Source organism: Scardinius erythrophthalmus (genome assembly GCF_964197995.2).
Source record: "Scardinius erythrophthalmus genome assembly, chromosome: 16".
Lineage (NCBI taxonomy): Eukaryota > Metazoa > Chordata > Actinopteri > Cypriniformes > Leuciscidae > Scardinius > Scardinius erythrophthalmus.
The window spans coordinates 22,468,128-22,529,075 of NC_138236.1; the positions used below are offsets into that span (position 1 = coordinate 22,468,128).

General features: G+C 39.8%; 3 protein-coding genes across 13 annotated transcripts in view; 1 reads left to right on the forward strand and 2 right to left on the reverse strand.

Moving 5' to 3' along the window:
• The window catches only part of trim109 (tripartite motif containing 109), an 11,559-nt gene extending 2,609 nt beyond the window's left edge, over positions 1 to 8,950 (reverse strand). The window contains exons 1-5 of one of the 2 annotated variants that reach the window (XM_081387818.1): positions 8,936 to 8,950; positions 7,064 to 7,162; positions 4,275 to 4,838; positions 1,076 to 1,171; positions 728 to 961 (exon numbers count right to left, since the gene is read on the reverse strand). In XM_081387818.1, coding sequence (XP_081243944.1) covers positions 728 to 961; positions 1,076 to 1,171; positions 4,275 to 4,727 — 783 coding nt within the window. In that variant the 5' untranslated portion in view covers positions 4,728 to 4,838; positions 7,064 to 7,162; positions 8,936 to 8,950. Of the gene's footprint in view, positions 1 to 727; positions 962 to 1,075; positions 1,172 to 4,274; positions 5,071 to 7,063; positions 7,163 to 8,935 lie in introns of those variants that run through there. The other variant, XM_081387817.1, reaches the window with a different exon arrangement.
• Positions 8,951 to 11,811: 2,861 nt separating this feature from the next.
• LOC308704403 (histone-lysine N-methyltransferase ASH1L-like) lies at positions 11,812 to 41,096 on the reverse strand. Of its 10 annotated transcripts, XM_081388647.1 has the most exons (17): positions 40,574 to 41,096; positions 36,084 to 36,765; positions 31,846 to 35,350; positions 22,940 to 23,627; positions 22,718 to 22,812; positions 21,469 to 21,542; positions 20,947 to 20,989; positions 19,671 to 19,759; positions 19,179 to 19,281; positions 18,937 to 19,039; positions 18,736 to 18,803; positions 18,396 to 18,563; positions 16,879 to 17,013; positions 16,715 to 16,769; positions 13,985 to 14,099; positions 13,347 to 13,596; positions 11,812 to 13,073 (listed from the first exon to the last, which is right to left on the reverse strand). In XM_081388647.1, the coding sequence occupies exons 2-8, from the start codon at positions 36,603 to 36,605 to the stop codon at positions 19,695 to 19,697; spliced, it is 4,992 nt and encodes a 1,663-aa protein (XP_081244773.1). In that variant the 5' UTR covers positions 36,606 to 36,765; positions 40,574 to 41,096; the 3' UTR covers positions 11,812 to 13,073; positions 13,347 to 13,596; positions 13,985 to 14,099; positions 16,715 to 16,769; positions 16,879 to 17,013; positions 18,396 to 18,563; positions 18,736 to 18,803; positions 18,937 to 19,039; positions 19,179 to 19,281; positions 19,671 to 19,694. The 10 variants fall into 10 exon arrangements, with proteins under 10 accessions (XP_081244773.1, XP_081244776.1, XP_081244775.1 ...); XM_081388650.1 differs by lacking the exon at positions 19,671 to 19,759 and having other exon boundaries at positions 22,722 to 22,812; XM_081388649.1 differs by lacking the exon at positions 19,671 to 19,759 and having other exon boundaries at positions 18,391 to 18,563; positions 22,722 to 22,812.
• Positions 41,097 to 44,044: 2,948 nt separating this feature from the next.
• Positions 44,045 to 59,566, forward strand: dap3 (death associated protein 3). The gene is made up of 13 exons (XM_081388652.1): positions 44,045 to 44,246; positions 44,553 to 44,594; positions 44,701 to 44,826; positions 44,945 to 45,046; positions 54,628 to 54,736; positions 54,828 to 54,920; positions 55,000 to 55,130; positions 55,657 to 55,737; positions 55,904 to 56,077; positions 56,183 to 56,242; positions 56,657 to 56,746; positions 58,409 to 58,526; positions 59,384 to 59,566. Exons 2-13 carry the CDS (start codon positions 44,556 to 44,558, stop codon positions 59,467 to 59,469), a joined length of 1,209 nt encoding a protein of 402 aa, XP_081244778.1. The 5' UTR covers positions 44,045 to 44,246; positions 44,553 to 44,555; the 3' UTR covers positions 59,470 to 59,566.
• Positions 59,567 to 60,948: the final 1,382 nt, after the last annotated feature.

Below are 60,948 nucleotides of genomic sequence, written 5' to 3' on the forward strand. Positions count from 1 at the left end.
GAGAAAGTGTTAACAGCAGTATGAACTGACGGTGATATCAAACCAAGCTAGTTATTTTATATCCACGATTTATTTTATTTTATTTTATTTTAAATAAGATATCTAATTTTTTAGATATCAATCTGCATATGCGCTTGACATCAGTTATGGTGAGTTTCTTCTTCCTTGTTTCTTAGTCAAGTTTAGCCAAGTCATGTCAAGTCTTTGTATTTGTTTGTTTGGTTAAAACTGCACATTGGTTCGTTAAACTTGCCTCCCAGTGGATACGTTACAAAGATGTACCTACTAAATAATTATGGTATGGGTTTGTTTTAGGGTTTATTGCTTATAATTTACTGTTATTACTATAGTACCGGTAACTACATGTAAGATGTGTAGCGGAAATTGTGTTACCTAATTTCTATATTATAATATTTATATAATTTAGGATCATGTTTATGATTGTCAGTTTTGTTTATAGTGATTAAATCAGCAGGTTATTATTATATTACAACGAAGGGTAAAAAGTCTGATTAAAACTCACATTTGTGTGATTTTTAATCAAAGCAAACTGTATAAAATCGAATTATTAATTTTTAGACAAATTATATTTCTTCATCAATATTGAATAACATTAAAATTATGGTATAACATATTTTTCCCTTTTAATCCTTATTGTAGCGTACTGCAAGTATGTTGGACATAGCTAACTGGACAAATTGTGCTGAATGCAAATGTATGTTTGAACCTGCAGAAACCCGTCTGGCTGATCGGACTCAAAGACTGAGTGTAGAATCCCTTCCTTCTCTCTTCCATCGTTCAGCTTCTCTTCTATTTCTGCTTTATTTCTTTTCATCTTTTCAATCATTTCCTTCTCTTCTTTCAACAACATTTTCTTCACTTGCTCCTCCTTTTTCCTCAGGAACTGGTGCATCTCCTCAAACTGTGCAGAGATCTGAGAAGAGAGCTGCCGAGACCTTTCCTGAGGAAAAAAAAGAATCACGGATAGTAATGAACCCTGCTGTGATCCTTTATGGAGTCTTTAGAGGGATGTTGATAGATTGTTTCACTCTTTTGTGTAAAGTGTATTTTTCACCTCAGTTTTAGAGATCTCATTTGTCTGTTTCTTGATAAGAGTCTGCAGGTCTTCATTCTCCTTTGACAGGAAACTCAGAGGCTCTAACAATAAATTCTACAACACACAAGATATTTCATATTTCAGGCATTACCTTTAAACCATTTCACTCAAAAAGATTTCCTTTGGCTAAAAACTGCAAAGAATCGTATATACATATGGAGAGAATACCGCGACAAAAATCTGTAAAACCCCAGTGTTTTTAGTCAACATTTCAAACTGGATGACAACAAACACAGTGTATTAGGAACTGAAAATAATACTGAAAGAAACTCCTGTTTTCACAAAAGCCATGCAGCTGTCGAAAATCCACCGAATGACGTGTTTTGCGTTATCTGGCGGACTTTTGCTGATGAATAAATGTGAATTTCTTGGTCCAGGTTACACAGAGAAAGAGTAAACATTGTTAATTTACATATACTACCCACAATAACAAAGTGGCAATACAAAACAGTAGCCTACAATACAATACTACCGTAACAATACAAAATGGGTTGAAAATTGGTGAAGTTACACTTTAATAGGTTTAACCCTCATGTTCTGTTGAGATGAGACTTGTTTTTAAGCTTGAGATCCTAGAGACCCCAATGATGACAATGTAAAAATAATGACTGTAAATTTGAAATTAACCTCTTACTTTCCCCTTAAATTCTTTCATATATAGAGAACAATAATTTCTTATATTTTCTACTAGGCCTAATAAATAACTAATCATTTATTGTGTTTTAGTTCCAGTAAAATATTATTGAAGCTTTTTTTTTTTACCAAAGTAAACAAATATTCAAATATAAATAATAATATAATAATAATAATTTTGGTTCTATTTATTTAAATTAAATGAAAAAAAAAAGTAAATAATAAAATAATAAAAGTCATTATTTAATGTTCCATACTTAAAATCTCTGAAACAATTAAAGGGATACTTCAGGATTTAGCATTAAAGGAGAACTCCGGTCAATTTTAACATTGAGCTCATTTTTTTGTACATTTGGAGTGCTGTCAATACAGAGAACAACGACAAAAATCGGTGTTGCCTACACCGAGTTATTCTATTTTTAAAATTTGCACCCTGTTGACTTCAATGGGGCAAGTACTAAACCTGCTTTTAGCCTCTTAACATCCTTGATGTGTCATTACAAGTGCACAGAAAATGTGAGTGATTCCTTCAGAGTGAACACGAGTGAATCTGACTGCAGTAGATGTGAAAGATATGTATAAAAATGATGTTATTTAAGCCAGCGCAAATACCTGTGTTTACATCCTGTTTTTCGGTTGAAGTCCAAAGTAGTTGATTGCCGAGTTCACGTGCATAGGTTTAGTTACCTATGATCACGCGCGTGAACTCGGCAATCGATTACTTTGGACTTAAACCGAAAACAGGATGTAAACACAGGTATTTGCGCTGTCTTAAATAACATTTTTATACATATCTTTCGAATTTCTTCTAATTAAGGCTGGAATACAATACTTGACTGGACAGACTTCTGAACAGATTTTAATACACTGCCAACTTTGGAAATGGAAAAAAACCGGGCATCATCACACTGAACGAGTGAGGATCACTCACACTTTCAAGTCGTTCCAAACACAACAAATCCGCGTAGAAACGTGTGCCTCTTCCGTGTAAAAGTTTTCTAAAATGGGCTCAAATTATCCAATACGTTTTGATATCCTCTGAGCTAAAAAAAATCTGTGTCCATCAAACACTACATGATTTTTTGTGAAACTGTCAAGTGTCAACTCTAATCTGTACACTGGTTACTGATTTTTGGTACTAGTGACTCATACAGATTGCAAATGGGGGCCAAAACCTGCGCAAAAGTTGTGTATTCCAACCTTAAAGGGGTCCTATTATGCTTTTCCACTTTTTCAACTTTAGTTAGTGTGCAATGTTGCTATTTGAGAATGAAAAAACATCTGCAATGTTACAAAGCTCAAAGTCCAAATGGAGATATTTTATTTAACAGAATCCACTTTCCATGAACTACAGTCATAATGTTACTCATTTAAATAATCTCCGCACACGGAATACACAAAAAAGGGGATGAGGCCTGGTTTACTGCATTAGAGAAGACAGTGTTGTAGCTATGTTGAAAAGACGTTGTTTTGTCCACCCCGTTTCCAAAACTGACTTTCCTAAGGCTGACGAACTTAGAGTGATTAAAATTGATTTTAAACACTGTTCCTGAAAATGTATAACCCCAACGTTTATCTGAGCGCTGCACATTTTACAGAGAACAGCTTCCAGAACATAAGAGAAAAAACTCCTGGAATGGAGCAATTCCCACTTTGTAGGGACAATCTGTTGTTTGTGGATCACAACTTGTAAGTGTGTCCTATTATTTAGTTGTGTTTTCTATTAACAGTTCTAATAATAAGTTTTAATTTGTTGCTATGTAAACAAAGGGCAAAGCTGTTTTTTGTTCGCTTTTGTAAGCCTGTTCACCACCTCTTATGAAAATGAATCATGGTTTTGTGATCGAAAATTATCTTAGACTTCTATGAAACCTCATTGGTTCTCTCACATCAAGCGAACATGCTTGAGCTTCCATTTATCATAACTGATGTGTGAACTGATGAATGTTAATATGTGACTAAAAGCCTAAATTCAATCTGTTCATTATATATAGCGATCGTGTCTCTTCAGAAAATTTGGACTAAACCGCTCAATTCATATGGATTATTTTACGATCTCTTTATGAACTTTTTGAAGTGTCAAAGTGGTAGTTTCTTAGCTGTCAAAAAGCTCTCAGATTTCATCAAAAAGATCTTCATTTGTGTTCCGAAGATGAACGAAAGTCTCACAGGTTTGGATGAACTATCCCTTTAAGATTGTGAAAAGTCATGAAGAACCAACTTCACACTTCAATCAAGTATTTTATTATACTGAGAAACAGTAAATGACCCTAGGGTCTCCGAGACCCAGAACAAACTTGCTGCAATAACTGCCCAACATAGACAAATAGTTAAGTACAGTAACTTTTTAGATGACCACATCTCTTCAGTTAGTCTTCAATGTGGGATTAGATACATGCAAAATATAAACCAAAAAACTTCAGATTTCTGACCTGGATATGACCTGCAATTTAAGTAGCATCAAACACAAACTTAATGAACGTAATATCTACAGTTTATGTCTTTTCAATCCTAACTCACTGACCTTCCTGGGCTCCGCTGCCTCCTCCACAGGTTTGAACTTGTGGCCCTGGTGTTTCTCCCCGTCCCTACAGATCAGACACACCAGTTTCTGGTCCGTCTCACAGAACAGCCTGAGTCTCTCCTGATGATCTGAACACACCAGCTTCTCCGGTTCTTCAAACACTCTCACTGCAGTCCCACCGTCTGCTCCCGAAGCGGCTCCGTCCCTGAGCGCCTGTTGCTCGCTCAAGTGCTCCCTCACGGCATTCACCATATTCCGCAGCACGCGGTTGGACCGGAGGTCCCACATAGTATAGGGTCGCCTGCATTCCGGACACAGTCTCAAGCGGCTGCTTTGGGAATGATTGCTGATACACTGTCGGCAGAACGTGTGGTCGCACAGCAGGCTCACGGGATCCGTAAAGTCCCCCAAACACACGGAGCACTGGATCTGCTTCGACAGCCGAGAGTCCATTACAACTACTTGTTTGAAATGTGTTGGCTGACAAGACCCTGCTTGTGTCCCCTAAATGTCCCAAACGCTCGCTGACACAGGGGGTTTAGATGTGAGGTTTTGTCCCAACAGCTGCAGAGACAAATGACAACACACATGTCCACCAGGGCAGGAGTGTTTGGGAGCTCTTCCTCTGCCCATACTTGACTTGTCCCAGTGTTCTAAATAAAGGGAGCCATATTCAACTCCCCGCACAGATGAACTTCCCCCAATAAATCGTGTCACCTCAAACACATTTAAATTACAGTCTGACTGATTCATATCAAGAGAAGTCTACTTGTTCGTTTAGGACAAAACAAATGGTTAGCTCATATTACCAAAGTCAGATTTGACCTTCCCTCTCATATGGAGGGACACAACTGGTGTTTGGATGATCACATGTGCAGATAATACAAGCTGGGACAACCATACTGATGCCATCTCTATAATTAGAGTCTTAGTGACTATAATAGTCAACAGAGTAAACTGTAGGCTGTATTATTTTTTTTCATTTCACCAAGGCTGCATTTATTTGATCAAACATACAGTAAAACGGCAATATTATGAACTATTATTAAAATGTAAACTAACTGTTTTCTATTTGAATATATTTTAAATGTAATTTATTCCTGTGATGGCAGAGCTGAATTTTCAGCATCATAACTCTTGTCATAGTCACATGATCCATCAGAAATCATTCTAATATGCTGATTTGCTGCTCAAGAAACATTCTTCTTATTATTATCAATGTTGAAAACAGTGCTTGATATTTTTGTGGAAACCATGACATATTTTTTTCAGGATTCTTTGATGGATAGAAAGTTCAAAAGAACAGCATTTATTTGAAATAGTAATATTTTTGTAATATTATACATGTCTTTACTGTCCCTAAATGTAAAATGTGTCATTTAATATGAAGCGTAGAATAAATATGAGTCAATTAACAAATAAACAAACAAACAAATAAATAAATAACAGAATCAAAGCCAAAGTTTATAAATTATCCAGGGCTAAGGCCAATTATAAAAATAAATAAAATAATAAAAATAATAATAAAACAGTAAAATAAAATGAACAGAAATTGTATTATGATAAGATATATTGTGCTATGCGCATTACTGTTACTGGTCCAGGTCCAGGTCCAAGTTACGCTTGACCACCAACAAATTGATCTCAACCCTAACAGCTGGTAGTCCAGGCGCTTACATCAGCTAAAGGCCATGAAAGAATGAGCAGTTGTAAAAACAGCTGCCATCAGATATCTGTAAGAGATAATCTGGGTTTTGTTTGGTTTTTGTTTTTCTTCACTCCTTGTTATTTCAACCAACGGTGACAATGTCAAAAATGATTAGATAGGTTATATGTGTGCTTTAGCAGAGGTTCAGTTATGCGCAGCACATGTCTTTCACTGCTGCATCACATGGTTAGCTCATAATGATATGCAGTATGGAAATGACCGAGATTCACTGGTATTCCTATAGGTTTTAATTTAAGGCTTATAATAGGCCTATAGTAATACAGCTGATACAATGATGAATATGTATTGATTACAATTGGAATTAATTTATATTTAATTGCTAAAAGTCTGAGCTACAACATGTATCTTACTGTCATAGCTGTTTCCTCGTACCCCCACCAAGGTGAATGCAGTGTTGGGTGTAATTATTAAGTAATTCATTACTGTAGCCTAATTGGTAGGCTAACACTTTATTTTGATGGTTTCTTTTGACAATCTGTTGACTATAAGTAATTTTGCAACTAACTCTCAGTAGAGTATTAGTAGACTGTCTGCTTAGTATCTGCTAACTCTTTATTGTGATGGTCCCCCAGCAGACATTCTACTGACTATAAGTAACTTTGCAAGTACGTGTCAACTTATTCTAACCCTAACCCTACCAGTCTACTAATACTCTACCAACACTCTAATAAGAGTAAGTAGACATGTAGGTATAACCATAGATACCATATAATAAAGGCTAGATGTCTCGTGCGCGCTGCTGGCCAATGGAGGTCGACGTCCGCACGTGGCGGCCATCTTGCCACAGGCAGCTCGCTCACTCATAACATTGTGTTTTAATGCTGCATGTACTTTTTAAAACTTGCTAAATTTTCTACCGATTTTCAAACAGTTTGGTTTGTTATAAACGTCAGAGATGTAGTTATGACACTGCATACATATGAATAATTATAACATACATGTTCAAGCATTCATAATTATAGCCTCATTAATAACGTTTGTAAGAAACCAAACCGTTTGTAAATCCGTCAAGATTTCAGCGAGATATGAGTATTTGTGTTCGTGCTGAACCTTCACTCACCTTACATCAGGTACCACAGAGCCCGCCAGAAAGCCTGCCTGTGACAAGATGGCCGCCAGTGATGCCGTTCAGACTCCGCCGAAAGACATCTAGCCTTATCTATGGGTACAACACTATAGGGTAGAGTGGGGAGAAATACCCGGGGTATAACACTACTATTTTCCCAAAAATAACCACCATGGAGCTAAAATATGTTTTTGTTGTTGCTATTGAGAATGAGGAGATGTCGTCACGACACAGCGCCCCGCCCCCAGAGACCGCGTCTCCTCCCCTTTCCGCCATTTTGGGAGGATACCCGCGGCAGCACCGTGCATTGTTTGTATTGGTAGTAGAGTTGTCGCACTATTTTAGAATGCCTGGAAAACACTGCTGTGTAAAAAAACTGCTCCAGTGTCTCACACGATTGTCGTGGAAACCGTAGGAACCATTTGTTACAGTTTTTTTGTTATAGCTGATGCCAAAAACCAAGTAATTAGCTATTTCCATATAAGTGCAAGGTGGTAAAGAGTCTAGGTCTCTGTTCCATTCAGCTGCAGGCAGCTCGTATGAGTCGACGTTTTTAATATCAGCCAGCTTTTCTAAATACCTCTGTTTGACATTGGTAGTAAGTTTCTCCCTGTAAGGACCCTTTTCTTTTGCCACATTCTTATCCATTTCTTCTTAATTTTCTCGTAATTTCTATCCGTATATCCGTTACAATTTGTATCCGTCTCTGTATCGCTCTTACACTGTTGCCCCTAGCAACCGATAGCGTATAGAGCTGGTAAGTCCCGCCCATTCCGCAAAACCCCGCTGGACCTCAAAGTTGAAAAATCCTCAATGCAAGTGAATGGGAGAAAATAATTATTTTCTGGTCCCGTTTGAATTGTGCCATGAATGTGAACATATGTTGTCTGTGAATTTTTTATATAACTCTTCATGTTACGAGCTTGACAGTATATTGTATGATTCTTCGGCTAGCGGTTGTGGAAAAGACATAACGAGAAAGACTACATGTCGCCTATGTGACGTCACCCCATAAAGTTGACTTACCCGTGGTTTTCGCCAACATCAACGATTTTGTCCTCTCCCTGAAAGAAGGCGGTGAAGTGCACCATAGACAGCCATGTTTAGCAAGATCCGTGAGCTAATCCGTGTGCTAGTGGTGTTGACGTTTCAAACGCGTCGAGAGTTGTAGTCCACAGAGTGCTTTCACACAAAGTCTAACCGTATCAAACTTCTACCCGCTAAATTGTATCATTCTTTACACGAAAAGTTATATAAAAAATTCACAGACAACATATGTTCACATTCATGGCACAATTCAAACGGGACCAGAAAATAATTATTTTCTCCCATTCACTTGCATTGACGGTTTTTCAACTTTGAGGTCCAGCGGGGTTTTGCGGAAGGGGCGGGACTTACCAGCTCTATCCTCCCAAAATGGTGGGTGGGCTCAATTCGTCACGTGACAGCAAACTACCGTGACGCATGTCCTCATTCTCAATAGACTACATTGACAAGAGTGATGTAGAAGTATAGAGTGGTGCAAGTATGACGTCACTTTGTAGGCCAATCGGCAGTTAGTATCACGCTGGTTACCTCGACAAAAACCCAATGGGATTTTTCCATAGGCTTATGGATAGTTTTCACAGATGAATGCAAATTTTATGAATTTTGAAGCCGAAATACAATAGGCAGAAGTAAAAAGCTAAAGGCTATAAACGAACTACACCACGGTCGCATGACTTCAACATCACCATCATAAGCTTCCAAAACTCTTTCAGTTTTTATCTAGGCCTAAACAACATTTTCCCAGAAAGTTTCAGTTAGAATAGTTTATAAGAGCACAATTATAAGCATAAGGAGGCTGTAAAAGCAGACTGGGTTTACCTGTTATGCGTGATGATGTTTAATGTCCCAGACAGCCTCTGTAGTCCCATTGTTTATCAACAGCTCTGGTCCCATTTAGCAACTTGTTAGCAACCGCCTTTTTCAAGACACATAACAGCTTAAAAATTCACGAGGGGAGTAATACTGCTGTATTTTGTGTTGAAGAATAAAATGTTAAAGTATCTTGAGCTTGTGTTCACCAAAGACATTATTTCAGCCATTTAACCAAAAACCCCAATAAAAATAAATTAAAAAAAGGACTATGGAACCGGAAGTGCTAAAACGCTTACTCGTTTCCGCGCGATTTGGCCCACAAATTTACGTCATAGGCCTACCTGCTGCTCTACACCTCTTTTCGCTAGCCAGTTAGCAGCTAACAGTATTTTTCAAATAGGCTGGTTTTCAGCATGGTTCATTAATAAATATTCATATTTTAGGCTTTTAAATTTTTTATTTTAAGCTAAAGCTGCTTGTACTCTGATTTTGCTGTAAATGTATAAAGCAAATTGCTTTATCAGAGTGGGCCGGGGCATTTTACCCCACCTGTGGTGCAGTCAAATTTTTGTCACGAAAAATAACACGAAGACTTTGGACATTTTTCATATTTGGTTTATAATTTATGCCATTGTCACTGAAAACTAGTATAACTATTTTTAACTTTTGTTTCACAGAAAAAAGAATTACGTGATTTACACTCCATCAATAGGCTATAGGCAATAGAACAATTCTATATAAAACAATGGATTTAACATTAAAAAATCATGTTTTAAATACTTTGGCCAATTTGATACAATTTATGCAATTTTATTTATCTGAAAGAATTAAAAGAGCAGTTTCATGTCTATCCTTGTGTTGTTCAACCAGTCGAGGTTGATGGGATTATACAAAGAAACCCTGCACTGATCTACTTAATCCACTAGATGGCGATATTATGCAAGTGTAATTCACCTCCACTCCTATGGAAAATGTAAACTTCCTTAAAGCACACTTTTCACTTTCTCAATAGTTAAATTTGTCAACGAACGAAGTCCAAACTCGCACATGTCTGTGAGTGTGTATATACACGTAGATTTATTCATAGACATATAGGCTAATTAATACGAAATGATTTTACATGTGATGTTTATTTATTATTTATTCGATATTTAATCTCCAGTATGCTCTCCAGTGACCATGCTGGCTCCTTTGTAGACAAGTTCACTAACTTTTTGCCATTTGCTATTTATTCACAACACTAAATTTTCCATGTAGACCTATAGGAAAACAAGGAATATTTGATACCAGTCTCTTTATCAAAATGCCATTGGACTATTCTTTTCATTCAATAAGGTTATTTTAACATTTGATTTAGTCTAGTTGCAGTTTCAAATCTGCATATTAGTATCTCAGTGTTAATATTATTACCACGAGAGAGTGCCATTTTCCCTTCTAAACCACAATGCTGACACCTCTATCAAATGAAATAACAGCTAATACAGCTAGCAGGTACACAATCTGTACATTTAAAGGGTTACTTCAGGATTTAGCATTAAGCTTTGTATTAGTAGAAAACCTGTAGTATTTTCGAATTACCATGCTTTCCCCCCTCATTTCCCCCTGAGACAAGAGGTTTATGTATTTTTTGTCTGGAAAAAATCCTCCGATGACGCAAAAATCGTCATTTTGCGTCATCGGAGGATTTTCTGTCCAGAGGCTAAAGACTACAGCCAGTAGATGGCGTTGTTCCGCATGTTTACAACCCGCCCATAGAGGGTGGGATCTCACTCACAGAATGTACACAGTATCAGCCGTCTTTCTTTGGAAGCTAAGCTAGCATGCTCTTGTTCTGTGGAGAAAGCTGAATAATAGGAGAAAGCTGAGTAAGTAGGGGTTACCATCTTCCTTTTCCCGGACTTGTCCGGCGGGCGAGACTGTTAAAAATGTCCGGGATTCGGCTTTTGCGTTCTGCGGTCGCCATTCATTGTTTACATGCACACCTCTCATTTCAATCAAACTGAATTAATTCCGATTGGTGAATCTGACTATAGTGTTTACATGAACGCTAAACAAGTGATCGGTTGATGTGCGTTTTACCCTTGCTAAGAAAATTTCCGCTCCTCCGTGAGAGATGCGAGACCAGGCGCGTCTCAGTAATGACGCCACCGGCCTCGCGCCGTTCTCCCGCGGCCGTCAGCCTCGTCCTGCTCGCCACAGTAAACATGATGAATGGCGACTGTAGAACGCAAAAGCCGAATCCCGGACATTTTGGGTCTCTAAATCCCTGGCAAACTCATCACTTACTTAGGCTAGCCTTGTTGTTTTCAACTGTGCTCTCTAACCGGTAGGCGTGGCCTCCTAAGGCAGCGAAGCAAGTGCATTCTGGGAGTTGTTGTCTTTCATCCACATAAGCCAAAAATACATTTTCTGGCTTTTCTCAGTCTAGAAAGCTCCAAATTAAAAAATTTCTCCACATTTCTTCTACTTAAATGACCTATTTTAAATACACATTCATCTTCCCAGAGGTGAAGTATCCCTTTAATAATTCCAGCACTTCAGACACAATTAGTCATAATATTCCAATAAACTTAAACTTCTTCTCTTTCAATCTCATTTGTGATTACCCTTTGCACATTCCACTGTAGAAATGAATGAATGTGAAAATCAGTCACACCAGAATCTATTCTTATCCCCTGTTATATAACTAGAGGGATGAAATCAAGTCCACTATGTAAAAAGAGACCTGGAAAGAAACTTTATCTACAATTTTCCATCTACTCAGGAGTTCAGTTAAACACTTTTACATTGTGACCTTGCCTTGAAAACAAATGTGAGTATAATGTGTTAATACCATAAAGAGATGATATTTAATGAGAATAATATGATACAATTAGATAATGTAGGTCCACTGACACATTTAATTGCACAAACAAAGCTAAAGGGATCAAATTAAATTTGGGTTATGAAGCACTAATACGTTTATAGACAAATCAAAAGATAAAAATAGATCTGCAGCTCTGCCTATGGGTTTATTAGTCTCTGTAGAGTAATTGGTTACAACTTTCCTCAAGCACTATTATCTATAAACAATAAAACCTATTAAATCTGAAAGCACAATGGTTCAAATATTGACTCACTTTAATTAGTTAACTAATGTAGCTGGTTTAATTCATTTGTTCTGCTTTAAGCTGCTTAATGAGCTTCTAACAACTAATTTCTTAGTTCAGCATAACCATGTACTTTGTTGCATACACAGCGATTATACATTAAGCAATATAAAGTATGTCATGCATAAAGAATACTATGAAAATCTGATATTTTACAGGCACTGAATGTCCTGTTCCAAATCACACATGCATCGAGACACCATCGAAAAAACTATCTATAAAAATATTATTAAAGATAGAGATTATTTACCCACAACAATTTAAGACTGTAAATAGAGTTTCTTGAACCATACTAAAACATAATTTTACTAAATATACATTATTTACAATATACAACGATATAAAACATTTCGGAGTCTCAAAGCTATAAAGATTACTGCCTCAAATCAATATATTACAAAACATCACTAGCACAAGACAGCTCTGCACAGAGTGGTGGTAAATTCCCTTTAAAATATTTTTTTTTCTAAAATGACTTTAAACATACACATTTGCTTACATTAAGGCTGTGTTATTAAACCTTTCATGCATTATTGCTTACTTTATAGTTATAACTCCAACATAAAACTGTAGGCTGTAGACCATAATTCTGCTCACATCCTTCAAAACTGTTCAGTCAGCAGTAGGCAAGTAGTCAGCATCTCGTAGGTATGCTGATGTAGTATGTTGAATGATTTAAAACAGTCTGTGTGTGTTCATTCCTTCGACCCAAACAGCACCACGTCTCGTTGTTTGCATGGTTTCCTGCATCCCGTTCAACATGTGTATGTTCGGTATGCTGTAATATCTCAAAATAAAAGAACTACATGTTGTTCGGGTATATGAAAGGATCTGGGGTCTCAGATGTTGATTTGTTTTATCAAGTCTCCTGTTTCTTCGCTTGACTTTCTTTGCCCTGAGAGAAAGAAAGGCTGAGGAGCTTTCAACTAATCATGTTGTCAAGCATCAGCCGTGTCCATGCTCACAAATGGCATTTCCAGGAGTGCTGTCTTAACCTGCAAAGGACAAAGAATGAGAGAAATAGTAAAGAGCGAGAGCATCTTACAAAGCAAATATAAATCAAGTGAAATGCAATTGTAAAAAAAATTAAATCAGTTGTTCCAAACTGTATTAAAAGCAACAGGTGAATTCACAGCATTATAATATTCAGTATGAAAATTAATATTCACTTTAAGATTTACTCAAAATTACATTTACTAGTGTTACTAAATTATAAGTGTGTGTGTGTGTGTGTGTGTGTGTTTGTGTATGAATGGCAAACCTTTTACCTGTACTGTGCATCTGTGAGTGCAATATACAGCAGGTCTTTGGTATCGGAGAGCATTATCTGCCTTCTGGAAGGCCCATCATGCCTCTGGGTTTGGTCACAGCATCGCCCTGATAGAGGCTTGCTGATGTGTTTTTTGTCACTCACAGGAAACTGCCAGTCTGAGTTAAGGCCTCCCGATGAGCACTGTGGTACACTTCCCTCAGCTGCCTCACGTTACGACCCACCGAGGACTCGCAACCGTAGTATTTCTGAAAGGATTCAAAATATAATGAGAGGATGAGATATTAACAGTGCATCTCTGAACATTATGCTGAGGAAGATTTTAGGCTTGGCTCCAATCTGCAGATATTATGCTTCAATGCATATTATGCATGTCCTTGCCAAACCAGTGAGGCGCTGACTGAAGCTGAAGACACTGAAGCTCAGGATGTTCCAGAGCAACTGTCACTGTAGTAAATGAATGGTGCTGTTCTATGGTAACATTGCAAGGAAAATACTCAGGATGTGTGGCCATAAAAATCTATTCTGTTCGGAATTTTGTTTGATGGTCAGTATGAGGTATGACCTAGGCAGACCCATGACAGGTGCAGAACAACATCAAACAGTGTGAGTCCATCAATACTGTGTGAAACTGACCTCAGCGCAGTGGAACACCTTCAGCATGTCTGAATGAAAGGTGTCCAGACTCTCATAGTGGCCTGAGAGGAGCTGCCTCTGCAACATACTAAGATCAACAGGAGCTGAGCCTGACCTGGAAGAGAAAACACACAAATTAAATTAATTTTTCCCCAACAAATATTAAAAACTACATGAAATCAAAATGGGAGGTTTGTGATTTTAGTCCTTGTCTGGTAGCTTTGAGGCCATCTATATTCTAGTGTACTGACTGAAATGTTGTACTCTATGTTGTACTGTACAAATTGCTGTCCGATAAAATGCTCTGTAGAGCGAGTACATCCCCTGCCGCCACATTATACATGCTCTACCATTCAAGTCTGTAAGATTTTTGAAAGAAAGTATTTTATGCAGCAAGTAAGCATTGTTCAAAAGTGACACTTAAGACATTTACAATGTTACAACATATTTATATTTCAAATAAATTCTATAAACTTCCTATTCATCAAAGAATCTTGAAAAAAAAATGCATAATGGTTTACACCAAAATATTTAGCAGCACAACTGAATGTAGATAATAATAAGAATAAATGTTTCTTGAGCTCCAAATCAGCATATTAGAATGATTTCTTAAGGAAAAAGCTAATTTTAAATTGTTATAATTTGTCACAATATTACGTTTTTTACTGTATTTTTTATCAAATAAATGCAGACTTGGTGATCGTCGTAAGACTTTCGTACCGACCCCAAACTTTTGCGCAGTAGTATACCATGTACAGTCTCCGACTAGCAATAGCAAGGAGCAAATCAAAGTTCACTGCTGTGTTTGGTTGCACCAACTGACTGAAATGACAGAATTTTCAGTCAAGGATCTGTGTTAGGCCCCCTGCTATTCTCAATATATATGCTGCGTCTTGGTAATATTATAAGAAAACATGGAATTAATTTCCACTGTTATGCTGATGACACTCAATTATATATTTCATCACGACCAGATACTTTATCCACTACAGTAAAAGACCTGGGTGTTATACTAGATCGCAACTTGTCTTTCGAAAATCATATTTCATATGTTACAAGAACAGCCTTTTTCCACCTTAGAAACATTGCTAAGCTACGTAATATGCTATCTGTTTCTGATGCAGAAAAGTTAGTTCATGCATTCATGACCTCGAGACTAGATTACTGTAATGCTTAATTAGCTGGTTGTCCTGCATCCTCAATAAACAAGCTACAGTTAGTCCAAAATGCAGCTGCTAGAGTTCTTACTAGGTCAAGAAAATATGATCATATAACAACAATTTTATCATGTCTATACTGGTTACCTATTAAGTTCCGTATCAATTACAAAGTATTACTAATGACCTATAAAGCCCTAAATGGTTTAGCTCCTGGGTATTTAACAGAACTTCTATCGCCCTACAATCCATCACGCTCTTTAAGATCACTAAATTCGAGGCTTCTGGTCATTCCGAGGATATCTAAGTCCACTAAAGGAGGGAGGGCATTTTCACATTTAGCTCCTAAACTCTGGAATGGCCTTCCTGATATTGTTCGAGGCTCAGACTCTCTGTCCCAGTTTAAAACTAGATTAAAGACGCATCTCTTTAGCCAATCATTCACATAATACTTACCTTTTATACTACAGTTGAATCAGATTGAATGCATTAATATTATGAACAGCAGCTACGCTAATTATTTCCCATCTGCTTTTCTGTTGTTATCTCGGGACGCTAGTCGTCAGCTCCAGTTTGTATCCAGCCTCTCATGGAAACTTCAGATGCCCCAACACCCGTGAAGAGACGACTCGACGCCAGTGAAGAGACGACTCGACGCCGTCGATATGTTATGCCCTAAATTAATACTTGATTAACTAACTGTATTTTTCTATGTACATTTCTGAAATGCACTTTCTGTAAAGCTGCTTTGAAACAATATGTATTGTGAAAAGAGCTATACAAATAAATTTGAATTGAATTGAATTGAAATTTTCAGTTTTGGGTGAAGTATTTTTTTAAGATGGAGACATGTCAAGGTGAATGTCCTCTAAAAATGTAATTAGTCACACCAGGTGCCAAACCATTCCCCAATCAGAGGCAGGCATTTCATAAAACCAGACAACCTCCTTCCATGCTATATTTTAACTTCACAGTTCTGTTATGATAATAGAAATCCTATTATGGAAGTCTCCTACAATAGCTTTACATGCATTCAAGGAAAAAAATTAAAATAATTGTCACAGTGTCTAAAACAGTTTGATCAAGGATTCGGTCTCTCAAAACCCCTCCTTTCTGAGAGCCTACTCTGCTCTGATTGGTCAGATGACCCAGTCATGTTTTTGGTCTACCGCTTACAGTGTGTGTCGAAAACAAAACGGCAATTATCATTATCATTTAAAGAGACATGCACTGAAACGGGTCGCTGTGACCAGAGCTGTTTTTGAGGAGGTAAAAAGGGTGTTGTTTTACACAACCATTGAGGAATTTTAACCAACTATGTTACAAACTTTGCATGAAGACCCTAAAGAATCATAGCAACTTGTGGAAAATGGGCATCCGATGACCCCTTTAATAACTATCATCACCACACCACCGCTTTAAGAGCATTCTGTAATCTACTGTTGCTGTCAGTGGAAAGAGGATTCAACTCCCAGATTCCCTGATTCTCTAATCATCTGGAGACTGTGAAGAGAACAGCAGAGAGTCGCTGAGCAAACAACACTTGCGAGTGGAAAAGCACACACACACAAACCTCTTTCTGGAGCACAGGTTCAGCAGAGGAGCGGCGAGGGACTGTCCAGATGACCCTAAAAAACACAAATGACAGAAAGAGTGATCAGCTGTGCTGGTCTTCACACTGAGCCTCTGTCTCAGGCGTTTGCGACACGTCTCTATTAATAAAATCAGCAGACGTACCCTTGTGACTGACAATGACGTCATAGATCTCCTGGAGTGTTTGCGTGAGGTTTCTCCTCCGTACACTTCTCCCCTCCTCATCTCCCTCGCCGCCGAGTCTGTTTTCAGTTGTGCTCGAGTGAGTCAGGTGCTGGTCTGTAATGTGCAGAACACACATCCTCTTACACATACAGAATATAGTCTTATTATTACACATACATGATACACAGCACACTTGAAAAACGTGCACAGACTATTCAATGCACATTCAGCAATGGACTGCAATCTGAAGACTCTCACAGTCTGTCATCTTTATTTTAAGTGCAATAATCGGAATGCACTTAAATACACTTTTTCCATGAACTCAACGGGACAGGGTAGCCTGTACGTGCCAGTTGCGCAAGCCATTAACCACATGTCCTCTTCTGCCCTTTTGACTAATGCGGAGTGGAAATAGGATTGAGGTGGTTTTGGGAGCTGGTCCAGAGCTACGGCCCACAGAGCATGAAGGAGGAGGAGGAATAGCTGATGCCATGTTCTTCATCAAGAAACTGCCTCCGGTCAAAAAAAGCGCTAGAAACGGAGTGTCCCACTTAATTTAAGTGTCTTTTGTAGCACCAGTACATACGCTTAGGTCAAGGTGAGGTTTGCTGGCAAACCAATTCACTTCAGCTACACACTTAGAATGTATAATATTAGAGTCATATCATGAGGGATCAACACTCAAAACTTCAAAAAGGAACAGTTACACTGAAATGGCTTTCATACTTCCACAACTCAAATACATTCGAACACAAACCAAATACATTTGAAAACTCATTGAAAAGACGCCCATCCAGCGGTAAAAAACCCTGTACGAATGGACATGACTTTTTATCTATTTGGTATTCAGAAACTTGGCCCATATTAAGAAAAAATCTGAATAGATACTTTTTTCTTCTAGATACTTTTTTAAAGAAAGTCTCTGATACCTGATAATAGTTTGAGTAAAATTTCAGTTTAGTGATGCTGACACTTTTAATTTATTTGCCTTTTATTGCTTTGATATTATATTATCTGCAAATACAGTTTTTTAAACATAGACTTTTAAGGTACAAAAATACACTACAAGTGCACATTCAATACAAATAAGCACACTTTTTCACAAGAGGGAACTATGTTGGACTTGACAGCAAACCTGCAGCTTGTGAGTAAAAGCACATCAACACACTGTGTCATTTCTCATGTGAAGATGACAGTCTAAAAGGCACAACAGCCTGCATAATTAAGATAAGAGTCAAAGTGGATGGAAAATTGTCATAAAATGTAAATAAATGATGACATAATATTTTTTAGGCAATATACCCCTTTAACAGCTGAGAGCAATTTGACAACACGCACACACACACACACACACACACACACACACACACACACACACACACACGCACACGCACACACACACACACACACACACACACACACACACACACACACACACACACACACACACACACACACACACACTTTACAGCTATACACACACTGCTGGACCTGACTTAGTGCTGGAGTCTTCCAGATCCCCTTTCTGACTTTGGCTGCTCCCTCCATCTTCTTTGTTTTCATTCTCTCGCTTCGTCACGTCCTCCCTCAGGAGCAATGCCTGTCTGTCTCTCATTTTTTCATAGTTTCTCACCAGAAAAATGCCATGTTCCAAGACGAAACTCCTATCAGGGGAATAAGAGCAATCACAGATGTATGAACAAACATAAGAAGTACAAGACAGTGAGAAATGTGAGTGTGCAAGTAAGAGGAGAGCATAAAACGATCCATAAAACAAAAAAGGAATGTGAGGAAAGGGTAGAAATCTTGTTATTTGTTATCACTGTGTGTTCTTGCCTCTCCTCATAAGACAAGGGCATCATCAGGAGAGGGGAGGGGACATTTTCAGCATCATTGCCTTTCTCCTGCAAATAAAGTCATTCGCAATGTGACCCAACTGACCATGCACTTTAAACTAATTCACAATGATGAAGACACATTCAGGCATGACGTAATGGAACAGGAGTAATGGAGAAGTGAAGCTTTATCTGAATATACCTGCTGTTCGAATGGGTCAGATTGATTGGGAAGCTTATTATCCGTGTCTGTTTCACTGATTTCTTCTCCGACGTCTTCTGTAGTTGGTCTACAGCTGACATTTCTATGATTAAGAAAAAAGGTTCAGACAAACAAATTGAAACCAAGTGTAAAAAACAGCCTAAAAGAAATTCACTCCACTTTAAATTCAACAATAGATGTTTTGCCTGCGAATGTGCTTGTGTATGTGTGTGTTTATTTACCTATTAAGGCTGTCAGAAACGCAGTCACGAGTCACACTGTGCTTATGAGGTTTACAGAAACTGTCTTCGGTCTGAGTGTGAGATTTTACATCAAAAGACCCATCTCAAAAAGACAAAGAAGAAAATGTTTACACAGTATTCACTGATTTTAAAGACTTAATTCAGAGAACAAAGCCATTTTAAAGGGGTGGTTGATTATGATTTCACTTTTCTAACTTTAGTTAGTGTGTGATGTTGCTGTTTGAGCATAAACAACATCTGCAAAGTTACGACGCTTAAAGTTCAAAGCAAAGGAAGAAATAGCCTTTTAAGGACTACAACAAAAGGCTGGTAGGGACTACACGAGCTTCCTCCCAGGTTAGTGACATCACAAACCCTAAAATTTACATGAACCCCGCCCCGGGAACGCGATTTATAGATTATCATGACAGAATATGCTAATCAATGACTAGAAGATAACTACACATAAGCTACATAAATTCATCAACTAACCATTCAGAAATGTCCTGTTGCATTCTACATGTTGTCACTTCTTCTTGAGTCTCTCCATCTTTCTCTGACTCCGGTTTGAACATAAAAGGCTAAAGGTTTGTGAAAGTTTCAGTGCATGTCTGTGTGAGGTAAACGAAGCAGCTAAGAACGAGCTCTTGAAGCTCCGCCCTCTGTGCCGGTAGCAGCAGCTCATTTGCATTTAAAGGGACAGACACAAAAACAGTGCGACAGTGACAATTTTAACCTGCTATATAAAAATATCTGTGGGGTATTTTGAGCTAAAACTTCACATACACACTCTGGGGACATCAAATACTTACTTTACATCTTGTGCAAAGGGGCATTATACCCCCCTTTAAATAAAATATTACACAGTAGTCAGTGACAGTCTTCAAATTTGATTGGCCAAGTGGCGGATGTTTGTTGATTGGTTGTTTGTGTTTGCAGTGTTACAGAACTATGGAAGCCCATTTCCATCACATAAGAAAAAACAACCCATACTTTTGTAAATCATAATCATGACATAAAAAGTACAAACTATGAGACACTAAGCCATAATTATGAAATAAAAGGTGCATTAATGAGATACTGAGTCATAATTAAGACATAAAATTAAAAAAAGTCAAGATGAGATAGTCAAAATTGACAAACATTTTTTTTGTCATAATTTGACAAAAGTTGATATTATGAATGAAAAATATATTTAAATCACATAAAATATTTTGAATAATGAGAAGTGAAAATTATGAGATATATGTTAAAATTATGACAAAAGGTAAAAGATTATGAGATAAAAAGTCATAATAATGGGATAAAAACTTTCGCATAATTTTGACTTTTGATTTTGAGTTTCTTTTTGAGTCATTATGATGACTGTCAGAATATTGTCTTTTTATACCATAACAATCTTTATGCCATAAATGTTATTTGTTTTGTTATCATTTTGACTTGTCATAATGACTTCTTATCTACTAATTTCAAATTTTGATGTCATCATTTTCTTTTTATCTTGTATTAATGACTTGATATGTCATAAATTTGACTTTTTACTTTGTATATCATAATTTCGACTTAAGTCATAATTATGAAATTCATCTCATAATTATGATTTACCACTGCATGATATTTTTTTTCTTATGTGGTACAAATGGGCTTCCATACAGATCACAGTATGTGAGCAGAAACTGATAATGTTTAGTTATTTAGGTAAATTTAGGCCTCCTTACCTACATACACACACAACGACACATACAAATTAGCAGGTAAGCCTACTCACTGGATGGGGCTGTCTTCCGTGGGGTCTTCGACTTTTTAGGACGCTGTATTGGAACAGATTGCGTCACAATTATAGTATGACAGTGATAAAAAAAAACTATATTTAAAAGGACAGTTGACCCAAAAATTACACTTTTCATCATTTACTCATCCTAATGTCATTCGAAACCCTTAAGAACCAATGACCCATGGCATCATTGGTTCTCATGTGTCTTGTTACCAATTGTGAGGCACCATTTTTTGATGTGCAGATGTGTGAATAAGATTTGAGATCTACAGTCAAGGATTTTAAGCAAATAATGACTTAAAGTTCCTCAAAAAAAACTATTGAACGGCTTGGAATGTAGAGCACAAGTCATATGGGGCTTTTGTCGATTTAGTCTAATTAAGAAAAAGAAGTTTCACAAAATTCCCTCCTTTTCTGTTCCAGAATAAAGACATACGGGTTTGCAATGACACAAGGGCTAACAAAGGATGACAGACCATTCATGTTTTATGTTTTTCAAACTAATAAAAAAAATACCTTTTTGTGTGCACAGAGTTGATATATGTCATGGGGCAACTGAAAGTCAATCCGTTTCAACCTCAGATACTTTCCTGTTACACACACAAAAACACACACACACAAACACACACACACACACACACACACACACACACACACACACACACACACACACACACACGCAAACACACAGGGGTTATGAATGTATCATTGAGATTCAGTCACCACGGTAATGTCTTTATCGCTCTCTCTCGCACAGGTGTAAGAATGAAGTTTACAATAACGTATGACATATATTTTGAATATGAATATAGAATGGTTGAAAATTACTGAGGAGATTGTTCAAAAGTTTGGGGTTGGTACATTTTTTTTATGTTTTGAAAGAAGTCTCTTAAGTTCACCAAGGCTGCATTTATTTGATCAAAAATACAGTAAAAATAGTAATATTGTGAAATATTATTACAACTTAAAATAAGTGTTTTCTATTTTAATATATTTAAAAATGTAATTTATTCTGTGATGGCTAAAATGAATTTTCAGCATCATTACTCCAGTCTTCAGTGTCACATGATCCTTCAGAAATTATAAAAATATGCTGATTTGGTGCTCAAGAAACATTTCTTATTATTATCAATGTTGAAAAAAAGTTGTGATGCACAATTTTTTTGTGAAAACAATGATCTTTTCTTTAGGAATCTTTGATGACAATAATGTGCATTTTAATATTTTGAAAAATATGTTTGTAATTTTATTAATAATTTGTTTTAAATGGTTTACATTACACAAAAAACTCAAGAGTACATGCATGGGCCCTTAATTTATGAATTGTATTATGACAATGGCTTGGCCCATTAATAAAAATTAGGTAAAGTCAAACATTGTACAGAAAAGTCAATAATTGTACAGTCAAACCAAATATTAATTAGACATAGACTAGTTGTTATAATGAGCGAGCAAAGTTGACGTCTCTAACCTCTGGGGAATCGCCTGTTTAACAAATGCATGCAGTTTTGTTTCTTTAACCGCCAGAGGGCCAAAAGTTACATAGTGTACCTTTATTTATTATTCATTCAACCAGCCTGCCAGTGGCATTTCATAACTTGTGTGTCTGAACCAAGAGCTCTTGATTCTTTCATTCAATTCAAATTAAGTATGGATTTAATTCCAGCTCATTATAGACTGACAGAAATCATTTCTAACTTTCAGTTCAACTTTCATAGTGACCTCCAAATGACCCCATTAAACTCACACACATACACAAACTTACCTACGTGTATAGGTGCAGGAAGCAGGCCGTGCTCATGTTCTTCGGGGTCATACTCAAGGCAGTCTGTGTGAACTGAAGAGGACAGACTCATCGGGCTGTGCAGAATAAACAAAGAGACAGACGATTTGTCAAGCTCTTTGTAGAGAGCTCTGTAAATGAAGGCTGCATTTAAACAAATATTCATAAGACTTGTTTATAAATACATAATGAGAGTTCACTCACTTCTCGCTTTTATACACATTCGAGTAAAGCCCCGCCAACTCGTATTTCTTTTCAGGTGGCACAGCAGACCTCTTCTCTGATTGGCTGTTTACTGACTGTGATGGGTTCTGGGAAGGTGAGGATGTGTCAGTGTGCGAATGTGAGGGCTCTGGGCTCAGAGCTACATCTTTTCCTTCATCTACCTGCCCTTCGTTGCTTCTAGCTTCATCTCTTTTTTTCCTTCTTTTCCTTTTCTCATGTTGAGCCATGGCATCAATCGCATTGAGCACTGTGTACTCGTCTCTTTCACCTTTCTTCCGTTTTGCAGGACTCTCGGACACTTCGTGATGTAAAGGTGTGTCCAGTAGAGGTGGAAAAAAACACGGCGCTGGGTTTTTCCTTGGTCGACCTGGTCCCCTCCTCTTCACCTCGCTTCCTGTGACCTCTTGACCTTTGGGAATCTTTTTCCTGAGAGGCTTTTTGGCATGTTTGAATGGACACTTTTTCTGTGTTGTGTTTTTAGAATTATTTAAATGAGACAAGCTGTTTTTGGTAGCAGAATAAGAGGGGAAAAGCCTGATATCATTGGTCTGAAAGTGTGTTTTGCTGGCTCTTTTCTCTCTTCCTCCTCCCTCTGGTCCTTCATTAAGAGATGGACTAGCATGTGGATAGTGCTCACTGAAGAGTGAACCGCCAGGCTGGAAGCTCTCTGAAAGAAAAGAGTAAAGATGGGAAATTTACTAATGAATTGCAACCACTGATGTCGTTTTTAAATTGCACACTCTGGTGAAACAACGCAGTGAAAGTAATACCCAAATGACCAAAAAAGCTGTGCTGAGCTTAACTTCCATGATGCAATTCCCCATGATTGCTGGTCAGTTCTGGGTGCCAAGATGTGAAGGATGCAGCACACAACAATCTGGCATATAGATTGCAGTGTGCTGCAGCACATCACCCCCCTACTGTGATTCTGGTACCTGAATTGGCTCTTTATTGCTGGCAGAATTTCATGAATAAAACAAAATCTGAAATTAGCTTCTTTTAATTTGAAAGGAGATGTCTGTGCTGAAAAGAAAATCATTAAAATAAACACAATAAGTGTCTGGTCAAAATGAATTGTTGGTGGCAAGTGAATAAAGGCCTGTTCACACCATAAAGAGAACTATAACGATAAGGTTTATTATAAGCATGTGCAGCAGTAATGTTGCCTGCCGCTTTAAATGCTCAAATTCTTTAAAGTTGGGTGGATTCTGATTGACTGTCAATATTTGTTTCGTTCATCGGCTAGAATTTATTTTTTATTTTTTCTAAAAGTGATTCCAACCATATTGTTTCTCTGTCATTGTGCCATTGTCAGCTGTAGTGTGGACTAGAATATTATAATAACTAGTAAGACTTTATAGTTATTGTCATCGACATTGTCCTTGGTACTTTTTTTTACTATTGGGCAAATGGAAATATCTTGTGAGCAACTTATGCTTGAGTCTTACAGTGTACGCATAAATATACACATATTAAGATACATAAAACTGTAACCAGACATTATAAATAAAACAAAATAACAATCTGAATACGATGTTTATCTTTATTTTTTATTTTGTAAATGTCAAGGGTTATGAAGCGTAAAGGGGACAACCACAATTTGGGAGGTAAAATGATATTTCCATTGCAATACCATGCAAGATAGTTTGAACAACCTTGGACATTGTCTTAGCACTGCCTACACAGGAACTGTAATTACAATTATGCCACAATGATTACAATTACTGTTGGTACAAATGACAATTACAGTGAGGGAATGAAAGGAAGTAAAGTTTCTTTCCTGTTACTGAAGATGACAGAGTCATCATTAATTATCATTCTATTTAAACCAATACTGAAACACTGAGAACCGGTGAGACGGCATGGTTTAGATAAGCACTATTGCAAATGTTTTTGAGAACTACTGTAATCCTGACCATGGGAATTATACTGCCCATATTTACTCCTTTAATGCAAATTCCTCTACTTTCCTCTACCAGTACAACTGGTTTACTGTTTACTGTACAACTAAATCAATTTCACAAAGCTCCACTGGAGTGCATTCCACAGCGAGCCATACCCTGTGTCCCCAGCACAGCGATTGTGAGATGAAGACAGGGTGTGTGCTTGAACAGACTTTACTAGAGTGATAAAATAACACATTTGACAGCATATAAAGACACGCAGTGAGGATAAAGGCTGCATAACATCACATTCCTGTTATCTCTCTAAAACCTCTCTGAGAGATGGAAAAGAAGGAATAAGGTGAGAAAGAGAAAGGGGGGGGGGGGAGAAAATGGCCTATGTACTTGTTTTCTCAACCATCTACAAAGGAGCTATTTCTAGTCTCTGGATGACAGCCAAACCTAGATAAAAAAATAAAAAATAAAATAAAAAATCCACCTCTGAATGAATGTCTGAGGACACATTACCATCTGATATATCAGATATACTCAGTATTAATAAAATTTTTAGGCAGAGTAAATACACAAGAGTGCCATTTTTAGGGCACATCTGGCTCTGATTACAAAACGTGTTATTGCCATATATTCGCTTTCGCTTACAAAAACATTCCTTCCTTTCCCCTATTCTTTCTGTCAATCACTTTCACATTTCACTTGTAGATTTCCATACTCAGATTTCATCCTTTCCACTAGCATCACCAAATTTCCTTACCGCTGCTGAATGCCTGCTCTTTCTCTTTCACCCTTTCCAAATCAAACAGACTGTTTTGGCCACAGGCTGACAGAAGGTCTATGGCAGAGTCTTAAATGGAAATTCTTTGGCAGGAACATGACAGAATAAGCATATAATTCAAAATGGTTAAATGTATAGCAGAAATCTGGGTGGTTCCCTTTTACAGAAATACTTAAATGTCAAGTATTAAGATTAAAGCGTGTGTTTACATAAAAATAAGCACTTTCATACCTCACTGAAATGTAAAAGCAGTTTTGATTCCCTATTTGAATCAGCATGACAGAAAAAGAACCAATGCTGCTTAGACTAAGAAAATCCCTGTAGTACTTTAGTTTAAGCATGTATATCCACAAAATGACTGTTTTGATTTTGTGTGCAACAACAGTAAAGCGGTTCTAATGAGGGATTTCATTACAGAGAACCCAAACCCTAAAGCTAAGATTATTATTGCGGAAATGTTAACACTACTCTTTTATTTCCTTGTAAGAACTGGTATTTCATTGAGGAAATCAGGAAACATTTGTTATTTGTTTAGAAAAAGGTATCATTGCAGGAGTGGCATGTGGTGGACTTTTGAAATGAGAAGGAAAATCCCCCTATCTGGGTTTGGGTTTTTAGTTCATGTTCCAGATTCATTTTCCATTGATGACTTCTGTGTAATAGGCATATAAACTTAAGGATTATCAACGAGCAATCAGTAACATAATACTTGTTACTCACAGATTATCATTTCAAGTTCATTTTGATTCAGTCGTGACTGAAAGTGGAGATGTCCAAGTAAATGAGATGTTAACCTTGTCATTAGTGAGTTTGACACATTAGTTTGATTCACAGACTGGATGCGAACATGATAGGCGGGGCACTACCACATAGAAAGGGCAATTAAAGGCAGGTTAGGTGATTTGTTCCAGATACATATATATATATATTGTCTGTTGAAGGCGTAGGACCTTAAAATGTTCGTTGAATCATTTCAAGGGCAACGATACAATGTCCTACCTGCCTCTCAACATTTGTATTTCCAAACCTTCGCGCACCCTGCTCGCACAGACATCACACATCATCAGCGCGTTTCATGCTATGCAGATTTAGACAGTTGTCAGTCACCGAGCACGCAACCAAGACAGCAGCCACCTTTTACAGTTCCTCCTAAACCAAAAACAACAAGCTTATGTTGCATTCACAGCATAACTACAGTAATTGTGAAGAGATGAAAACCCATGACATTACACTCTGAACAGTTTGTGACTCGAATTTATGGGTTTCAATGGCAGCACTATCAACGCCAAAATGAATCTGCAGCAGTCAGGTGATACAGGTCAGTGCTCTTTAAGTTGTTTGTTCATTACTATTGTAATGATATGTGCTTTGAGACATGAGGTAGTTTAATGCGGTCTCTCGTGACGCTTTTCTTTGCTCCCTGCTGTACCTGTTCATGTGTTTTGGAGGAAGCATGGTTTTGGGGATGCTCTGATGGGAGAATGGGATCTTATGCTTTCAAAGCTAGCTCACTATTGTTAGCCTCTCTGAAAATTGCCTAACCTACCTTTAACAAATCATAGCGATGAAGTGTTAATGACAGTGTGGCAAGCAGGGCAGTCACCTGCACACCACACAGGTCTTGAGTCTCACGGAGGGGTTCCGTGGGAGGAGCTAGGCTGGAGAGCGAGGACCCAGACCACAGCCAGGACAAAGGCCCTATGGCAAAGGAGGGAGGAGCCATGGAGGACAATTAGCAGGTTTAAGCAGGGGGATGACAGAGAAGGAGTAGATGGAGGTGGAGACCCAAGCAAAGCCGAAGAGCCAATGAGACCGGGGGGCACTGATGGATCTGGAGATCAAGGGCAGAGCCACAGCGACTAGGGTCCGAGGTGAAGCCAAAGGACTGAAGTGGAGCCTGCGGCATCAGCTGGTCAATGCACTGAATCAATGCATGGGCTCTATTAAGTGAAGCATCAGCTTCAGTGTTACCCATGTAACGCATTGCTGGTCAGCTGAGCCTTGTAAAGTGGAGCTCAAAGTTAAAATAATTAAAACCTTGTTCCATTACATCTATCTTTGAATAAATTAATGTTTTTGAACATGTACGTTGAATGACAGATTAATGACTCACTCAAAGAGTGTCCCTTGCCGCCACCTAGTGGCGTAACAATGTAACTGCACTGACTGACAGCCTGTCTATGCGCAGAGACGATGATACAGGTGAAATATCGGCAAAAAGACTCTTGTCCAGTCAGATACGAGGATCAGAACTAACTGCTATACATATAACAATAGCCTAACAAACTTATTGTCAGGTTTATGTTCTGTTATGTGGACCCTTGTTTTGACATTATATTCTGTTTGCGTTCGTTTTGTTTAATAAACACGGTTTAGTTTCGGTTACATTGGTTACTGAATATGTCCTTGTTTTTGTGCCAGCTAACCACATCGTAACACTTATTTATATATAAATAAATAAATAAAAATAATAAATAAATAAATGGCGTTAATATAGTACATTGCACTATTGAGCCACTCAAAATTACCACAAGGGAAATTCCTTCACTGCGACAGCCATACTGAGGACCAAGGTGTAGCCAGAGGGAAGGCAGAACCTGACGGAGCCGGAGGGACGAAGCGCAGCTGAAGGCCCGGAAGACAAGCTGAGGTGGAGTGACGAGCATGGCGACTGGAGACAGAGCCAGGGGATCCTCTTCTAAATCCGGAGCCGGAGACCGGAAGACCGGAGGCAGATCCACACAGTAGAGTGGATTCAGAAGGAGGAACTGAGGGATTGAAGGGAAACAGCGGAGGTGGGGCCGAGGAACAGGCTATTATAGGCAGAGCAAATGGGCAGGATTTTTGGAGACAGAGCTGGACAGGACCAACGGAGACAGGAGACAAAGGGAAATATTCCTTTCCAATTCCTCATTATATAATGTAGAGGCCAGCTGAAGCTCACACTCAGCAACGGGAGTGTGGGCGTGGCTCCTCTCCATGCCCTCTAACTCCACGAGAACACTGATCAGTTGTTCACCAGCACCCACTCCACAAATGCTGGGAAATCACCTGAGGACCAACACCAGGCAGGCGTGCCTTGGATCACTTGAGGCTGGTATAATGAAACAGAAAGTGAGCGATCAGGACAGTGTGGAAGGCACGCCAGATCGAAAAAAGTCCTTGGTGCGGTCCTCAGGTTTTTGCTCCTTCTGCTCTAGGTTAAGCAGTTGGACGGCAGGCAAGTCCATAACAAAAAAAAGGAGGAAAAAACTAGGGCTGCCCCCCAATAGTTGACTAACCGTTAGTCGACTAGAACAGGCTTGGTCGACTAAGATTTTATTAGTCAGTTAGTCGCAGAAAAAAAATAACTCCACAGGAAGTGGCGAAATCACGCAGGCTGTAACGGACAGATCGTTAATGGCAGAAAATCCAAACATTCACCTATCAATCATTCAACCTCAAATATGGCTTATCTCTTGAAACATGTAAGTAGTAGCAACTTTACAAGTCCGCTCGCTCTAACGATCACTTGCATTTAACTTAAAATACTCATTTTTGGTCATACAGATAAGAGTAATGCAAACTGTAAAGGGTCACCTTTTATTTTTTTAAACTCACAATAACAACAAAACGTTGTGCTTTTGTAATATAAAGGTCGATTTGGTCGCAGTAAACTTGAGCGCATCACATAAATGAACCGAAACTCAGCGTATACTTGCCTCACCGACATGCGATATATATCTATAGAAAGCTTGAAATGTCTACATTTGAATGAACAGATTCAAATGGAAAATAAATATTCTCAGATTATGTAATCTGTATGAAACGTGCACATAGGCCATTACTGCGGGGATGACGAGTCAGCATCGTTGACTTAATCTCTGCAGCTGAAAACACAGAAAACATTACCAATAAATTATTTAAATAATTAGACAGTCTCCTCCTGTTTTTTTCACGACATATTAAAAATTATTACATTTGCCGGTGCGCTGTGGCAAGCTTTATGTGTGCATTTAAGTGCTGATTAGGCTATGTATTTTATATAAGCAATTAAAGGCGCATTATTATGATTAATGGTTTATTAATATAAATGCGTGATTAGTCGACTAATGGCTTAAATGAACAACTACTAGTCGACTAGAAAAATCTTTAGTTGAGGGCAGCCAAAAAAAAAACCGGCAGCAAACAAAAATCTTATCTGGGTCCGGTATTCTGCCACACGTGTGTCTGTAATGATGCGCACGATGCAGAAGATTCAGAGAAATATATGCAATAATAAACGGAACTACATTAAACCATCAACAATACCGGAACTAAGGAAACTAACCCCCAGTTTCACAGACAAGGCTTAAAATGCTGACTAAAATGCATGTTTGAGCTGTTTTAACTGAAAGAAACTTGCACTTGGGTTTTCTCAAGATGCACATCAGTAATGTTTTTTCTAAGGCATGTTTATTAAAGTTACTTAAACGTCATAATTGTACTAAGGCCTAATCCTGGCTTAATCTAAGCCCTGTCTGTGAAACCATGCCTGAGTGCTTAATTACACAGGGAGAGTTAATTAACCAGAACAGAAACAGGTGCAGGATTAATCAGAAACTAATGACCAAAGAACACAGGCAAAATGGGAAATACGAAACCAAAACACAATAAAAATAAACAGATATAGACTCATAACCCTGACACTCTGAAGGCTGTTGGAAATTGTTGCTTTAGAAAAATTATTGCAATCTGATCTCATGTTACATAATATTGTTTATGTTTGTACCTGCAATTATTTTCTCATTCTATTTTTTTTTATTTTTTTATTTTTTTTTGCAGCAGTGGCAGCCTCCTTCTCTGAGAAAGTGCCCCTGATGGGCAGGTATTCTTAATAAACAGTAAAAGCTGCATGCACAAAGACAAGCAGACAGAACACACTATGCTACACCAAATGTCCCAATCTTCCTGCTGTGAGAAGTTCTTCGCATGCTGGCATTTATTTCTTACCATATGTTTTCAGCAATGCTAATTAGAAAAATATGCATTGCTTTTGCCTCTAAAGGTGTGTACTTGAAGATAAAAAGACTGATTCGGATTTCTTGATTTCAGGTTTGAGAGTCATAATACAAATATCCGTGGTATGAACAAAAATAAAATTCTATTCAACTTGGCAATAAATCAAGTTTTCAACTGGTGCTACTATGGACAGTTAGCCACAGTCACATGAAAGTATGAGATTTATAAAGGCATTAAAAATGTATATGGATTTTGCGGTTCCCTCACCAATCTCCATCTAAAACTATCCAAGAGAAAATAACACAAAACAACTAAATAATGATAGCAACATCAAAGCCAGAATACCACATAATGTGTACAGCTAATGCATAACAATATTTACACACAAAAAAGAACATATATCTCTCAGTGGATTTATAAACAGATTCTCTGCCAAGGAAAATCTGTGTAGCCAATTGACCGTTCGCAAAGACCCGCCCCCCCCCCCCCTTAGCTAATGTCGCTATGTCCGACAAGCTACGCCGTTCTCACGCCACACCAGTGAAAAATACATTGCGGAGCAGACAGGACAGACCAGGTTACTTTTTGGTTACATTTGATATTAAACATATTAAACAAAGTCTCACCTTTCAAATTTGGTCATTTTTTAAAAGAAATTTAAACAATAAATACAGTTTTGTGGCTCTTTAATGTGTCGTGACAGATCGCTGTAGAGCATCAGTTAAAGCTGCTCGTGAACCGATCATCTCTTCCTTCTAGTTAATTTATAGCCTCAAATAAACATGAACAAACATAAGAAGGAATGTTGTTTTAACCGCGGAAAGACATCAGTACACACTGTTTTTCAAGTTCAAATCCTCCCATGTTAATCTACTAACTCTCCTGACTGCTTTGGCGGACAAAATGGCGGATGGCGAAGTAGGATTTGTCAGATCACCTGTCAATCAAGCTCCCTGCGAAGGGTCAATTGAGCGCAGAACAAAATTAAGCTCCATTTTGGTACCTCACCAGTAAAATGGTGGGAGATTCATAAGACCATATACTTTTAAACCTATAATAAATTAGTCTTATTTCACTGTTCAAAGATTGTAATTATTTCTACAAGCACTTTTCAATGCCAAAAAAGCTAGATTATATATATTATGGAATAGTCTTCCATAAAATGTCACCCAAGCAGTGACAGTTGTTACATGCAAACAAAAAAATAAAATAATCTCATGCCACCTTACCTGATGTTCTTTTGCCTCCAGCTGAGCAAGACTCCTTCATCATTGAGCTTCCAGGTCTCATTAAGTTTCTTGAAGCACACTGATCTCCATCAGTATTCCTTTGGCCTGTCATTCGACTGTACCCACTGCTAGCAAGGTTGGGGTTCCTCAGGAAAGCATGATGGCAGGTTGTTCTGTCTACTGGGGGAGATGATGGTATGTCTTCATCCCCTTCATCATCGTCCTCCAGGTACCCTGACCCAGCTTCTTGGTTTAAGCCCGTGTTCCTCTGCTCTACCTGAAAGCTCTCTCTCCACCTCCATTGCTGCTGATGCTCTGCCCACCTAACTTTTGATATCGGTCTCAGGTGTGCAGGTCCTATATATGAAAGTGGTGAAGTTTTGTGTTTGTCTGTTTGTTTTAAGGGTGTTGAGGAAGAGCAGGGAGATTTTGAGGACAGACCCCTTCTGAAATGGTCTTTTCTAAGCTTACTTTGTCCAAGTAAACCCTCTGTTCCTTCTCTTTCTCTAAGCCTATCATCCACAAATCTTCTATCTCTACCTTGCTCTCTGTTGTCTTTTCTTTGCCAGCTATTTCTACTGAACCAGTCACTAGAGGAATGAGATGTTACATTAGGGTACGTCGCCTGTGGCTTCCCGCTACAAAGTACAGAGTCACGTTTCAGAAACTTGTGCTTCCTTTTATGGAACTTTGATGGGCTTAAAATTGGATTTTTGGAGTAGGGGTGCACAAAAGAGGGTAAAAAAGGTGACGAAGGGTATATAGTTGCAGATGGAGGGTATCCACTATAAAGTCCAAAACCAAATGAAGTTGTAGAGAGTGGCATTTTGTAGGGCGAGTGGTAACAACCACCTCCTGACAGAGGGAAGCCAAGTTTGTGCACTACCGGACAATGTGTAACAATATGTTCACCTGGTTGTGAGGGGCATCCGTTGTTCCTTTTCAAATCTGTCATTCCAACATAATGGAGAGAGTCACGGGAAAAGTCTGACTGAGGTGAGTAGTAACCACTGAAGTTGATTTGAAACATAGTCGGATGGTGAAGGTTTTGCGGCAGACACTGAAGAACGTGAGCTTTGCCTTTCCCACTCTTCCTTCCAGACTTCGCTTCATCCCCACACCCTCGTGATGATATATGATGCACAATATGAATCTCACTAAGTCTGACCACTAACTCCTCAACCTCTGCCAGAAATGATGGGTCTTGCCTTTTGGCCCTGAGTTGAAGATACTTTCTCTTACATTTGTGTTTATGTCTCCTAGTCTTATCATGGCTAAAACAATTATGACCTTTTCTATGGCACTTGAATTTAAGTCTTTCCTGCTCCATCAATACTGATCGTGCAAGGTGTGTTGTTCCGTGGTCTTGAATCCTTACAGAGCCTAACTGAGATGTAGCCGAAGGGTGTAGTTCTGACTGTGAAGAGGAGGGAGGTTTAGATTTCTCTTCAGGCACTGCTTTAACCTTCTGGGAACTGGTTGCCTTTGGAGAAGAATGTTGATCATATTCATGGTTGCCAGGATGAGGTTTTCTCCGGAAAGAACTAATAGCGGGCGAAGGGGACTCTAGATGTTTAAACGAATAGGGGGAGTTGCACAAAGCAGATTGGCCATTAAATGAATGGCTATGTTCATCAGAGGTGGATAAAGGGTTCAACTGATTTGAAGATTCTGTCAAGACTTGCTGAGACTTTTGACTCAGAGCTTGGCCAGAGTCTTGGCCAGAAGTTTCCCTTTGAGTTTTAGGTTTACGACCTCTCCTTTTTCCTATGTAGATAGTCCCACGTTTGCTGACATTAATTTGAGGACCAAGTTTTGCCCCAAAAGATGTAAGAAGTGAGGATAAAGCATGTGTACCATCTGAAACTGAACAATGAGCGTCACCTTCATTCTTCTTCTGAGCAAAATCAGCTGTGTAACTTTGACTTTGCCGTGAAAGAAACTGTGTGAGTGCTTTATCCTTCTTCTTCACTCTCATCTTATTGATATTTTTGATAATTGTCTTCATTATTAACCTATTTCGTTTGCGGCGAATTTGAGCATCTCTAGCTTTGGACAAGGAGGGTTTAAGTTTTCCATCAGCACCCTTCTTCCCAGATGATGAGTCCTGTGATTTAGATTTCTTTGTCTGGACAGAGGAGGAACATTTGGGATGAACTTGTGTTTTGGGTGTTGGCTTTGGGAATTTCAGTCCATCCCCTGGATCAGGGACATTTGAGTGTTCAAGTATGGGGAGCTTAGTAGAAGACTTCTGAGACTTAATTCCCAGAGGAGACTCGTCCAACCTGATGATTTTTGGACGGCCCCTTTTCTTAGGAGGGGGCTCAAGGGATGAGGATTCTAATCTGGGTGATGGATGTTGCAGTTGTTTAGATTTAGGAGGTCGGCCAACTGGTCTTGGTTTACCCTGCTGTGATGACAATGCCTTTGAGGACTTCATGGAAGGAACTTTTATAGGTTTTGATTTTTGAGGTATAATTTTAGAGGCAATGGAACTAACGTTAGCAGTTTTCACAAGATCCATCTTCTCCCCTTTATTTGCCACCTTTGTCATCTGAACAGCTTTTAGATTTTTCTGTGAGATGGTGTTTTGTTTGGGATGTAAAGGTGACTCGTCACTTAGAACAGAACTGTTAAACTGAGAATCTGTACAGCTGGAAGTTTGAGAAGAACACTGCACATCTTCTTCTTGGTTTGAACTATGCCTATCTCTTTTCTTATTCTCGTCAATGATATGCCCTATCCTTGTGCCATCATTTGACTGGACAGCAACAGTTTGGGCAGGTTCCATGGTCATTTTTCTGGTGTCATCTATGATTTCACTTTCATTATACTTCTTGTTTCTTTCTCTGCTGTCCAGTAATTCTTTCGTACAAGTGCTGTTCTCAGGAGTTGCTGATGCAGCAGATTTATCTGAAGTAGGAAGAAGCAGAGGTGTCTTGATAGAGGGACTTGTCTGATGCAATAAACCATTTTCCTTACTCCTACTGTTAGTTATGGTGTTACACATGTTCTTGGAATATGTAGTAACTCCATCCTCTTTCTCATTTGCATTCAAAAGCTTGTCAACATTACTTTCTCTGATTTTAGAAGTCTTTTTTGGAGTTTGCTTAAGTGAATTCTCACTACATGATATTGGAAATGATGTGCTGTCATTTTCTAGACTGAAAGAAGACTGGTGAGATGTCTGAGCGTTCAGAGTCATAACCTTTGAACCTTCTGAACTGAGGGAGGAGGTCATTACTTCTCCACTTGGGAGATCCTTGCCCTTTTCTTTTTGAGCATTTAAAACTTGTGTGCTGTCTTGTGGACTGGAGTTCTGTTGTAATGAGGGAGGTGGAGAAGGGGCAGCTGGAGGTGAATACGTCTGCTTTAACAAGGTAGAGAAGGTTGTCCTATCTGAAAGTGGTACTTTGCTATCTGTCTGTGGCTGAACTGCATAAGAAGGTCCATCTGATGGGAATAATGACTTTGAGTCAGTCTTCCTTGTGTTTTTTGATGGTGTCTGTTGGAAGAGAGGATATGTGCTGACTAGAATTCATCAGGAAATATTTGAAGATATTCAGTATTTCAGGTCACTCTATGATATCCATTAAAATTAAATCAAAGGCAGCCTGGAGTAGCTATACATTTAAACACAGGCTTCATTACATAATGACTTTGACAGTCTCTGACTTAATTTCAATGCCATTTCATAATAACCCATTACTAATGGTAAATAAGTTTTTTAAATTATTTTTATGTATTACTACTTTGATGTAAACATTCCATGGCACTATGATCGGAGGATTTTAAAAGAATTTGGGTGAATGAGAGAGAGGGAGATGGTACATAACACTTGAGCAAAAATAAAACAAATGGGAGGAAGGTATTTAGCTGCAGGCCTTCCAGTAACTGTTTTCTGGTCATAAGAAACAACAAAAACGAATAACAGATCACAGATGGAAGACTTCCAAATGGATATTTTTCAGTATGTGGGAGAAGGGGACAAATAGAAGCAAGAACGAGCGAGAAAATTAGATCTGAGTGAGCAAAAAAAAAAAAGAAGAAAAAAAAAGACAGAGAGAAGCATGTTATAAATGGAGGGGATGTAAAAATAGATAAAAGATGTCAAACTGCTGGTGGTTGAAAATGGTAAGATGCAGCCAAAAATAGTAACAAGCATTTGTCTCTATATTTTTTAAAGAACTTTAGAACTAAAGCATGAAAGAAATAAAGAAAATAAAAGTAAGACTTACCTTTTTATAGGCCGTAATGTCTGGTGTAGAGTCCCCTTTTTTGGATGAAGTGGGAAGTGGGAGACTCATCCTTGTGGAACCTTTTGGACAAATGGAATTGTTGCTATCTTTTTTCTTAATCTCTCGATGTGACTGCTTGCCCACTCTGATCTCAGAACTGGAGACTTCACCTCCACATGAACTATGACCATCTCCATGTGCAAGCCTCTGAGAGATCCTAATTGTGGGCCTACATATGAAGTTCTCGAGGCTCTTTGGAGGCTTCTTCGTCCGTTTTGCTCCAACTCCTATTTTCATTCTTACATTTCCGTCTGACTGGTCGGACTTTGTATGTCTTAACTCCCCCGGCCTAGTCTGCTGCTGGTGCTCAAGTTCACTGTTAGTATTTTTTGAGGAAACTTCTAGTTCTGCCCCTTTGGTTTTTCTCATCCTCTTCCTGTCTTCTGTCCTCTCTTCTTTCTCCAGGCTTGGTGCAGGTGTTGTCTTTTGCTTTTTCTTATCCATTTGAACTCTCATAAACATATGTTTATAGGAAAAGTATGTTGACTAATGTCAAAGTTTTGTTGATAATTAATGTTCAGCTTATGAGAAAAGATAACGTTATGTTTTTCAGTCTTATTTAATACTCTTGTCATCTCACTTGACTTGAGAGAGTAATGAGGTACAGTTACCATGGAAGAGGCTATAAAATAAAAACAAGAAAGAGACAGACATTGGTCACAGATTACTCAGTGTCTCATAATATGACACATTCAAAATGTTTCATCAGAAAACCTAGCACAAAGTTATTTTAGATATATAGATCACAAAGAAGATTAGATATACATGTTGTACAACAGAAAATGCTACACTTTTCAACATTTACCCAGATCAAAACACATATCCAGCTCAAAAAGACTGCAACTTTACATTCACCAGCGAGTTACCTGAGCTATTACTGTGACTGACTAGTTCAAATACTTGAGTGCTCAATTTAGAGGCATGGATTATTAAAGTATGTGCAGCTGGCTCTGAACATGCCGATTCAGATGCTAATGGAATCTGTTTTTGAGTAGGACATAAAATACTTTTAGAAAGTAGATATCCAGCAGTGTGACATGCTATACTATATCTCTAGAACATACATTGAATTGGTCTGATTACTGATCTAAAACAATCAAACATCAGCAACAAAAGCTTACATATAGAGGAATTAATTTAGATTATTCTGTTAAGCATGTGTAGATGTATTCAGCTATGTATGGTTGCAACATTCTGCTTTTTGTTGTAAAATATTTATAATAAATATTTGCAAATTTGGCATTCAACTATGATTTAGTACAAACTTAAATTAAAGGACATTTTTAATCTATTGAACTGTTAACACTTCCAGACAGAAAATCTTTTAATGTTGACAGATTTATGGTATATTATGGTGGGGTCAGGGCCCACTAGTGGGCCTCAGCAAACTTTCAAGGGGGCCTCAAAATGACACAATAAAAGTATTTGAATTAAGACAAAACATTAAAATCATCTAAACCGAAATCTTAAAACCCCATAATATTTTTATGATGATTATACATTTTTGTGGTTATGCCAAGCTCTAAAATATTTTACCGGGTAGAAAAAAAAAGTTTTTTTTTTTTTTTTTTTCATGTAAATTTGTGGAAACACTGAGGAACATTCAGCTCCTAAAACTTTCTGAATCCGGCAATTTAACGTTCAATATTATTGTGGACAATGGGGCCTTGGAGTCAAAAACTTTCAATCTCGCTACATGTCAGAACGGTACTTTTCAACTGAAGCCTGAAGTGGAAACCTGTTTTGTTTTTGTTTTTTGAAGAAGAAGAAGAAGAAGAAGAAGAAGAAGAAGAAGAAGAAGAAGAAGAAGAAGAAGGGAGAAATGTCTAGTTACTATATTCAACAGAGTTTGTTGATTTAGAAATGCAATGATTTCTCTGCTCCCCTAAGACCTGCACATTTTCAGTTGTATTATGGTTTCTCCATTTGTTGCCCTGTCAGAGCAGCTCAGAATACTTCCAAATTTGGTGTAACAGAAGGGCAGCTCAGTGAGTAATGACGCATGAGATGAAGAATTCATTTTTAAAAAATCCAGATAGCTTTATCTAACACAGTTTAGTTCTTTAATATAAAGAATTAACATGTCAGATGAAAAATTTTAACTCTAAAGGAAGCTTTTATATTAAATGTTAGTAGGTTAGCCAGGTAGAGTCTACTTTCAAATTAACTCTGAATCCACAATACCGATCATTTAACCTACACAATAACGTACATGACCAGCATGATACATCTCAATATTCTATATACAAGTTCCTTCGGGACATACCCACATAAAAATCCCCAGCAATTATGAAAAGCTGTCCGAAACTCTGTTTTGAGTCGTCTGAAAGGCAGGTGCTTTCCCACACAGAGTGAGGTCATTCTATGGAAGATTCCGCATAATGACCTCAGTGCGTTAACTTGCACAGGGGACCCATAAAATCCAGCGGCTTGACCTCCAGGTTCCAGGGAAGAACAGGCTAATAAAGCCCAGGATCTGTGGGTTGTTGACTGGACTGTCAAAGCATTTGCAATATCAAAACTTCAAACCACCCATACAACCTTGTCTAACTGTAAGGTAACGTGTCCCACACTGATCTCTCAATCATATTGTGAAGTGCTATTGCGACCATTTCTAGCTAGTAAAAGTAACACCCTTTGCAGGTTGTTTCAGTCTTGGCCAATACTCATTAAGAAGACAAAATCCAACATTTCACTTCCTGAGTGCAATCTTCTCAGCTCCTCCTTTAGGATTTGATGCTAAGAAAACAATCCCAATGGAACGCTTGAAAAGAAAAATGGCCCGAGGAGAGGAGAGAGAGCAAAGTACAATGATGTGTGTGTGTTAGAGAGCAGAAGAGGGAGCTCAGTGGCTATTAGTAGCACAGTTCAGAAGCAAAGTGAGAAGGACGTTTGAGGGTCTTTCTCTCCCTGGGACATAAGCCTACTTTTCAACATTTACCATAATTATTCATTTTCATGTACTCCATCAACGTTATCTATCCTTCTTTTATTTCATCTCTCTTGTTTCTGGTTTTGTTCATAACTGTTTCTTTCAATATATAATTTGCTCTCTCTTTTACAATTTATCTTTAAGGCATTAAGGCATCTTTTCAAAGCAGGCCACACTGAGCACTGTTTCCCTGTAAATCAAAAACATATGCTCTTGCTTAAAACTCTATTTTGGTGTTGCTGATACAAATCTTTGCAAACAAGTGAAAATCTCCCAGAAATAACTGTTTTTGTCATCTCCAATTAACTTTGCATTTTTCCTTTCGTTCTGCTCCTCTCATTTCCATTTCATTATAGTCTCCCTTTAATTCATTTTTACCTGATGTACTTTCAATCCAACCCTTCAGTTGTCAAGTGCAATGAGGAAGTTATTATTAGGTTTCACTATGTTTCAGTTTGTGTATGTTATGTCATTACAAACTGTTCTCTTATACTGTTCAACCCATTGGGGTCTTCTGTCCTCTAATGTACTTTAAGACAACAATACGCAGGTTAACACCAGCCTTTGTCAGGCAAGCAGACCTGAAAAGCTCTTCCTCTGTTTGGCTTGTCAAGCAGATTTAGTCAAATATTGTTAATCTGTGCAATGTGAAAGTAGCAAACTGAAGTGCAATAGAGTTGCAAACAAGATGACATCACTGAGCACTGCCCTTCATTTGGCAAAGCTTTTCTCCCTGACAAGATTTAAGGGGTCCCTGGGCAAACTCAGAGAACTGACCGTGATTTGCCCGTAAATCCATCTGCCAAATTTGAAAATACAAAGGAAATAAAGCTTTTTCAATTCTACAGGACCCTCTGTGACCTAGATATAGCCTGGTGCTCCAAATATAGCAGAAAACTAGAACATTTAAAGAAAAAGAACCAGAGATAAGGTCAATTAATTAGGTGTTTATGTTTTAGTTGGTTCGTCGCTTGAGAAGACGAGCACAGCATGTCAATGCAGTGCGAACACGACTTGATTGATGGGACATAATAAGTAGGGGGTCGCATAAGTTACTGTTCCCCTCGCTGTAATTTGAAGAAACAGGTTTTTCAGTCAAATGAAAACAGAAATGTCAATACGATCCAGCAGCGCGAGGACATAATCGATATAAAGTTCTCGGGAAAGTGGCAAAAGGAAGAGAGCGACTTAGCTTTCTAATCTATTATCAGCTATCTCGAGGCTCGATCTGTTTATCGATATTACAGCATTATTAATTTGAATACCTCAAAATGTGTAAGCGATAGGCACTGCACGCGCGTATGCATGTTTACGATAAAAAGTGTCTTTGCTTATTCATGCGCGAGGGCCTAACAGATGAAGGTCCCGTTTCAAATTACATTTTTATTAAGCAACGGGGAGTAGTGCATTCCGAAAATGTTCTCTAAAACTAGTCGGAGATTTAAGAAAACAATAACAACCATTTCCACATTGCTTCACGAAATGAAAAATGACTTACCCGAGCTGCAAAGAGGAGGTATCGCAAGCAAAAGAACAGCTAATTTACAAGTGTGCGCAACGAACTGAAACGATAAATGGAGGGATGTTGCGTGTCCATTGCGCGAAGCGAAGGACCCATGAAGATGAACATTGTGCAACACCACACGGTACTCACGTCCCCCCTTCTTCTTCTCTCAGCCCCCCTGTTTCTATCCGTCTCTTGCGCAGTTGTTTTACATCAAAAGCATGGTCGTACATTGTGTACCCAGATAGCCACAACCCAAGTTCACCGAAGAGGGGAGACGGAGGAGAGGAATGACCATGCTGCATATGTTCTGTTACTGAGCTGATCCTTGCAACTTGAGCTAAATTTACCAACCAATAACAGGAGAAAAAAGAAATGTAAACAGACACGCACATTTATCACCCCAGCGGATGCTGTTCTTATCTACACTATCAAAGAGCGGATCAAAGCAACGATAATCATTAAATCTAACGTGTGTGTGTGCTAGAATATGATATTGAATAATCTAATCCGAGATGGCCGACTTTGAAATGATGAGCAATGATGTAATTGAATTGTGAGCCAGCCTGCGTCGTTCACTTGAAAGAATATTTTGGAATTTATCGATATTTTGGAATTTATCAATATTTGATATTTTATTTAATATAATACACAATAACCACCATCTGAAAACTTCGTGCCCATTCCATCCTTGAAATACCAAATGCGTTCTATTGCCAACACATATTTTGTATCTTTACTTATTTGCATTAAGTTGTATAACATATTGGAGAAACTGCGCACTTAAGCGACTGAGTGACCGATAGGTTTTTTTTGTTGTTGTTTTTATTTAACAAACATAAAACTGTAGCTATCTACTATAGCAGGCTACTAGACAAACTGCAAAATACATTTTACATATGCAAGTTATGTAATGCATATGTTACACTAAGCATATGCTATATGTAATTACATTTATAATACATAACAATAACAGTGATCTAAAAAAAACAAGAATGGATTTTCAATCAAGAATCAAATTCTTGTTTATTAGCCTAATTTGAATGGGGTTCGTTTAAAACTCAAACCAGAAAACATTTCCCCCAATTTTACAGACAAGGCTTAAACTTAGTCCCAGACTAAAATGCATGTTTGAGCTGTTTTAACTGAAAGCAACTTTACTGACATATCTTAAAATATGTCAGTGCCATTGTTTTGTCTCAAGTTGCACACCACCAGTAGGCCTAATGTTTTTTTTCTAAGGCATGTTTATAAAAGTTACTTAAATGCCCTAATTTAACTAAGGCCTAATCCTGGTTTATCTAAACCCTTTCTGTGAAACCAGGCCTACAAGTTAATGACTTAAGAAGACTTAAAGGGATAGTTCACCCAAAAATGAAAATTCTGTCATTAATTACTCACCCTCATGTCATTTCAAAACCGTAAGACATCCATTCATCTTCAGATCACAGATTTTTTTAATGAAATCTGAGAGCTTTCTGTCCCTCCATTGACAGCCTACGCAACTACTTTCAAGCCCCAGAAAGGTAAAGACATCATTAAAGTAATTCATGTGGTTTAACCATAATTTAATGAAGCGAAACCAGTGTTTGGTTTACCAATGCAACATTGTTTACCAATTACAATTACAATTGGTAAACAATTACCTTGTTTACCAATGCAACATAATTTACCACTTACAAAATAATAATCTCAAGAAACAAAGTCTGCTCTTGCGTCAACACAACATGCATGCATCGTGGTTCTCTCATGAGCGCGTGTTGGAAGATGAACGAAAGTCTTGAAGGGGCATGAAGGTTGCAAAAGGGGCAAAAGGTCTAATGACAGATTTGTATTTTTGAGTGAATTAACCCTTTAATAGCTGTATTTAGACAAGTCTAGAATACTTGGATAATGCCACCTGTTAACATTCCCGTTCATCTCAATGGAAGTCATTTATTTATTTATTTTATTGAATTTCAAGAATTAAGTTTTCAAGACATTTTTAAAAAACGGGCATCACAAATATATATTATTATTATTTATTTATTTTATTTAAATGTGCAAAATATATTTTTTTAGGGATTTCAAAATTTATTTCAGGGGCTGTTTGCAAACGAAGACAATAGGGTTTTAAATCACTCCAGTTGCTATGAAAATTTCCTAATAACAAAAAAAAAAAAAAAAAAAAAAAAAAAAACAGAATAACACTTTTCTGTTTGAAATGTAGAGTGAAGTAAAACTTTTCACAGATTTATGGGCTACTTTAAATTTCATTTTAAAAATCAGAAATTGAGACATCTCAGGCCAAAAGAGAGAAGAACAGGGACATTCAAAAAATAAATGTACAATGATTTTACTTTCAGAATTACAAAACCAACAGTTGTATTCAATGGTTTCAAATGAAAGCAAGTTTGTGTCAAAGTAAAGAATATTTCCCACTCAAAAGCAGACCCACAAAACAAATTTAGATGGAGTAGAGATATTAACAAAAATTAGATATATTGATTTCTGAAAGTCATTAATTGCATAAGATTTACTCGAAAGCTATTGTTTAGATACCTTAGGCCTACTACACACAATATTTCCAAGTGCATGGATTTCTGAAAAGAAACTCATGATGATACAGTTTCAATGGAAGTTGTTTACCTGCTGTAGAAAGTCACTTTGCAGGTCTTCGAGCAACACACAGTTTTGTTCCTGAATGGATTAGTGTTTTTGAACAAATCAGTTAAATTAATGATGAACAATTCATAAATGATAATCATCAATTAATGATGACTCATTCACAATGAACAAAACAAGACAGTCAATTGCCGCCACCTATTGGCGCAACAATATAACATACAAATTGTATGTCATAGCCCTATGGTTATAGCCAGAGCCATTTATAGCTAGCCATAGACTGTATAAAACAAGGTTTTATTGTTGCGCCAGTAGGTGGCGACAATTGACTATCTTTATAATACAAAACGTCTCACTAAACTTTATCACTGAAGCAAAAATTGACACACACAAAACAACAACAACAACAACAACAACCTGAATCGGAAATGATGCACCATAAAAATATGTGGTATTTCTATCGATTTTAACATCTTTGACATTTTATTCCCTGCTATCAAGCACTTTCAAATCAACTTTCAAACAAAAAAATGAATGAATGGCGCAAAATGGGTTTAAACATTTTGCATTTTCATATTTAAAGATTGAATGGGTCTGTGACAGGGTACACGAATACAATTATGCAGTTAATATATATATATATATATATAATATATATAATATTTTAAACCTATTGGACATAAAGAGATGCAGAAAGATTTAGGCTATTTCGTCAGAATATACGGCTACTTGCCAATGGCCGTCAGTGAAGAAAAATGAAGCATAATGGTATACTTATTAACCAGCAGAGGCTTTCATTCATAACCAACTAATCATAAATAATTCACATAATTCAAATCTGATTCTTACCAGCCAAACCTTGACCTCTTGGTCATACGTCTTCGTCATTTGCGTAATGACGTAACTTCCGACGTCGGTTGAAACAATGATGGCGACCTCCATCGGCCGTGGCCCATGACAGCACGACCGGTCGCAGCAATCAGCAATACGTAGTTATCGCTTTACATGTAGCATTTTACTGACAAGTAGTTTTCCAAGCATCTGACGACTTTTTATCCTAGTGGTAAGTCATTGTCTTATTTCGTTTTTTGTACATGGTGTAGCAGCCGCATCATACCTCATGCACTTTCATGCAGCAAGCATTTCTCTCGCAAGGTGAAAGACATGAAGATCTACCAGACTCTCTCTGAGAATAACATTATAGGAATTAATTTCGGCAAATATATTTACTTAATGTCCGTAATTAGACGCTTGCATAACACATCATCAGCTTAACAGTTTTAATGTGAGCATAGATTGTCAACCTGATTACATTAATAGAACATCTCTGGTTAAATATAGGCTACTAATTGATTCGCTTTTGTTTCAGAATATGAATCTGCACAAACTGTCCGCGCGATTGCGCCCTACAGTAAGTTTCATTAACCTTTCATATATATATATATCTGTAAAATATACTTAAGTTAAAACATTTTACAGGACAGATCACTCATAACAATAAATGATGTCATATTTAGGTCACACAGAAATTCAGACATCTCCACACCCAAGGAAGTGGCCGGCAGCTGGAGGCGGTTGTTGCAGAAACATCATCAGCTGAGCTGAATCCGCTGTCAGTCTTCAGAACTTCAGAGCAGGATCCGGTACGTCCTAAAAACTTATGGAATGTACAGCATGGAAAATATGTTATGGAAAGCTCAAAGCTCTTTATGTTGTGACATTCCGTCCTCCTCGCCAACCCTCTCTTTCTTTCTTTCTCAGGCATGCCATTCGGAAAGACATACTGGGCAATTCTACACAATCCCCCCAGCTCATATCCAAAAACTCTTCCCCCATGGACTGCCTCCACGTTTCCAGTTGCAGGTTTGGAAACCTCCGTGAAGTTGGCACCCCATAAAACGAAATCATTTCCAAAACTATGCCATTCGTTTGTGCTGCGTTTGTGCTGATTTGTGCCGCAAAAACCAACGTTTGTGCTGGTTTCGTGTTTGAGATATTGAACATTCTTTTTTGGGTTGCGTGACGTCACTCTCCACCCCATGTCCTTCAAATCGCTCCAAACCGGTGTCATTCGTTTGTGCTCGGTTTGTGCTGGTTTGTGCCGTTAAAACAAACACTGTATCTGTTTTCCTTTCGCAGATATAACAAATTTAATTCGGGAGCTGTGACGTCACTCTCCACCCCACCTCATCTAAATCGCTCCAAACCGGTGTCGTTCGTTTGTGCTCGATTTGTGCTGGTTTGTGCCGTTGAAAGAAACAGTGCAACTACGATCCCCTCTTAAACATAAAAAAAATAAACTTTTTAAGTACAGTTACATAACTGTCCACCCCATATGGTCCAAATCGTTGCAAAACTGTGCCGCTCGTTTGTGCTCGATTTGTGCCGGTTTGTGCCGTTACGATGAACATTGTATCTCTTTCCCCTCCTTAGAAATAACACATTGGATTCGGGACAGTGACGTCACTCTCCACCCCATGCTGTCCAAATCGCCCCAAACCGGTGCTTTTTGTTTGTGCTCGATTTGTGCTGTTTTGTGCCGTAGAAATAACCATCATAAATGATTCCATTCTTTAGACATCACAAAATCTTTGGAGGAGTAGTAACGTCACGCAAGCAAGCCGCGCTCTCCATCCATCTCGTCTACAAACCTGTCCGGTTCGTTTGTGCTCGCACAGGGCCGCAGCTGTCAGTGTTCTTTTCTTTAGATATGGGAATGTTTTATTTTAGATTTGTGCTATTGACATTTGGTCTTTATATAATCACCAATGCACTACGATATGTAATGTATAGGCTACTGTCACTACTCTGGCTGTAAGCTACGTGTGACTGAGGCTTAATTTTGTATTAAAATAAATTAAAATAACCAATAAAAAAAAATAAATGTATTAAAAAAAATTGTGTAGTGTCTTAAGTTTTCTGAATAGGCCTACTTTTAACAGCTTTCAGTGCCTGTTTGTGCTGTAAAAAGTTTCGTTTGTGCTGCTTCGGTCTTTTAGATATTAAAATCTATGAATCTATTATAATCTATAAAATCTAAAATATTAAAAATTTGGTCATTCTGTTGGCACTCAAGGCACTCCAAATTCAACCCAAATAGGCTCGTTCGTTTGTGCTTCGTTTGTGTTGGTTTGTGCCAGTATAATTTCCGTTTGTGCTGCATCGGCCTTTAAAATATTAGGCATAGACAATGACGTCATTTGTGCTGGTTTGTGCTGCAAAACGTGTCGTTTGTGTCATGTCATTATATTTTCTGAGGTCACTCAGGTTTCACGGTTTCCACAAAAAAATATTAAACATAAATAAAAAAAAACAAGCAATGTGTAGGCCTAGGCCTATTAAAATATAAGAGCATTTCTTAACTGAGCAGTGAGCACCAATAATTGAGCACAAAATCAACATCTTACGATTTCTAAAGAATAATGTGACATTGAAAACGTACTCGGTTACTAACGTAACCTCGGTTCTCTCTAGAAGAGGGAACGAGTACTGCGTTTTATCAAAACGCTACGGGAAAAGTCTCTTTTCACGAAACACTGAAGCAAAAAATGATCCTTTAATTTTCATATGTAAAACGCGTTGCGGCAGCAGCAGACAGCTATGGCGAGACGGCTTGCTCGCTCATTGGCTGCTCTGCGGCAACTGCTTAAGCCTATCGAGCGAGGCCTGGGATGACATCAGGCCAATGAGGGCGCTTCGCGCCCTCCTCGCCACTTCCCGCCGAAACGGGCGTGGCTTACCTCTATAAAAGGAGCTCGAGAAGGCTGACTCACTTGATTTTGATCGCCGAAGCGAACCAGAGTGAACCGTACGCACGGCAGAGAACGCAGTACTCGTTCCCTCTTCTAGAGAGAACCGAGGTTACGTTAGTAACCGAGTACGTTCTCTTACGAGAGTCCTCTCGTACTGCGTTTTATCAAAACGCTACGGGAACCCCTTGCAAAACGCCGTGCGTGCTGGGATAGAAAACACTGATCACCGGAAGCTTTTTCAGGCATACAGTGCATAATCACCAGATTGACTCACACAGAGTCAGGGAATAAGGGTGAGAGCCTTAATTCCCTAAACTTTAGCGTCGTAGAAAAAACATGTCCACAGACGCAAGTATAATCATCACATAGACAGGGTAGGGAACCTGAACTAATGCGGAAAATGTGGGTCTTACACAGTTCTGCCCAAGATAGTCGGTAGCGCATGGCGCATGAGTTTCAGCGGTCTGACTAGACGGCCGGACAGATTACACCGACAAAAGCTTAGCCTGCAAGGCGGGAACCTCTAGGTTATAAAACCTGATAAATGTAGACGGCGAGGCCCAACCTGCCGCCGTACATATATCCTGTAGGGAAATCCCGCTGGACCAAGCCCACGAAGAAGCAACGCTTCTCGTAGAGTGCGCTCTGACTCCCAACGGGCATGGAATGCCCTTGGCAGTATAAGCCAGCGCTATGGCGTCAACTATCCATCTGGATAGACTTTGTTTCGAAACAGCCATTCCTTTGGAACGTCCGCTTAACGAGACAAAGAGCTGCTCTGTCTGTCTGAAGACAGCAGAGCGGGACATATAAGCTCTTAAAGCCCTAACAGGGCAAAGAAAACTCGAGTCCCCTTCCTCACTCGATGCCGGCAGGGCAGCCAGGGATATGACCTGAGCCCGAAAAGGCGTGTTGAGGGATTTCGGCACATAGCCATGCTTAGGTTTGAGTATGACTTTAGAGTCATTAGGACCAAACTCCAAGCACGCCGGGCTCACAGAGAGCGCGTGCAGGTCGCCTATGCGCTTCACTGAAGCGAGAGCCATCAAAAACACTGTTTTGACAAATGTTTGAGGCTAATAGACTGGATAGGCTCGAAAGGGGCACCTTTCATGGCCGCTAGGACCGTAGAAAGGTCCCACAAAGGAACTGAAGGAGGTCTGGGCGGATTCAGTCTCCTAGCTCCCCTGAGGAAGCGGATGACTAAATCATTCCTTCCCAGCGACTGACCCAGCGTTGAACCAAAGAACGCTGAAATAGCCGCCACATACACTTTGAGCGTGGAAGGGGATCTGCCCTTATCCAACAGCTCTTGTAGGAAGGAGAGAACCTCCGTTACCTCACATTCGAGGGGTGAAATGCTCCGAGCTGTACACCAGCCGGAGAAAACCGACCACTTCGAAGCATAAAGCCGCCGTGTCGACGGTGCTCTAGCCTGAGTGATGGTATTCACGACTCCCTCTGTGAGACCAACGGGTATCCGTTGAGCACCCACACATGAAGGGACCACAGTTCCGGGTGTGGGTGCCAAATCGAGCCCCCGGCCTGCGAGAGGAGATCTCTCCTCAACGGCAGTGGCCATGGAGCGACATCTGCCAACTGCATCAGAACTGGGAACCATATCTGGTTCTCCCAGAACGGAGCTACAAGCAGGACTGGGCATTTCGTTTCCCTGACCCGTTCCAGCACCTGTGGCAGGAGGGAGACGGGGGGAAAAGCGTATAACGGGCAGCGCGGCCACCTCCGGGACAGCGCGCTGTCGGTCTTTGAAAAGAACGCGGGGCAGTGCGTGTTTTCGCGAGACGCGAAAAGGTCCATCTCCGCTCTGCCGAATCTCTCCCACAACAGCCGGACTGTTTGTGGGTGTAGAGACCATTCGCCCGGGGGAACATTGTTCCTGGACAGTCTGTCTGGGCCCACATTCTGAAGCCCAGGTACATGCACTGCTCTCAGCGAGCGTAAGTTGTGCTGAGCCCATAAAAGGAGGCGTTTCGCCAGCCTGTACAGGGATATGGATTTCAGACCGCCCTGGCGATTTATGTAGGACACCACAGCCATGTTGTCCGAACGGACTATGACGTGTTCGTCCTTGATGCGGGGACAAAAACGCGTCATCGCGTTGTGCACTGCCAGCATTTCTAGGCAGTTTATGTGTAGGAGCTTTTCTCATTCCGACCACAGGCCGAAGAACGGTCTGCCCTCGAGCAGAGCTCCCCATCCCGAGGTGGATGCGTCTGTCGACACCATCCTCACTCTCGAGGAAGTCCCCAGGCTTACACCTGATTGGTACCAGTCGTCCGCCGTCCAAGGCGCCAGGGCTGAAACACAGCTCTGATCGACCTTGAGGCGTAATCGACCGGTCGCCCACGCTCTGCGCGGTACCCGCGTTTTCAACCAGAACTGCAGCGGGCGCATGCGGAGCAAGCCCAGCCGGAGAACTGACGATGCTGAAGCCATGAGACCCAGCATCTTTTGAAACTTCCTGAGCGGGGTGACAGCGCCGCGGCGGAAAGACCTCGCCGCGCGCTGAATGATCAACACGCGCTGTGGTGACAGCCGCGCTGTCATAGACTGTGAGTCCAGAACGACGCCCAGAAACAAAATCGTTTGACTGGGGTTCAATGAACTCTTTGTCCAGTTGACTGTGATACCAAGATTCTCGAGGTGATCGAGTAAAATGGTTCTGTGCTCCACGAGCTGTGACCGTGATTGAGCTAGGATCAACCAGTCGTCCAAATAGTTCAGCACTCGCATGCCTCTGAGTCTGAGAGGAGCGAGCGCTGCGTCCATGCATTTCGTAAATGTACGGGGTGCTAGGGACAAGCCGAATGGCAGGACTGTATACTGGTATGTCTGACCCTCGAAGGCGAATCTCAAGTATCGCCTGTGGTGTGACGCTATTTGTATTTGAAAATACGCGTCCTTCAGATCTATTGACATGAACCAGTCTTCTCGGCGAACATGCGCGAGAATTTTGCTGGTTGTGAGCATTTTGAAACTGCGTTTCACCAATACTCTGTTCAACCGTCTTAGATCCAGTATGGGTCTGATACCGCCGTCCTTTTTGGGGACTAGAAAGTATCTGCTGTATAGCCCCCCTTCGCTTAGAGCTGGGGGAACGCGCTCTATCGCCCCTTTGCTTATCAGTTTTGATATTTCGGCTCGAAGTAGGTGAGCTACTTCCAACGAGACCGTAGTTTCGACGCGCGCTATGAAGCGGGGAGGGCGTCGACAAAACTGTAGCGAGAAGCCTCTCTTTATAATGCCTAGCACCCAGTCCGAAACCCCTGGGAGCGCTGCCCATGCTTCTGCATGGCTGGCTAGGGGCTGGATACGGAGCGCACTCTGATCGCTGTGCGACAGAGGTGCTTCGGGGGATACAAACATAGGCGTTATGCCTGTGGCATTTGAGGCGGGGCGCGCGCTTAATACAGCGGGCGAGACGCTCGTCCTCGACCTTACTACAGTGCTTAGCTGAGTGAGGGAGGACTGAGAAAGTCTCATAGGACCCATGTGAGCGAGTAGATGTGGGCTGGGAGCGGGCACATTTACTGCTTTGGGCGCGGCGTCTGCCTGAGCAGAGCGCGCGCTCACAGTTCTCGTTTTTACAGAGAGCCTGTGATGTGTTAGACATAGTGTTCGTGGGCACTGGGAAGTGGGCACTCTCACTATGCTGGAAGCGCAACCGACCTGAGTCGATTTTATGTGCGCGGGCCCTACGTGTAGGGCTGTGCTTATGTGTAGTGATGGGCACTGAGGAGTGGGCATCGAGACTACATTTATAGCACCATCGGCCGTGGCCGGGACACCAGAAAATACACTCTTTTTGAGATTTATCTGGGTAGCCGTGAGAACGGCTTTTGTGTGCAGGCAAGCGGGTGGCAGTGCAGGCTTGCTCTCTGCAGAAAACACTGGAACAGTCGCAAACCTTGGGACTGAAACAGCGGGGCGCTTGGGTGGGAGGCCGGCCGCAACGGGACTCACACACCTGCGCTTTCCCAGGCTTGCTAGGACTTCTTCGGCACTTCCGGTTTTACCACAACCCTCGATCGCGGCCCGCGCGAAGAGGGGCGCCGGGCGCCGGACCGAGAGCGGGGCCTCGAGCTGCGCTGTTGTGGCTGCTGCGAAGAGGCGGCCGAAGGCGGGGGCTGAGGCTGAGAGCTCCGCGGGGTCCGTTTGTCACGAACCGCTGCAGAACCGGAGCGCTTCGGCAGGAAGTGCTTGAAGGCTTGAGACGCTTTCTGGGCCTCGGTAAATCTCTCCACGAACTCGGAGAGAGAAGAACCAAAAAGGCCGGTGGAAGACAGCGGGGCATCGAGAAACGCAGTGCGCTCGGAATCGGCCATCTCCGTGAGCGTCAGCCATAAGTGCCTCTCAGCGACAGTGGCGGAAGCCATACACCGTCCCATGGCTTGTGCGGCGGCTTTAGTAGCTCGGAGCGTGAGATCTGAAGCGCTCCTTAAATCCGCGATGCAGATAGCGTCAGGTCCCATCTCGTCCAGCTTACGGAGGAGATCACCCTGGTAAATCTGCAGCGTAGCCATGGTGTGTAGCGATGACGCGGCCTGCCCAGCGGTGGAGAAAATTCGCGCGAGCAGCGTCGACGTCATGCAGCAGGCTTTGGAAGGCAACACCGGTTTAGTCCGCCGTCCAGCAGAGGGCGGGCAAAGGTGGGTCGCTATCGCCTGTTCCACCGGCGGAAGAGAGAGGTAGCCTCGGTCACTGGCATTATCCAGAGAGGAAAATGCGGGTGACACAGATGAGCGCGTCCGCGCAGAGTAGGGCGCGTTCCAAGCCTTCGCAACTTCTTCATGTAACTCAGGAAGAAAAGGAGCGGGCTTAGATTCCGGAGAAGTGCGCTCACCAGGGAGGAAGCTACCATCCAGCCGGGTTCGAGAGGGGGGCTCCGGTGCAGACCACTCGAGGCCGAGGCTCGCCGCGGCCAGCGCGAGTACCCGCATGAGCTCCGTCTCTATGTTGGCTCTCGTTGAGGGCTTGCGGGCAGGAGGCGCGAGATCCTCAAAGCTCGCCCAATCCTCGCTGCCTGAAGCTAGCAGAGAGCAGGAATCCTTCTCCCCCGACGCGGCCTCTGAACCGACTTCCTCTGATGAAGCGGCGGCAGACTGCGGGCGCTGGGCATCAGGAAGTGATTCGAGAGAGGCCGGTGAAGCTGGCGGGCGAACCGGCGAGCTTGGTCGGGCTGGAGCGGGTTCCGGGACCCGCTGCGAGCGGCGCTTCTTACGGCGCGGCATCGCGGCGGTGAATGCAGGCTTGGAAAAGGATGCCAGGCGAGTCCTCAGAGTCACCATCGGCAAAAGCTCGCAGTGAGGGCATCCGCCGTCAGCGAGCGCGAGCGCTGCATGGTCCTCACCCAGGCAGGAAACACAGATGACGTGCTTGTCTCCCTCGGTGAGTGGGGCTCGGCACGAGCCGCAGGAAGGCATCTTTAAAAAGACGCAGCTCTTTTAGGGGTGAGTGTTGCAGAGAACACACACACACACACACAGAAAAGCAATAGTATGAAAGGATATAGGCGCCGGAAAGCGCAGCAGGTACGGCTGTAGAAGGCGGCGTTGGCCAGCGGCTTCGAGGGCTCGTCCCGCTGATGTGCTTGCTTCAACGACGCTGCTTCCGTGATCCAGCGATGCGTGCGCTTCGCTGAAGAGATTAAAATCAAGTGAGTCAGCCTTCTCGAGCTCCTTTTATAGAGGTAAGCCACGCCCGTTTCGGCGGGAAGTGGCGAGGAGGGCGCGAAGCGCCCTCATTGGCCTGATGTCATCCCAGGCCTCGCTCGATAGGCTTAAGCAGTTGCCGCAGAGCAGCCAATGAGCGAGCAAGCCGTCTCGCCATAGCTGTCTGCTGCTGCCGCAACGCGTTTTACATATATGAAAATTAAAGGATAATTTTTTGCTTCAGTGTTTCGTGAAAAGAGACTTTTCCCGTAGCGTTTTGATAAAACGCAGTACGAGAGGACTCTCGTAAGAGAACTGGAGTAATGATACAGAAAATTCAGCTTTGACATTACAGGAATAAATTACATTTTAATTACATTAAAACTGAAAAAAATATCACATTAAAATATCTAGGCTATTTATAGGCTAATCGTTTTTCACAATGCAGTGTTGTGCAAGTTACTTCCAAACTGTTATACATTATACTTTGTTACTTTTTACCAGCACAAACGAAGCACAAACGAACGAGCCTATTTGGGTTGAATTTGGAGTGCCTTGAGTGCCAACAGAATGACCAAATTTTTAATATTTTAGATTTTATAGATTATAATAGATTCATAGATTTTAATATCTAAAAGACCGAAGCAGCACAAACGAAACTTTTTACAGCACAAACAGGCACTGTAAGCTGTTAAAAGTAGGCCTATTCAGAAAACTTAAGACACTACACAATTTTTTTTAATACATTTATTTTTTTTTATTGGTTATTTTAATTTATTTTAATACAAAATTAAGCCTCAGTCACACGTAGCTTACAGCCAGAGTAGTGACAGTAGCCTATACATTACATATCGTAGTGCATTGGTGATTATATAAAGACCAAATGTCAATAGCACAAATCTAAAATAAAACATTCCCATATCTAAAGAAAAGAACACTGACAGCTGCGGCCCTGTGCGAGCACAAACGAACCGGACAGGTTTGTAGACGAGATGGATGGAGAGCGCGGCTTGCTTGCGTGACGTTACTACTCCTCCAAAGATTTTGTGATGTCTAAAGAATGGAATCATTTATGATGGTTATTTCTACGGCACAAAACAGCACAAATCGAGCACAAACAAAAAGCACCGGTTTGGGGCGATTTGGACGGCATGGGGTGGAGAGTGACGTCACTGTCCCGAATCCAATGTGTTATTTCTAAGGAGGGGAAAGAGATACAATGTTCATCGTAACGGCACAAACCGAGCACAAACGAGCGGCACAGTTTTGCAACGATTTGGACCATATGGGGTGGACAGTTATGTAACTGTACTTAAAAAGTTTATTTTTTTTATGTTTAAGAGGGGATCGTAGTTGCACTGTTTCTTTCAACGGCACAAACCAGCACAAATCGAGCACAAACGAACGACACCGGTTTGGAGCGATTTAGATGAGGTGGGGTGGAGAGTGACGTCACAGCTCCCGAATTAAATGTGTTATATCTGCGAAAGGAAAACAGATACAGTGTTTGTTTTAACGGCACAAACCAGCACAAATCGAGCACAAACGAACGACACCGGTTTGGAGCGATTTAGATGAGGTGGGGTGGAGAGTGACGTCACAGCTCCCGAATTAAATTTGTTATATCTGCGAAAGGAAAACAGATACAGTGTTTGTTTTAACGGCACAAACCGAGCACAAACGAATGACACCGGTTTGGAGCGATTTGAAGGACATGGGGTGGAGAGTGACGTCACGCAACCCAAAAAAGAATGTTCAATATCTCAAACACGAAACCAGCACAAACGTTGGTTTTTGCGGCACAAATCAGCACAAACGCAGCACAAACGAATGGCATAGTTTTGGAAATGATTTCGTTTTATGGGGTGCCAACTTCACGGAGGTGGTTTGGAAACAGTATAGCACTTTAGTATAGATTTAATATAGTCTGAATAGAAATGGCATGATGTTTGTGGTTGAAGTTGCCTGGACGTGTTAGTGCTCTTATACATGTCTAATACATGTTGGTACTCTTGTTTAGGTTAAGACGTTTAATGAAGGCTGCGTGATGGTGAGGCCGCCGGCGCTGGAGCTTATCTCATATCTTAAAAGAGCTGATTACAGCAATCCCCCCCTGCGTTGTATACTCTGTATCCTCAAACAGAAAATTCCCAGTGAGCCGTTTTACTTTGTGCATATTCCTCTTCCATATTTCACACATTCCTTGACAATGTGCTTTAGATGGAGATACTGGCTCTGGAAAGACCCTGTCTTTGTGTCACGCCCTGCATTACTGTTACACTCAGGGCTGGCTGATCCTGCACATACCTGATGGTGAGCTGCACTTACTCAATCAAAATGCAAGATGAGGTGAAGTTTGGAGTCTGATGATGTTGTGATGTTCTCTCTGTAGCTCATCTGTGGGTCAAGAACTGTAAAGAGCTTCTACCCTCTTCTTCTCGCCCCTCACGCTTTGACCAGCCGATCCAGGCTTCCCAATGGCTGAAGAACTTCAGAATCACCAATGAACGCTTTTTATCCAAGGTACAACTCAATGTGTTTATAAGGGTTTATAGATCACCTTACCACACTGTCTGGTCCACGGAACAAATTATATAAATAAAAAAACTACCTGTTAAAAGTTTTGGATCGGTAAGATTTTTAATGTTTTAAAAAAGTATTTTCTGCTCACCAAGGCTGCATTTTTAAAATAAATTATATGAAGTATATGAAGAGTTCAGATGCAAAAGCCTCTAAGTGCCATCTGAAATTTTCTTCTAGAATGATAATTTTAATCAAGCTTATATATTTAATTTCATTAATTTCACTTAAATGACAATTAATAGGTCATTTGCATTGCCATTTAAGTGAAATTACTGAACTTAAATATACGAGTTTGATAAAAAAGATCATTCTAGAAGAATTTTTTTTTTTTTTTTTTTACTAAATATGGAATATCTCCCTCCATGTGTATGTAAAGATATGTTATTGATCACTTATAATATTTATTTCAGTTAAATATTTTTATCTTTTATCGAGCTGCTCTGATGTCAATCTGATCAATTGACAGATAAAGACAACTCAGCGATATGTGTGGACAAAGAGAGAAAGCACTGAGAAGGGGCAGCCTTTAGGGGAGCTTGTTGATCAGGTGAGTTTTCTTCATCATCTTCATCAAATAATTTCCCATTTCTATTACCTTAAATTGAGGATGTCATAAACTTTGTCTTTGTCACCTTGTTTTATTATTTTATTCTTGTATATGCATGAATTATTTCATGTTTATTGTTGTAATAATTTGATTTTAATTTGATCAGGGTGTGAATCGCATGAAGAGCAGCAGTGATGTGGTGGGTGCAGTGATGCGAGAGCTGAGGCTTCAGGCAGGGGGCGCCACTGATGGCGAGGGGGCCTTTAAACTGGCCGTGGCTGTGGATGGAGTAAACGCTCTGTGGGGAAAAACATCTCTAAAAAAGGAAGACAAGACCATGGTACGTTGGCATAAATTAGCCAGTATTAAGTATGAATTCTTACATTTTTAAAAAACATTATTATATTAATGTTATTAAATAATTAGTATCATTCATTTTATGCAGTGTGAGCCAGAGGAACTGACTCTGATTCATAATCTGAGGAAGATGATGAAAAACGATTGGGTAAAAAAAACCTCTCACTTAATATTATAATACAGATTGAACTCTCAGTGAGTTGTTTACTCTCAATTTAAGGCCTGTTCACACCAAGAAAGTATAACTATATGATAACTATATTAGCGTCCACACCAGCGGATAAGATCGTTCAGTTTATTCTGTTTATAAGTTTGCTGTTTTAAAGCAGGATGGATTCTGATTGGCTGTCAATGTTTTTATCGTTCATCAGCTGGAAAAAGTCCTTCTGAGAGTGATTTCAACTATATCGTTTCACTGTCATTATCGTTATAGTTGTGGTGTGGACTCTGCTGTTCTTTTATATTTAGAATGATTCTTAGAACTAACTCTTTATCGTCATCGATCTAGTTATCTTCCTAGGTGTGAACGTGTTTACTTTCACTTTATATTGCTCTGTTATAGAGTGGAGGTGCCATTCTCACAGCACTGTCTCAGACCGGGTCCCTGTTCAAGCCACGGTCTGCTTACCTTCCCAATGAGTTACTAGGAGAGGTCTGCATCCCTCACACACAAAAGCTCATTATGCCTTTTTTTTCATTAAAGGAGAAATCTGGTCAATTTTAACTTTGAGATAATTTTTTTGTAAATTTGGAGTGCTGTCAATACAGAGAACAACGTCAAAAATCGGTGTTGCCTACACCGTGTTATCCCTTTTAAAATTTGCACCCTGTTGACTTCAATGGGGCAAGTTTTAAAGGTCCCGTTCTTCGTGATCCCATGTTTCAAACTTTAGTTAGTGTGTAATGTTGTTGTTAGAGTATAAATAATATCTGTAAAATTAAAAAGCTCAAAGTTCAATGCCAAGCGAGATATTTTATTTAACAGAAGTTGACTACATCGAACGGTCCGTTTGGACTACATCCCTCTACTTCCTTCTTTAATGACGTCATTAAAACCGTTTTTTGACTAACCTCCGCCCACAGGAATGCTCCCTCAACTCTACCGAAATTCGTGAATGTACTTGCGCACTTCTAATAACTTACTGTGTTTACTCAGCTCTTACGGTGATTTTCTGAAGTAAAACTGACGCTTCATCTTTTGTGTGATGTACAATAAACTTTATTAAACTCATCAGTATATGTTTGATCATCATTCAGACCGCAGACTTGTAGGTTATTAATAAATAATGGATACATACAAGCAGATGACAAATACGTTACAATAACCGTAATTAAACTACTTACCTATACCTGTTTCATCTCTATACAGCACTCTGACTCTGTAGGCATTATTGTCTGACTCGAACTGAACACCATTACTGAGAGTTTCTGATATTGTCATCATTCTGTGAGATGAAATTGTCCTGAGAGAGCTCATGAAGCTCCGCCCCCTGTGTCGTCCAGCAGCAGCTCATTTGCGTTTAAAGGGCACACACTAAAACGTTTTTTTGAGCCCCAAAAAATGACAATTTAAATATGCTGTAAAAAAAATGATCTGTTGGGTATTTTGAGCTGAAACTTCACATACACACTCTGGGGACATCAGAGACTTATTTTACATCTTGTGAAAAGGGGCATAATACGGGACCTTTAAACCTGCTTCATTGAATCCAGTAATCGATTGTCGAGTTCACGCGCATAGGTTTAGTTACCTATGATCACGCGCGTGAACTCGACAATCGATTACTGTGGACTTCGACCGAAAACAGGATGTAAATACAGGTATGTGCACTGGCTGAAATAACATCACTTTTATTCATATCTTTCACATCTACTGCAGTCAGATTCACTCGTGTTCACTCTGAAGGAATCACTCACATGGCTGGGCACTTGTAATGACACATCAAGGATGTTAAGAGGCTAAAAGCTGGTTTAAAACTTGCCCCATTGAAGTCAACAGGGTGCAAATTTTAAAAAGGGGATAACACGGTGTAGGCTACACCGATTTTTGCCGTTGTTCTCTGTATTGACAGCACTCCAAATTTACAAAAAAATGTTAAAATTGACCGGAGTTCTCCTTTAAACTGCAGAGTAAATGCCCTAAGTTAACAAAGCTTTGTTTTTGCTTTTTACTTCAACAATAGACTTTGAAGCATTTGCAAAACTTTAGAGGCTGTTGCATGTATCGTCTAGATTTGTTTAAAGGGCTTAATGTATTTTCTCTTCTCACTCTTTCTCTCACTCTCTCTTGATTTCCCCTATTTCTGTCTATCAGGAGGGGTTTGATCAAATGGAACCGTTTGTGCCAGTTTCTGTGCCCATCTACAATGAGAAGGAGTTTGAGAGCTGTTATCTGTACTATTTAGACCGGAACTGGCTGCAGCATCAGCACAGTAAGTTTGTGTATTTGTGTGTCTGGAGTGCAATCACTGGCAACTGTATGTAAAGAAAATAATGTGGTCATATAAAATAAAGTTAGTACCTACAAGTTTTCAAGTCATAATTATGATTTAATGTGCATTCAAGTGATTTTTGGACTAAATAAAATGAAAGCGACAGGCAATGTCTTTTTTTCATTCTCTCTTTCACTTTCTGGCAAAGTAGGAAGCTTGTTTAGTATTAATGCTACATGGTGAACGGCAAACGATGTACATTTGGTGTGTAATTGTTTTATTTATGCAGTCTCTCTGTTTTCTAAATCTGGAGTTTTTAAATTGGGGTCTGAGAATCCCCGGGAGGGGGGTGCAAGGAAGTCCTAGGGGGTCCATGGAAATGTTTAGAGAAAAAATGTAAATAGTAAAATATTAGAATAAATACAATTAGATTTAAATAAATAAATAAAAACAGTACTATAACAGTACAGTACTATGAGTTGAAAACACGTGATATTAACTAGCTTAATAGTAACTAATATTTTCCAAATAATATTTTTACTTATTATTTATAATTACACACACACACACACACACACACACACACACACACACACACACACACATTATATATATATATATATAATTTACTTTTAAATCATAAATTTCTAAATGAGTAGTATTTTCTGACGAGATTTATAGCAATTTTATATCCACAGTACCAACAAATGCCTTTTATAAAACAGATAATTGAAAAAGCCATGTTCATGTCTGTTCATCTCGTGAATTAAGATCATTCTGTCATGACTTGAAGTCAGAATAACCTATTATGTATGTTACAAACCCCATTTTCAATATCTCTTATCTGTTACCAACAGGTCTAACTGATGAAGGAAAGAAAGAGCTCATCTTTCTCAGCAACAAAAATCCATCTATCCTGGAACGATTGTGTGCCTTCTTGTAATGCACATTTGTGTCTCTTGGATCTGTATATCATGTGAATTCAATAAACTTATAAGCATGCAGAATTTTTCATAATAAAAAAGTTGGAATAAAAACTTAAACGTTTACAGCCTTTTCTATATATATCTATATATATATCTATATATATATCTATATATATATATATATATATAAATAAATGACAAGTATCTTGAAATGGCTCTCATGAAAAACGTTGTTGTTGGAAGTCACGTGGTGGAGGAGATGGTCATGTGGCCGCCGCCGCCTCACCCGGAACTCAGTGCATGGTGTGTGATTGACTGTTTACAGCCCAGTAAAAGTGAAGAAAGTGGTCTTTTAAACAACATTTAGAGGACAGTAATTACATTAATATTTCCGTTTTTAGGCTTCGGACAAAATTTAAATACACATGCATAGCTGTCAACCCTCCTGTTTTTTTCCGGGTTTCTCACGTATTTTAACTCTTTTCCCGCTGTCTTCCCGTTTTAGTATTTTCCCGTAAAATATCCCGTATTTTTAAAAGTCTTAAAAACGGCCAGATTTTCATCCTAGGTCTTAAATTTCATTTAGTCAGGTGACAGGTCTAAAAAAGTGTTTACCCTCGTTTATTTCCAGAAACGCTGGCCGCAGAAAGTTGTTACAAAGTAGCAAAAAAGTATGGAGTTGTAGCCTACAAAGCGGAGCGCTAGATCAGGGGTCTCCAACGTCGCTCGCGTGCTACCAGTCGCTCGTGGCTTGATATGAGCTAGCTCGGCCAGACGCCGTTCACATATCGCGTCTTTTGCGCGCTCAAGTTTGTTCAAATGTAGGCGCGCGGCAAGCACGCTCATAATTGAAGCGACGCGCAATTTTTTTTTACCAGGCGCAACGAGATGAAAAAAATCTACATTTTTCAGAATGCCGCAAACGCACTGCAGGTCATGTGACAGGAACCAACCAATCACCCCTTTCCATAAAAACATTGAAAGCTCAGTCAACATGAAGGATGGGGGTGCACCCAAACACTACCAGGGCTCTCAAGTCTCACGCATTGGGCGTGAGACACACGCAATTCAACCAGTTCACACGCTCACACGCCACACCGTGTATTTCTCACGCTGAAAAGGCTATGTCAACCAAGTTGTCCTGCGAGCTTTATATATAACGTTGTATACGAGGCGCAGGCACACAAAGTGAAGTTTCCTGCCGCCAGCACGTATCTCGGCCAGATTGCGTTTGTTACAAGGCAACACAGATGCGCGAACACACGGAAGTTGACGGAACATTCTCGGCCACCGTACGTTCGTTACTAGGTAACCAACAACATCGCGTGAACACACGTCGTGATGGAGAAGGTAAGTTGGAAGAAAGGTCGTCTAACATTTTTAGGCTAGAACATTTAATATATAACCCATCGTATACATTATTATTGTTGCAGTCAAAAACTCTACAACTACTCTGCAACCAGGCCAGAAGCTTTGGCTCAGTTTGACTAGCTTAC

Bases quoted from the DNA above. Each gene is read 5' to 3' on its own strand.
- dap3 (XM_081388652.1), top strand. From the start codon at position 44,556: ATGAATCTGCACAAACTGTCCGCGCGATTGCGCCCTACA. The intron at 45,047-54,627 runs GTTTGGAAACCT...ACTCTTGTTTAG, and splicing joins CTCCACGTTTCCAGTTGCAG to GTTAAGACGTTTAATGAAGG. The intron at 55,131-55,656 runs GTACAACTCAAT...ATCAATTGACAG, and splicing joins ATGAACGCTTTTTATCCAAG to ATAAAGACAACTCAGCGATA.
- LOC308704403 (XM_081388642.1), bottom strand. From the start codon at position 36,605: ATGTTTATGAGAGTTCAAATGGATAAGAAAAAGCAAAAGACAACACCT. The intron at 35,351-36,083 runs GTAAGTCTTACT...CTCTTCCAACAG, and splicing joins ACATTACGGCCTATAAAAAG to ACACCATCAAAAAACACAAG. The intron at 17,014-18,390 runs GTCCAGCAGTGT...TGCACATTACAG, and splicing joins AGACTCCAGCACTAAGTCAG to ACCAGCACCTGACTCACTCG.